Source organism: Bos mutus, chromosome 5, assembly GCF_027580195.1.
Source record: "Bos mutus isolate GX-2022 chromosome 5, NWIPB_WYAK_1.1, whole genome shotgun sequence".
Classification (NCBI taxonomy): domain Eukaryota; kingdom Metazoa; phylum Chordata; class Mammalia; order Artiodactyla; family Bovidae; genus Bos; species Bos mutus.
Window position 1 is genome coordinate 28,066,344 of NC_091621.1, and position 72,089 is coordinate 28,138,432.

At 39.1% G+C, this 72,089-nt stretch overlaps 3 protein-coding genes across 3 annotated transcripts; 2 read left to right on the top strand and 1 right to left on the bottom strand.

Moving 5' to 3' along the window:
- The first annotated feature begins 7,695 nt into the window (after nt 1-7,695).
- On the top strand, nt 7,696-15,429 carry LOC102273435 (lysozyme C-1). Its single transcript, XM_005900301.3, has 4 exons — nt 7,696-7,849; nt 10,424-10,588; nt 13,392-13,467; nt 14,941-15,429. The coding sequence occupies exons 1-4, from the start codon at nt 7,714-7,716 to the stop codon at nt 15,005-15,007; spliced, it is 444 nt and encodes a 147-aa protein (XP_005900363.2). The 5' UTR covers nt 7,696-7,713; the 3' UTR covers nt 15,008-15,429.
- Nucleotides 15,430-36,281: 20,852 nt separating this feature from the next.
- LOC102273154 (lysozyme C-2) lies at nt 36,282-41,962 on the top strand. The gene is made up of 4 exons (XM_005900300.2): nt 36,282-36,452; nt 37,621-37,785; nt 39,960-40,035; nt 41,402-41,962. The coding sequence occupies exons 1-4, from the start codon at nt 36,317-36,319 to the stop codon at nt 41,466-41,468; spliced, it is 444 nt and encodes a 147-aa protein (XP_005900362.1). The 5' UTR covers nt 36,282-36,316; the 3' UTR covers nt 41,469-41,962.
- A 13,144-nt stretch (nt 41,963-55,106) lies between these two features.
- LOC102272875 (lysozyme C, intestinal isozyme) lies at nt 55,107-60,535 on the bottom strand. Its single transcript, XM_005900299.3, has 4 exons — nt 60,400-60,535; nt 59,021-59,185; nt 56,997-57,072; nt 55,107-55,848 (listed from the first exon to the last, which is right to left on the bottom strand). Exons 1-4 carry the CDS (start codon nt 60,533-60,535, stop codon nt 55,782-55,784), a joined length of 444 nt encoding a protein of 147 aa, XP_005900361.1. The 3' UTR covers nt 55,107-55,781.
- Nucleotides 60,536-72,089: the final 11,554 nt, after the last annotated feature.

Sequence of the window (72,089 nt, forward strand, 5' to 3'; positions counted from 1 at the left end):
AGATATACACAGACATATAGCATTTGGTCCCATCACTTCATGGGAAATAGATGGGGAAACAGTGGAAAGTGTCAGACTTTATTTTTCTGGGCTCCAGTGTCACTGCAGATGGTGACTGCAGCCATGAAATTAAAAGACACTTACTCCTTGGAAGAAAGGTTATGACCAACCTAGATAGCATATTCAAAAGCAGAGATGTTACTTTGCCAACAAAGGTCTGTCTAGTCAAGGCTATGGTTTTTCCAGTGGTCATGTATGGATGTGAGAGTTGGACTGTGAAGAAGGCTGAGCGCCAAAGAATTGATGCTTTTGAACTGTGGTGTTGGAGAAGACTCTTGAGAGTCCCTTGGACTGCAAGGAGATCCAACCAGTCCATTCTAAAGGAGATCAGCCCTGGGATTTCTTTGGAAGGAATGATGCTAAAGCTGAAACTCCAGTCCTTTGGCCACCTCATGCAAGAGTTGACTCATTGGAAAAGACTCTGATGCTGGGCGGGATTGGGGGCAAGAGAAGGAAGGGGACGACAGAGGATGAGATGGCTGGATGGCATCACTGACTCGATGGACATGAGTCTGAGTGAACTCTGGGAGTTGGTGATGGGCAGGAGGCCTGGCCTGCTGCAATTCATGGGGTCACAAAGAGTCTGACACGACTGAGTGACTGAACTGAACTGAACTGATAGACAGATGCAAAACAGATCTCATAGCTTTCATTTCAATTTAGTCACATTTCAGGTACAGTTGTACAAAACTCAAGAGCTTATGAAAAAACCAGATCAGATCAGATCAGTCGCTCAGTCGTGTCCGACTCTTTGCAACCCCATGAATCGCAGCACACCAGGCCTCCCTGTCCATCACCAACTCCCAGAGTTCACTCAGACTCATGTCCATCAAGTCAGTGATGCCATCCTCTGTTGTCCCCTTCTCCTCTTGCCCCCAATCCCTCCCACCATCAGAGTCTTTTCCAATGAGTCAACTCCTCACATGAGGTGGCCAAAGTACTGGAATTTCAGCTTTCGCATCATTCCTTCCAAAGAAATCCCAGGGCTGATCTCCTTCAGAATGGACTGGTTGGATCTCCTTGCAGTCCAAGGGACTCTCAAGAGTCTTCTCCAACACCACAGTTCAAAAGTATCAATTCTTTGGCGCTCAGCCTTCCTCACAGTCCAACTCTCACATTCATACATGACCAAAGGAAAACCATAGCCTTGACTAGACAGACCTTTGTTGGCAAAGTAATGTCCCTGCTTTTCAATATGCTGTCTAGGTTGGTCATAACTTTCCTTCCAAGGAGTAGCGTCTTTTAATTTCATGGCTGCAGTCACCATCTGCAGTGATTTTGGAGCCCAGAAAAATAAAGTCTGACACTGTTTTCCACTGTTTCCCCATCTACTTCCCATGAAGTGATGGGACCGGATGCCATGATCTTCGTTTTTCTGAATGTTGAGCTTTAAGCCAACTTTTTCACTCTCCACTTTCACTTTCATCAAGAGGCTTTTGAGTTCCTCTTCATTTTCTGCCATAAGGGTGGTGTCATCTGCATATCTGAGGTTATTGATATTTCTCCTGGCAATCTTGATTCCAGCTTGTGTTTCTTCCAGTCCAGCATTTCTCATGATGTACTCTGCATATAAGTTAAATAAGCAGGGTGACAATATACAGCCTTGACATACTCCTTTTCCTATTTGGAACCAGTCTGTTGTTTCGTGTCCAGTCCTAACTGTTGCTTCCTGACCTGCATACAATTTTTCAAGAGGCAGACCAGGTGGTCTGGTATTCCCATCTCTTTCAGAATTTTCCACAGTTTATTGTGATTCACACAGTCAAAGGCTTTGGCATAGTCAATAAAGCAGAAATAGATGCTTTTCTGGAACTCTTTTGCTTTTTCCATGATCCAGCGGATGTTGGCAATTTGATCTCTGGTCCTCTGCCTTTTCTAAAACCAGCTTGAACATCAGGAAGTTCACGGTTCACATATTGCTGAAGCCTGGCTTGGAGAATTTTGAGCATTACTTTACTAGCGTGTGAGATGAGTGCAATTGTGCGGTAGTTTGAGCATTCTTTGGCATTGCCTTTCTTTGGGATTGGAATGAAAACTGACCTTTTCCAGTCCTGTGGCCACTGCTGAGTTTTCCAAATGTGCTGGCATATTGAGTGCAGCACTTTCACAGCATCATCTTTCAGGATTTGGAATAGCTCAACTGGAATTCTATCACCTCCACTAGCTTTGTTTGTAGTGATGCTTTCTAAGGCTCACTTGACTTCACATTCCAGGATGTCTGGCTCTAGGTCAGTGATCACACCATCGTGATTATCTTTGGGTCGTGAAGCTCTCTTTTTGTACAGTTCTTCTGTGTATTCTTGCCACCTCTTCTTAATATCTTCTGCTTCTGTTAGGTCCATACCATTTCTGTCCTTTATCGAGCCCATCTTTGCATGAAATTTTCCTTTGGTATCTCTGATTTTCTTGAAGAGATCTCTAGTCTTTCCCATTCTATTGTTTTCCTCTATTTCTTTGCATTGATCGCTGAAGAAGGCTTTCTTATCTCTTCTTGCTATTCTTTGGAACTCTGCATTCAGATGTTTATATCTTTCCTTCTCCTTTGCTTTTCGCTTCTCTTCTTTTCACAGCTATTTGTAAGGCCTCCCCAGACAGCCATTTTGTTTTTTTGCATTTCTTTTCTATGGGAATGGTCTTGATCCCTGTCTCCTGTACATTGTCATGAACCTCATTCCATAGTTCATCAGGCACTCTATCTGTCAGATCTAGGCCCTTAAATCTATTTCTCACTTCCACTATATAATCATAAGGGATTTGATTTAGCTCATACCTGAATAGTCTAGTGGTTTCCCCTACTTTCTTCAATTTCAGTCTGAATTTAGCAATAAGGAGTTCATGGTCTGAGCCACAGTCAGCTCCTGGTCTTGTTTTTGCTGACTGTATAGAGCTTCTCCATCTTTGGCTGCAGAGAATATAATCAATCTGATTTCAGTGTTGACCATCTGGTGCTGTCCATGTATAGAGTCTTCTCTTGTGTTGTTGGAAGAGGGTGTTTGTTATGACCAGTGCATTTTCTTGGCAAAACTCTATTGGTCTTTGCCCTGCTTCATTCTGTATTCCAAGGCCAAATTTGCCTGTTACTCCAGGTGTTTCTTGACTTCCTACTTTTGCATTCCAGTCCCTTAGAATGAAAAGGACATCTTTTTTGGGTGTTAGTTCTAAAAGGTCTTGTAGGTCTTCATAGAACCATTCAACTTCAGCTTCTTCAGCATTACTGGTTGGGGCATAGACTTGGATTACTGTGATATTGAATGGTTTGCCTTGGAAACGAACAGAGATCATTCTGTCGTTTTTGAGATTGCATCCAAGTACTGCATTTCAGACTCTTTTGTTGACCATGATGGCTACTCCATTCCTTCTGAGGGATTCCTGCCCACAGTAGTAGATATAATGGTCATCTGAGTTAAATTCACCCATTCCAGTCCATTTCAGTTTGCTGATTCCTAGAATGTCGACATTCACTCTTGCCATCTCTTGTTTGACCACTTCCAGTTTGCCTTGATTCATGGACCTGACATTCCAGGTTCCTATGCAATATTGCTCTTTATAGCATTGGACCTTGCTTCTATCACCAGTCACATCCACAGCTTGGTATTCTTTTTCTTTTTGTCCATCCCTTCATTCTTTCTGGAGTTATTTCTCCACTGATCTCCAGTAGCATATTGGGCACCTACTGACCTGGGAGTTTCTCTTTCAGTCTCCTATCATTTTGCCTTTTCATACTGTTCATGGGGTTCTCAAGGCAAGAATACTGAAGTGGTTTGCCATTCCCTTCTCCAGTGGACCACATTCTGTCAGATCTCTCCACCATGACCTGCCCATCTTGGGTTGCCCCACGGGCATGGCTTAGTTTCATCGAGTTAGACAAGGCTGAAGAATAGTTGGATCTATATGGTGTTTCTGGCAGATGGAACATGATTTCCCCTCAGATGACTGGCGCCTTTTACCAAGATTTTTATTAAGATTTTTGCTTGTCTTTAAAAGATAATCTTATGGAGGCTGTCAACAAAATGTGGATCAAGGGAGCTTATGAAAATATGAAATAACAGTTTGTTTTTCAAATCTCTCTTTTTTTTTCCAGTCTCATGCTTGCTTTAGGTAACAATTTTCTCTTTGCATGTTTACATTTCAAAGATATGGTAAAGTCAATATTTCCAAAGTACTGAGAAAGAATTGTAGGGTTTAATCTAAGAAGGAACTCAGGGGCATATTTGCCTATTATTAGAAATCTAAGCCTATTTCTATAACATTTTTCTTTTCTTTTATAATAGGATGGTTCAATGATATTTTAAGTTTCTTTTTATTTATTTATTTATTTTTTGTAGCCCAATCCAGACTATAGGACATTCTGGACATGGTGGGATCCTTCTACAGAATAACAGACAATACATCAAGACTTCCTGCACATTTTCTGGACCTTTGTCAAAACTTTTCCTGGTTATCAATATTTATGTAAATTATAAACCTCCTTGAGTGATGTCTGCAGGTTTTGACATTTATTCTCTGATCTTCTTCTTTTAATCTTGTTAACAAAGTATTTTATTTTTTGTAGCTATCTTTGTTTTCTTTTCAAAGGATCTAACCAAGATACCTTTGTTTTTTTTTTTTTTTTTTTTATTTTTGTCTTTCTTTTAATTTTTCTTTTCAATAGGATCTTACCATAGGTAAAAATAGGACCTTTGTTTAAAATGCAAGCTCTCTTAAAAATACTTTTTAGATATAAAAGTTCAGATGTTCAATATACCTCTTTCAACTGTGACTCCAAACCAGTGAGTCTTTTTATGGCTTAAAACCAATATTAGGGTGGCTCAGATGGTAAAGCATTCGATCCCTGGGTTGGGAAGGTCCCCTGGAGAAGGAAATGGCAGCTCACTCCAGTACTCTTGCCTGAAAAATTCCATCGATGAAGGAGCCTCACTGGCTACAGCCCATGAGGTTGTAAAGAGTCGGATATGACTGAGCAACTTCACTATGGACATGAAAGGTGTCCTCTAAGAAATGTAGCCCTCTCAAGATGCAGAACGTCTCCAGAGAAAGCCTAAGAAACAAAGACTTTCCTTGTCTCAGGTGACAAAGAAAGCTCAATTCCCACAAAGTGGGACACCTGAAATGACTGACCTCCTAAACTATGCTACCAGAAAGGTGATACTGGGATGAGAGTTTTTTCCTTCCCAAATCAGACAATGAAAGTAGAGGCAATAAAGTCCCCTTATGAACTGAGACCCTTTATTAAGACAAACTCCCCTGAAAGCCAGCATGTTTGGACAAAGAGAAGGTTGCCTGTCACTTCATGTCTTCAGCTCCTAGCTGGCTGACTAGCTGCTGATGCAAGCCTGACAGACAACCTGTGTTTCCAAGCAGCAGAAACCAGAGGGAATATTCTCAGTGGTTACAAAGCCAAATTCTCAGGATATAAAACAAAACAATTGGAGATTCTCATCTGATGATTTTTCATCATTATGACAAATGAAAGGGACAAAGGAAAATGTGACTCCTTCTGGGAGGCTAAGGATCAATAACCATAGGTGTTTATTACCAAAAACATGTTTACAAGAGTCACAATTCAAGATCTATTTTCACAAATGTTTTTCTCCTGCCACTGTGAATTTGGAAAGGGAGGGACAAGGAGAAATATTTATCCTCGTCTGTTGACTGTGCACTACAGACAGAGAGCTGGGAGACCGACATGGTAAGAATTCTTACCTTCTGTTAGTTGTCAGCTATCCCATGGCTCAACTTCAGTCTCCAGGGAGAGAGGGGTGTTCTGGGTTTTCACTGTCCCATCTACAATACTAGAAACTGTACAGGAGGAAGCATGTGTTTCATTTTACTCTTTTCGGTTTTTGGCTGGAGCTCTGTAATAAAATACAGATTAACAAGAGAAAAGGAAACAAATATACTAACATGTACATCTCATGTATACTTATGAGAAATGTGGGGATAAATAACTCAAAGAGGTGGCTGGAATTTGGACTTATAGAGCATCTGAACCAAAGAACAGTATATAATTAGAGGAGCGACTACAGAGAGGAAAAGAGTAGTAGGCTTCCAAATGTATCAAATTTTGGGATGATAAACACATTTGAAACTAATGGCAGATAGTAACTAGTACTAATGTTTGTTCTGTATAGTCCTCTGGGGCTGTATTGGGGCTGATAAGTGTTCAGGGTTGTTGGTGATTAATTTATGCACAAATTTACGTTATGCTTTCTGGAAAATAAGGGGAAGACAGAGAACTTGTCTTTGATCTGCTTTTCCTCCATTGCCTTCAGCTCAAAATAATATTTGTCTCAAAGTGGAAGAGTGACATATTCTGTTAATCTTCTGTCAGTCAGTCAGTTCAGTCGCTCAGTTGTGTCTGACTCTCTGCAACCCCATGAACCACAGCATGCCAGGCCTCCCTGTCCATCACCGACTCCCAGAGTTTACCCAAACCCATGTCCATTGAATTGGTGATGCCATCCAACCATCTCATCCTCTGTCGTCCCCTTCTCCTCCTGCCCTCAATCTTTCCCAACATCAGGGTCTTTTCAAATGAGTCAGCTCTTCGCATGAGGTGGCCAAAGTACTGGAGTTTCAGCTTTAGCATCATTCCTTCCAAAGAAATCCCAGGGCTGATCTCCTTCAGAATGGACTGGTTGGATCTCCTTGCAGTCCAAGGGACTCTCAAGAGTCTTCTCCAACACCACAGTTCAAAAGCATCAATTCTTCAGTGCTCAGCCTTCTTCACAGTCCAACTCTCACATCCATACATGACCACAGGAAAAACCATAGCCTTGACTAGATGAACCTTTGTTGGCAAAGTAATGTCTCTGCTTTTGAATATGCTATCTAGGTTGGTCATAACTTTCCTTCCAAGGAGTAAGTGTCTTTCTGCCATAAGGGTGGTGTCATCTGCATATCTGAGGTTATTGATATTTCTCCCGGCAATCTTGATTGCAGCTTGTTATAGGTTTTACTATAAAGTTCCCTTGCTTTACAATGACCTTTTATGTTCTAATGTGGAAATGTGAAGTAAGGCTTTGTTAGAAAGAAGTTAGGAATGTTGTTCACATGAGGCTTACTGATCATAGTAAAACATTGATTTATAAATTAAGAATTTACAATAGACACCAAAAGAGTGAGTATAGGAATCTGTGATCAACATGGTGCTGGGCTATTTACCAATCAGAACAACAGGAGTGTGTCATGTTCTTTGTGAAAAGTGTATATAAAATAATTTTAAGTGAAAAAGATAAAGACAATATGCAAAACACCTTAATGTAAATGAATGTTAATCCAAATGGGAGCTCATCACCAGTTGAGTAAAATGTTCATTCAGGTTTTTTTCTTTATACTTGTTCAACTTCATAATAAAATAAGAGGAAGTTCCTCTTTTGGCAATAATGCTAACTCCAGTTCTTCCTGAGAAATGTCTTTAAGCAATGTCATTTCATTATTTTCTGCAGGTTAATTCTTACGATATCAGAATATATCTCTTCAAAGATAAGAAGAAAAACTTTACAAGTGTGTGGACCAAAAAGCTCTTTCTGTTTTCCACATGACTCAGAGGGTGGAGCCACCAAACCAGTGAGATAAGAGGGGAGTGAAAAGATGTTAAATAGCAAGTCCAGCTCACCCTGGTCAGTCTGGACATTTGACTTCTCAGTCAACATGAAGGCTCTCATTATTCTGGGGTTTCTCTTCCTTTCTGTTGCTGTCCAGGGCAAGGTCTTTGAGAGATGTGAGCTTGCCAGAACTCTGAAGAAACTTGGATTGGACGGCTATAAGGGAGTCAGTCTGGCAAACTGTAAGTAACTCTTCTTTCTCCTTCCAAACAGTTAACCAGGTGTGGATCTAACAGAGGATGAATAATAAGCAAGGGACTTTGAGTGAATGGGCTTTTTCTTTGTTGGAGGATTTGTACACTTACCATGGTTAAAAACATCAACTTGCTTCTTTAGAATCAGATGTACCAGGTGAAGGATTGAAGAATGGGAGAGTCAAATTATATATCATTCTAAATGTAAGACTAGAAACTATAAAACTCCTAGAGGAGAACATAGGCAAAACACTCTCTGACATACATCACAGCAGGATCCTCTATGACCCATTGGAAATAAAAGCAAAAATAAACAAATGGGACATAATTAAACTTAAAAGCTTCTGCACAACAAAAGAAACTATAAGCAAGGTGAAAAGACAGCCTTCAGAATGGGAGAAAATAATAGCAAATGAAGCAACTGAAAAACAACTAATCTCAAAAATATACAAGTAACTCCTACAGCTCAACTCCAGAAAAATAAATGACCCAATCAAAAAATGGGCCAAAGAACTAAATAGACATTTCTCCAAAGAAGACATACAGATGGCTAACAAACACATGAAAAGATGCTCAACATCACTCATTATCAGAGAAATGCAAATCAAAACCACTATGAGGTACCATTTCATGCCAGTCAGAATGGCTGTGATCCAAAAGTCTACAAGCAATAAATGCTGGAGAGGGTGTGGAGAAAAGGGAACCCTCTTACACTATTGGTGGGAATGCAAACTAGTACAGCCACTATGGAGAACAGTGTGGAGATTCCTTAAAAAAACTGGAAATAGAACTGCCTTATGATCCAGCAATCCCACTGCTGGGCATACACACTGAGGAAACCAGAAGGGAAAGAGACACGTGTACCCCAATGTTCATCACAGCACTGTTTATAATAGCCAGGACATGGAAGCAACCTAGATGTCCATCAGCAGATGAATGGATAAGAAAGCTGTGCTACATATACACAATGGAGTATTACTCAGTCATTAAAAAGAATACATTTGAATCAGTTCTAATGAGGTGGATGAAACTGGAGCCTATTATACAGAGTGAAGTAAGCCAGAAAGAAAAACACCAATCCAGTATACTAACACATATATATGGGATTTAGAAAGATGGTAACAATAACCCTGTATACAAGACAGCAAAAGAGACACTGATGTATAGAACAGTGTTATGGACTCTGTGGGAGAGGGAGAGGGTGGGGAGATTTGGGAGAATGGCATTGAAACATGTATAATATCATGTATGAAACAAGTCGCCAGTCCAGGTTCGATGCACGATACTGGATGCTTGGGGCTGGTGCACTGGGACGACCCAGAGGGATGGTATGGGGAGGGAGGAGGGAGGAGGGTTCAGGATGGGGAGCACAGGTATACCTGTGGCGGATTCATTTCGATATTTGGCAAAACCAATGCAATATTGTAAAGTTTAAAAATAAAATAAAATTAAAAAAAAATAAAAATAAAACAAAAACAAAAACAAAATAAACATGCCAGGTCCCCCTATACTCCTCTAGGGCCACTAAATTTGCCAGCTGGCACTTGTAGGCTGATTATAAAATGTTTCAACACCTGGGATATCTCTTTCAAGCCCTTGGTGTCTGACTCTAGCCATTTCCAGTTTGGAACTTTGGTTCTGCAAGCCTGAGTAAGGCGTTATTTTTCTCATTTTTATACTCCTACCAAGATGTTGGGCGTTTAACAGCAATGCTTTTTCAAAAAATTACATTGAATTCGTAAAACAAGAACAAGGACAGTAGGAACCTATTTCCTTTCAGTCAATATCCATATATGGATTCCTGAAATGCAACAAGAAATGACATTTTATTATTTTCACTCAAGTTGATTAATTTGCATTTTCTTCCTCAGAATTCAAGATGTGCATTAAGTAAAAATTACTCTGTATTTTAGTCCATATTTGTCAAGGTCACCACTGTATTTTTGAAATTGAACTCAGACATTTCCCCTGTATAACTATTTTTGAAAGAATGAGCAAATGACTAGATGGATAGATGCATGATATAGTCTTTCCTAGTTTATGATTCTTGTTGTTCAGATTCTAATTTGATACCCAAATCCACCTTTCAGTTCAGTTCAGTTCAGTTCAGTTGCTCAGTCGTGTCCGACTCTTTGCAACCCCATGAATCACAGCACGCCAGGCCTCCCTGTCCAACTCCTGGAGTTCACCTAGACTCACATCCATCGAGTCGGTGATGCCATCCAGCCATCTCATCTTCTGTCGTCCCCTTATCCTCCTGCCCCCAATCCCTCCCAGCATCAGAGTCTTTTCCAATGAGTCAACTCTTTGCATGAGGTGGCCAAAGTACTGGAGTTTCAGCTTTAGCATCATTCCTTCCAAAGAACACCCAGGGCTGATCTCCTTTCTCTTAAGGACGCTTTAACATGAAAGTGTTAAAATATTTTGCAAGGAAAATATTTCTTTATATTAATACTTATAAAAGTCATTAGTAAAATATTATTATTTAAAAGAACTGATTTGTCTATAAAGTATAAATCATGTCCTGTTGTTGTTTTTCAACTAAAAATACATTTTTTTCAGGGCTGTGTTTGACCAAATGGGAAAGCAGTTATAACACAAAAGCTACAAACTACAATCCTGGCAGTGAAAGCACTGATTATGGGATATTTCAGATCAACAGCAAATGGTGGTGTAATGATGGCAAAACCCCCAACGCAGTTGACGGCTGTCATGTATCCTGCAGCGGTAAGACAAGATGATGTTGAGTGATGGCTCAGCCCCCATCTGGTTATACCTATAAGAACAGAGATTCAGTACAAATGAAAATGTCTTGAGGAGTTCATCAGGGACCTAGGAAAGCTCCATATTAATTTCTAGAAGCTCTATATTATCCTTCTCCTAATTTCTTAAGTAAGAAATTAAAGAGCTGGTATGATAAAAGGTTACTTGTTTGCTAACATCAAGAGTTTCTGTAATGACCTATGACTTTATTATAACTAGACTTGTTGATGCTCTGTAGAAAACAATACCATTTCTCTTTCTTATCTTGTTTGGGGAGATTTAGGGATAATTTGGTTGTGAGGTCTTTTTTTTTTTTAATCTATTCTCCTTTATTGGAAAACAAAGAATTATTAGTTAAACAAAGAGGAGGAATACATGTGATCATTTTAAAAAATTATTTTTACTTTTAATGATGAAATGTTTTAAAAAATAGTAAATTAGAAACATTAATAGACATCAATATGTTCATTATGTACTTTAACAGTTTTTAATATTTTTTAATATTTACTTCTTTTATGTATATAAATTATATGCGAAAGTGAAAGTTGCTCAGTCATGTCCAACTCTTAATGATCCCATGGACTCTACAGTCCATGGAATTCTCCAGGCCAGAATACTGGAGAGGGTGACCTTTCCCTTCTCCAGGGGATCTTCCCAACAAATTATATATATGGGTTTTTTTTCTTGCTTAGCGATTTAAAGAAAATTAGAAACATTATGATACTTCATTTCTAATTTCTTTAGCTTGCATCTCCGTAAGATACAGTTCCTATATAGATATTGTCATTCGGACAAGTTAATTTACAGATCTGTTTAATTGCAGTGAAAAAATATTCTATTGAGTTCCTTTTAAAATAGAGATATGGAATCTTTAGTGCATAAAATATTGGAGAACAATTACAAAATTTATATTGTTAAAATTTTAAATATTAAAGTTCTTAATGAGAAGATTAGTCTAAGAATATTCTTTTGTATCCAGTTAATTTTCTTTAAAAATATTTTGTATTATGCAATAATATGTGGTCATTGTGTAAATATTCTTACTACTCTGAGATGTATGACCACCAGCAACTTTTGGTACCCACAGTTTCTTTCAGAATATACATCACTCATGGACATGAATGTAAAGCTAAATTACATATATCTGTACTCAGATATGAACATATAAGCAATGTGTTTCAACAAAATAGAAATTGTACTAAACTTACTACTTTACAATATGCTCTTTATTGTACAAAATTATTTTTATCAACAAATACCAATCTTTATTATATTTCAAGATGAATAAATTCCACTAATAAAATGTTCTATAATTTATCAATCCAAATCACACTGTTAAGCACTCAAGCTGTATTTTCCCCTTTTATTAATTGCTATGGAACATCTGGTACACACATCTTGGGTACATCTCTTATTACTTCTTTAGGATAAACTTTCAGTAACAAAGTTGGTAAGCAAAAAACTGCTAGACTGGTTTCTGCATGTCTGCTTGTTTTATTTTGATTTTATAATCCCTGGTAAAAGAGAACATTCTATCACATTAGTTAATAATTCCTGGAGCTTCCATTGACTTTGGCAAATGAAAAACAGAATGCTTCTTTTCATGTCAAATAGGATGGAAAAGAATTTTCCCATGGTGTTCACAGACACATGGACTTTTTTTTTTTCACATTAATATAGTCTATTTATTATTGACAAACGTACAAAAGTAATTCAGGGAAAAATGGCTTTTTAACAATAGTGTTGGAAAAATTAGACATCTATTTGAGTAAAATAGAACTTCAGCCTATTCCTCATCTTATATAAAATTAACTCAAAATGGATCATGCACATGTGGATAAACTGTTAAACTATGAAACTTCTCGAAAAAGAAAAGATAAAAATTATGTGATTTGAACTAAGCAGAGAGTTCTTCTATATAACTTCAAAGTATGGTCCTTTGAACTTTTTTAAAAATAATAAACTGGATGCTACCAAATTCTTAATCTAATGCTATGCAAGTAATTCTAGCCAGAGAATAAAAAAGGCAAGCTGCAGACTGGAAAAAATACTTTCAAATCATAATTGACAAAGTACTTGTATTCAGAATATATAGAGAACTTCTAAAGGTTCAACAGTAAGAATAAATTCAATTAGAAAATAAGAAAAAGTTTCAGTAGACCTCTTGCCAAAGAAGATCAGTTCAGTTCAGTCACTCAGTCGTGTCCAACTCTCTGTGACCCCATGAACCACAGCACGCCAGGCCTCCCTGTCCATCACCAACTCCCAGAGTTTACCCAGACTCATGTCCATTGAGTTGGTAATGCCATCCAACCATCTCATCCTCTGTTGTACCCTTCTCCTACCCTCAATCTTTCCCAGCATCTGGGTCTTTTCAAATGAGTCAGCTCTTCCCAATAGGTGGCCAAAGTATTGGAGTTTCAGCTTCAACATCAGTCCTTTCAATGAATATTCAGAACTGATCTCCTTTAGAATGGACTGGTTGGATCTCCTTGCAGTCCAAGGGACTCTCAAGAGTCTTTTACAACACCACAGTTCAAAAGCATCAATTCTTCGGCACTCAGCATTCTTTATAGTGCAACTCTCACATCCATACATGACTGCTGGAAAAACTGTAGCATTGACTAGAGAGACCTTGACACATGGACTCTTAAAACATACTTTTAATTGTTCTTTCCTCAGCCTAAGAGAATAAAGCTGGCCGAACCTAAACTTAAAAAGAAATTTCTATGAATGTTGTTTTCATTTTCCACCATCTCCTTTTCAGAATTAATGGAAAATGACATCGCGAAAGCTGTAGCGTGTGCCAAGCAGATTGTCAGTGAGCAAGGCATTACAGCATGGTATGTTGTTCTTGTTTGTGTGTGTGTGTGGGTGTGTGTGTGTTTTCTCCTTCCAGTTCTATTGAGATGTAATTGACACACAGCACTGTAGAAGTTTAAGACAAATAGCAGAATGATTTGACTTACATATATCATGAAATTATTATCACAATAACTGGTGAACATCCATTATATCATACGGATACAAATTAAAGAATTAGGAGAAAAAAATTTATGTGTAATGAAAAGTCTTAGGCTTTACTCTGTTAGCAATTTTCACATATAACAATAGCCATGATAATTGCATTTATCACGCTGTACATTCAGTTCGTAGTATTTATCTTATACCTAGAACGTTGCAGTACCTTTAACTGCCTTCATTCACTTTCCCACCCCTCACTTCACCCACTACAACCTCCACTGGTAACCATAAGTTCAGTTCAGTTGCTCGGTCATTTCAGACTCTTTGCAACCCCGTGGATTGCAGCACGCCAGGCTTCCCTATCCCTCACCAACTCCGGGAGTTTGCTCAAACTCATGTCCATCTAGTCCGTGATGCCATCCAACCATTTCATCCTCTGTCGTCCCCTTCTCCTAATCTGACCTCTTTTACTGTGAGTTCTTCCTATATTTGTTTGTTTGTTTTAAATATAATTGACCTACAACACTATGTAAGTTTCTGTTACAGAGCATGGTTTGTGTTAAGCATTAAAAAGGAGAACTGGGGACTTCCCTGGTGATCCTCTGATAAGAATTCGTGCTTCTAATGCAGAGGATGTTGGACAGGGAACCACATGCCATTAGGTGCTGCTAAAAAAAGGTGGGACTCAGGAAGAATTGGGGGTTTTTTGGCAGCACTCCAGGGCATGTGGGATTCTAGCCTCCCACCCCACCATCAGGAATCAAAACCACTCCCTCAGCATTGGAAGGTCCAGTGGTCCTTAATGCTGCACCACCAGGGAAGTCTCAGGTAGAGCTGTTTTACCCTACTCTTCTGAGAGAAGGCAGAGAATATTCTCAAAGACAAAAGTATGCTACTGACAACTGAAAATCACAGCTTCAGATTTATGCTAAACAATGTGATACATAGAAACAATCTACTTTAACTGATTCAGAATCTAATTCTTTTACTCCTCAATTTATTTTAGGGGATTCTAGAGTTTTTAAGATTCTACAAATAATACCAATTTCTTGTCATATCTTGAAATAATTTTTGGAATTAAGTAAATGTGGAATGCACTCTGCAGTTGTGTTGTGAACAACACAGGACTCACCATTTGTGTTCAGCATTCTGTGCTCTAGTGAAGGCTGGTAGAGATGTGAAGTCCTTGGTATACATATCTCCGGTTAACAAATTACAATACTTGGATTTTTCTATAGCTTGTATTTCATGTACTGATGAACTATTTTGTTCTCCCAAAGGATTTGAAGTATGTACATTACAAGGAAGCTATGTTTTAGCCTAATTACAATTTGTTTCATCTTTCTCCACAGGGTGGCATGGAAAAGTCACTGTCGAGACCATGACGTCAGCAGTTATGTTGAGGGTTGCACGCTGTAACTGTGGAGTTATCATTCTTCAGCTCATTTTGTCTCTTTTTCACGTTAAGGAAGTAATAGTTGAATGAAAGCTTATACCACCATTCCTTCAAGCAAACAATGGTTTTACAGAAGCAGGAGCATATGGTCTTCTAAGAAGCTTAATGTTTATCTAATGTGTTAATTATTTGACACTAGGCCTATAATATTTTTCAGTTTGCTAGTAAAACTAATGCTGGTGAATATTTGTCTAAATTCTTAATTATCTAATATATCTCCAGTATATTCAGTTCTTAATTAAAGCAAGAACATTTATGCACCTTGCTGATCATGAAGGAATATAAAGAGGGATTAGATGAACTGTTGCTTTTTCTTAATTTCATTAGCATTATGACAAATTCAGAGACAGATGAGTCTGCAACTATTGAAATAATTGCTGGTTAACCACAGATATGAAATGACGCATGCTGTAAAAATACATTTTCATTAAAAACTTTGCAATTCAAACCTTGTCTTTGTTTGTTTAGAGCCATTTAGTGTCTCTGAAGAAATATCTATGTACATATTTTGAACAAAAAAAAAAGGGCTTCCCTGGTGGCTTAGAGGGTAAAGTGTCTGCCTGCAATGCGTGAGACCCGGGTTCGATCCCTGGGTTGAGAAGATCCCCTGAAGAAGGAAATGGCAACCCACTCCAGTACTCTTGCCTGGAAAATCCCATGGACAGAGGAGCCTAGTAGATTACAGTCCATGGGGTCACAAAGAGTTGGACACAACTGAGCAACTTCACTTTCCTTTCCTTTTGAAAAAAATGACATTTAGCATTTCCAACATCCTCATCTATACCCAGACAGATATGCTGGAGAAAAACCATAAGCATGGTGAAAGATCTTACTTAACTTTTTAAATTTTTTTGGCTAAGCTGCACAGCTTGTGGGATCTTAGTTCTCCATCTAGGGACTGAATCTTTGCCCTCAACAGTGAAAGCAGGGAGCCCTAACCACCAGACTACCAGGGAATTCCCCTCAGTTTAAATTCATAACCACAAATCTCAAATGGGCCCTCAAGACTACCTGGTCATATTAGTCACTTCTCTGCATTGGTGTCCCCACTCTTTAAAATGTCTGTCATTATTTACTTCTCCTCTCATTTCAAAGTCCAGGCACACATGCCAACCACTGATCTTCCACGCTCTCAGATCTCAGTAGATGAAGTCAGAACAGAAGCAACCTCATAAACATTCTCCCCTCCTTGCCACCATAACCGAGCTCATGTCTTTGGGTCCATCCTCCCTTCTTTCCCCTTTATCACTAGGATAAAGAGCCTATGCTTTTGCCAATTGCAGTGTCTCAACAGGTAGTCTTCATCACAGCCCTCTCACTACCCCAATTTAGGCTAAGTTTTTCCTGCATTCTGAGTTTTTCCTCTTCATTGGATCATCCCCTTCACTGTATTCACTGCCCTGGTAACATTCCAGAGCTCTTGGTGTACTCTACATAATCCTCGAAGTAAAATATTATTCACTGCTCCCTTTAACAGCAACCCTTCTGGGATGAGATATCTATTTTCATCTACTTCATGTCCTCACCTCCTTTTGCCTTTCAACTCTTCTTAACATGACTGCTACCTCACTTAGGAGAAATCTGCTTCAACCTGACTACATTCATGATGTCTTGGGGCCAATTCTAGTGATCAACTGTTTTCTGTTCATCTTACTTGATCTCTCAGCAGCATTTGACAAAGTGAACCACTTCCTACTTCTAGAAAAGTTTTTTCTTCCTCAGCTTCTCCTCCTTAACATCATGACTCAATGATGGCTCCTTCTCAACTCTTCATGGCTGGCTGATTTCTGCTGTTTGATTTTTAAATGTGGCAGTGCCCCAGGACTCAAGCTATAAAAGCATTGGATAGACCTGTTTTACTTATTCATTTATTTGTTTCTTCTTGTGGAAGTGTAACTTTCAAAAGAATAGAGTGTTTCCCGCTTTTTCAGGAGATTGAAATATCTCAACCTTTCCCAAAATTTGCAAGCACAGGACAGCCTTTTAAGTTTTTGAACAGTTTGAGAACACAAGGCTGATACAGTGCCCAGTTGCTCTGGAATCCATCAGTGTGTAATTCCTGCTGCTGCTGTTGCTAAGTCGCTTCAGTCGTGTCTGACTCTATGCCACCCCATAGATGGCAGCCCACCAGGCTCTGCCGTCCCTGGGATTCTCCAGGCAAGAACACTGGAGTGGGTTGCCATTTCCTTCTCCAATGCATGAAAGTGGAAAGTGAAAAGTGAAATTGAAGTCGCTCAGTCATGTCCCCATGGACTGCAGCCTACCAGGCTCCTCCATCCATGGGATTTTCCAGGCAAGAGTACTGGAGTGGGTCGCCATTGCCTTCTCCGGTGTAATTCCTACAGAACCTCAAAACATCATCCAAATCAGGAGCTAAACACTGACAAATTAGAATCACCTAATCATCAGATTCTATGCATTGCATCAATTGTCCCATAAGTCCTTCTTAATTACAAAGTCTAATTCAGAATTGTGTTATATTTAGTTGTTATGTTTCCCAGTTTCTAAATTTAGATCACCTCACATTTTCGCTGACATTTATGACTTTAACCCTTTTGAAGATCTCAAGCAGCTGTGGTATAAAATAGCCTAAGTTTTTTTTTTTTTATGTATATTCTCTGGAATAGGTTAGGTTATGCATCTTTGCAGTGGAATCTTAACCAGTGGACCTCCAGGAAAGGCCCCAAAAGTGAGGTTTTTTTAAATGAAATATAGTTGGATTTTGCTTTTTTATTCAGTCTGACTTTTCATTTCAGTGTCAAGCTATCCTAAGTGCTTTTTCTTTTGATTTTCAATACTTGCACTCTTCTCCTGTTATTTGCTCTTAGCCCACTTTTTCCATAAAATTTGATTATAGCTACTTTAAATAGCTTGTTGTTGTTCAGTCGCTCAGTTGTGTCTGACTCTTTGCAACCCCATGGACTGCAGCACATCAGGCTTCTCTGTCCTCCACTAGCTCCTGGAGTTTGCTTAATCTCATTTCCACTGAGTCAGTGATGCCATTCAACATCTCATCTTCTGTCTCCCCCTTCTCCTCCTGCCCTCAATCTTTCCCAGCATGAAGATCTCTTCCGGTGGCTTTGCATATGGCTTTTCCCAGCATCAGGATCTTTTCCAATGGTTCTTCATATCAGGTTTCCAAACTATTGGAGCTTCAGCTTCAGCATCTTTCCTTCCAAGGAATATTCAGGGTTAATATCCTTTAGGATTGACTGGTTTGATCTCCTTGCTGTCCAAGGGATTTTCAAGAGGATTCTCTAGCACTACAGTTTGAAAACATGAATTCTTTGATGCTCAGCCTTCTTTATTGTCCAATTCTCACAGCCATGCATGACTACTGGAAAAACCATAGCTTTGACTATACGAACCTTTTTTAAAAAATCATTTAAAATTTTGTTGTTGCTGTTGTTCAGTCACTAAGTCATATCCGACTCTTTGGGACCCCATGGACTGCAGCACACCAGGCTCCACTGTCCTTTACTAACTCCTGGAATTTGCTCAAATTCATGTACATTGAGTCGGTGATGCCATCTAACCATCTCATCCACTGCCTTCCCCTTCTCCTTTTGCTTTCCAGCATGATGGTCTTCTCAATGAGTCATTCTTTATATCAAGTAGCCAAAGTATTGGAACTTCATCAGTCTTTCCAATGAATATTCAGGATTGATTTCCTTTAAAAATGACTGCTTGGATCTCCTTGCAGTCCAAGGAACTCTCTTTTTTTCCAGTATTAGATATAATGGTCATCTGAATTAAATTCACCCAATCTTGTCCATTTTAGTTCACTGATTTCTAAAATGTCAATGTTTTCTCTTGCCATCCTCTGCTTGACCACGTTGACTTTATCTTGATTCATGGACCTAACATTCCAGGTTCTTATGCAATGTTGTTCTTTACAGCATTGGAGTTTACTTTCACCACTAGGCACATCCACAACTGACTATTTTTTTTCTACTTTGGCCCAGCCACTTCATTCTTTCTGGAACTATTTCTCTGCTCTTCTCCAGTAGCATACTAGACATCTACCGACCTGGGGGACTCATCTTGTGTCATATCTTTTTGCCTTTTCATACTGTTCATGGGTTTCTTGAGGCAAGACTAATGCAGTGGTTTGCCATTCCCTTTTCCAACGGACCATGTTTTGTCAGAACTCTCCACTATGACCCATCCCTCTTGGGTGGTCCTGCAAAGCATGGCTCATATCTTTATTGAGTCATGCAAGACTGTGATCCATGTGATCATTTGTTTAGCTTTCTGTGATTGTGGTTTTAGTTCTGGAGGATGTGAGATTATTCTTCTTACTTCTGTCTACCCTCTGATGGATGAGGGTAAGAGGCTTGTGCAAGCTTCCTGATGGGAGTGACTGGCTGTGGGGAAAACTGGATCTTGCTTTGGTGGGCTCAGACAGCAAAGAATCTACCTGTGATGCAGGAGATCTGGGTTCAATCCCTGGAGAAGGGAATGATTACCCACTCCAGTTATTCTTGCCTGGAAAATCCCATGGACAGAGGAGCCTGGTGGCCTACGGTCCTTGGGGTCACAAAGAGTCAGACACAGCTGAGTGACTAACACTTTTGGTGGGCAGGGCCATGCTTAGTAAATCTTTAATCCAATCATCTGCTGATGGGTGGGTCTGTTCTTACTCTCCATTAGTTGTTTGGCCTGAGGTAATTCTTTGAGAAGAGCTGACTCATTGGAAAAGACCCTGATGCTGGGCAAGATTGAAGGCAGGAGGAGAAGGGGATGACAGAGGATGAAATGGTTGGATGGCAACACCAACGCTATGAACATGAGTTTGAGTAAGCTCCGGGAGTTGGTGATGGACAGGGAAGCCTGGTGGGGTCACAAAGAGTCAGACACGACTGAGTGACTGAACTGAACTGAACTGAAGCAACTCAGTCCTGGAGTGTACAAGCTCTATAGTGGGGCTACTGTTGTTGTTCAGTAACTAAGTCGTCTCCGACTTTTTGTGACCCCATGGACTGCAGCATCACAGGCTCCTCTGTCTTCCACTAGCCCCTGGGGTTTGCTCAAACTCAAACATGTCCATTGAGCTAGTGATTCTATCCAACTATTTCATTCTCTTACCCCTTCTCTTTCTGCCCTCAATCTTTCCCAGCATCAGGGTCTTTCCCAGTGAATCAGCTCTTTGTATCAAGTAGCCAAAGTATTGGAGCTTCAACTGCAGCGTCAGTCCTTCCAATGAATATTCAAGGTTGATTTCCTTTAGGATTGACTGATTTGATCTCCTTGCTGTTCAAGGGACTCTCAAGAGCATTCTCCAGCACCACAGTTGGAAAACATCACTTCTTTGATGTTCAGCCTTCTTTATGGTCCAACTCTCACAGCCATACATGACTACTAGAAAAACCATCATTTTGACTATATAGAACTTTGTCAGCAAAGTCATGTCTCTGTTTTTTAATATGTTGTCTAGGTTGCTCATAGCTTTCTTTCCAAGGAGCAAGCATCTTTTAATTTCAAGGCTGCACTCACCATCCACAGTGATTTTGGAGCCTAAGAAAATAAAATCTCTCACTGCTTCAACTTTTTTCCTATTCTTTTTGCCATGAAGTGATGGGACCAGATGCCATGATCTTAGTGTTTTTGGAATGTTGAGTTTTAAGCCAGCTTTTTCACTCCCCTCTTTCACCTTCATCAGGAGGCTCTTTAGTTCGTCTTTGGTTTCTACCATTAGAAGTGGTAATGGCAATGGCATCATCTGCATATCTGAGGAGGGCTACTGGCTATCTCCACAAAGACTGGTGCCAGCACATGCCTCCCAGGACTGCTGCTGCCTGTGCTCTTGTCCCCATGGCAGGCCACTTCCAACCCCTGCCTCCGTAGGAGAAAATCTTTTCATCCGTGTCAGACTGGCTTCTGCTCAGGATTTCGAAGCTGCTATATTTCTGAGTCATTCTCTGCTCTGCTCCTCTCCATTCATTCTGAAAATTGTTCAGGAGGTCAAAAGTCCATCACTGGTCTTAGGTGATAATTAAAGCACTGACAGGCCTGTATTCCAAAGGCTCAGGGACAATCCAGTTTCTTGTCTTTTCCAGTTTCTGGAGGCCATCTGGTCTTCCTAAAGCTGAGATGCCTGCAGCAGCAACTTCTTCCAGCCTCTACTTAGGTTTATCAAACCTCTACCAAACTTTTCAAAGAGCCAGATTTTTATTTGTTGATTTTCTCTATTGTTTTTCTGTTTTCAATTTCACTGATTGCTGCTTTAATTTGTATTATTTCTTTTCCTCTGCTGTAGGCTTGAGTTGTTCTTCTTTTAGGTTCTAAGTTAGAAGTTCAGGGTTTTTTTTTTTTTTTTTTTTTTTCACAGTTTATTCTCTATTAATATATGTCTTTAATGCTATACATTTCTCTGTAAGCACTGTTTTTACTGCATCCCATACATTTGGATGAGCTTATTTTTATTTTCATTTAGTATAAACAATTTTTTCATTTCTCTTGAGACTTTTTTTGGACCCAGTGTTATTTAGAAGTGTGATGCTTCATCTTTGTTTTTAAAATATTTTTTCTGTGTATAAAATGCTAGGTTGACTTTCAATACTTTTTTTTTGCCTTTCAGTACTTTAAAAATGTTACTCCAACGACTTCATTGTTTTTATTGTTTCTGACAAGAATTCTGATCTCACTCTTTGTTTCTCTATATGTAACTAGTCTTTGTTTTCTGGATCCTTAAAAAGCAGAAACAGCTTAACTGAGATAAAATTATTTTCATAACCCATTAGTAGTCACTTCTCATTTCTCCCCAGTGCTCGTAGCACTAGCCAGCCACTAATCTCCTTTCTGTCTCTACAGGATTGCCTAACTAGACAACTCATGCATACAGTGTGTGGTCTTCTATAATTGTCATTTTTCACTTAGCATCATGTTTTCAAAATTTATCCATGTCATAACATGTATCAGTACTTCATTTCTTTTTATGGTGAAATAATATTCAGTTAGATGTATCCTTTTAAATGTATGTACCACATTTTATTTATGTGCTTATTAGTTGATAGCCATTTGAATTGTTTTCATTTTTAGCTGTTATGAATAATGCTGCTATGAACATTTGTTTACAAGATCTGCATGAACACGTGTTTTCGTTTCTTTTGAAATGAAACCTAGGAGTTGAAGTGCTGGATCATAAGGTAACTATGTGCTTAACATTTTGAAGAACTGCTAGACAATTTTCCGAATGACTGCACCATTTACATTCCTGCCAGGAGTGTATGAGATTTCTATTTCTTTGCATCCTAACCAATATATGTTATTATCTGTATTTATGAATCTAGCCAGTACCACACTGTCTTGATTACCATTGTTGTGTAGTAAGTTTTGAAACTGGGGAGTGCGAATCCTACTTTATTCTTTTCCAAGATTTTTTTTGCTACTCTGGGTCCCTTGAATTCCATATGAATTTTAGGATCAGCTTGTCAGTTTCTACAAAGAAGTTACTGGGATTCTGATAAGGATTTTGTTGAATCTATAGATCAGTTTGGAGAATATTGCTATCCTAACAATGGTAAGTCTGCTGGTCCTTGAACATGTAATTTTTCCCAATTATTTAACTTCTCTCAACAATGGCTAGTAGTTTTCAGTGTGTATGTTTTGCACTTTTTTGGTTAAATTTATTCCTGAGCATCTTATTCTTTTTAATAAAGAATAAATAATCTTATTTTTTAATAAGAATAAATAATAATTACATTTGTAAAAGAAATTATTTTCTTAGTTTCATCTTTGGATGGTTCATTAAAAGTGCACAGACATGCAACTGACTTTTATAACTTGATCCTGTATCCTGCAACCTTGCTGAACTTGTTTATTAGTTTTTTTTGTTTTTTTTTTAACAGATTCTTTAGGATATTCTATCAGGTTGGCCAAAAAATTCAGGTTTTTCCATAACGTTTTATGGAAAAATCCAAATGACATTTTTGGCCAACCCAATACATACAAGATCATGTCTACCATGAATAAAGATGGTTTTACTTCTTTCCAATCTGGATGACTCTTATCCTTTTTGTAACTAATTGGTTTGGCTAGGGCCTTCAGTACAATGTTGAAAAGAAGTGGTAAACAAAGAAGGGCTTCTTTGTTTTGTTCCTGATCTTGGGGGGAAGGTATCCAGTTTAACAAAATTAACTATACAGGTTTTTTTGTAGACATCCTGTATCACACTGAAAATGTTCCCTTCTGTTCTTAGTTTGTTGAGTAGTTCCATCAGGAAATGGTGCAGGATTTTTTCAATGTTTTTTCTATATCTACTGAGATGATGATGTAATTTTTGTGTTTTCTCTTGCTGATGGGATGTGTTGCATTGTATTCAGGTGTTAAGCCAGTTAGTATTTCCGGGATAAAATCCACTAGATCATGGTGCATAATTCGCTTTATGTGTTGCTATTCAATTAGGTATTATTTTTTGAGGAGCTTTACCTCCATCTTCATAAGAAATACTGATCTGTAGTTTTCTGTTTTTGTGATGTCTTTCTTTAATTTTGGTATGAGGGTAATATTTGCCTCCTAAAATGGATTGAGTACTGTTTCTTATTCTGATTTTGGTAGTTTGTGAAGAATCGGTATTCATTCTTCTTTTATCCATTCACATTTTATGTTATTATTGATAGTTAGATTTACATCTGCAATTTTATTTTTTTTACACGTTTCATGTTTTTTTGTTCCACTATTCTTCCTTTACTGCATTTTTTCATTAAACAAGTTTTTCTAATGTAGCACTTTAATTGAATGATTTTTCACTATTTTTAGGGTTTTTTAGTAGTTGCTCTAGTTTTTACCATCTTTATCCTAACTTATCAAAATCAGCTTCAGATTTTTACCACCAAAAAATAAAACTATTCCTCTTGGCATTCAGTAGGAGGGGCTTTCCTGATGGCTCAAATGGTGAAGAATCTGCCTGCAATTTAGAAGACCCAGATTCAGTCCCTGAATTGGGAAGATCCCCTGTTAATGGGAATGGCAACCCACTCCAGTATTCTTGCCTGGAGAATTCCATGGATAGATGAGTCTGGCAGGGAACAGTCATGTGGTCACAGACAGTCAAATACGACTGAGTGATTAACAACACAACAGCTTTATTAGTGTTATGTATTTTGATTTGTAGGAAGGGGAATTCACTATCTTTTAAAAACAATTTTATATTATTTACAATTTTGCAACAGCTGTGTTCTTTTTATAGTCACACAAAAAATAAAAATAAAATACACAAATAAATAAATAAAAAGAAAAACAACGTTGAGGTTCAAGTAACCTGCAACACATATAGGAAAAAATTTAAGGATAAAATATACTTTCACGCCCAGCTTATTTTCTTTTTCCTAAAATGACAGAGTGTCCAGATCATTTATGAACCCCTGTAATTACGTATTTCTCACTGGTATTTTTTGTTATATCAGATTTAAGTGTCAAAATAATTCTATTCAAAGGTTTTCAATGAAAGGTAAGAGAAGATAGTAGTTTTAAATTCAGTAAAATTTTTTTCTGTTTAACTGACAAAATTATTAATTATAAGTAAATCATATTCTTAAAATGTTCATCAGATCAGATCAGTCACTCAGTCGTGTCCGACTCTTTGAGACCCCATGAATCGAAGCACGCCAGGCCTCCCTGTCCATCACCAACTCCTGGAGTTCACTGAGACTCACGTCCATCGAGTCAGTGATGCCATCCAGCCATCTCATCCTCTGTCATCCCCATCTCCTCCTCCCCCAATCCCTCCCAGCATCAGAGTCTTTTCCAATGAGTCAACTCTTCGCATGAGGTGGCCCAAGTACTGGAGTTTCAGCTTTAGCATCATTCCTTCCAAAGAAATCCCAGGGCTGATCTCCTTCAGAATGGACTGGTTGGATCTCCTTGCAGTCCAAGGGACTCTCAAGAGTCTTCTCCAACACCACAGTAAAAGCATCAATTCTTAGGCGCTCAGCCTTCTTCACAGTCCAACTCTCACATCCATACATGACCACAGGAAAAACCATAGCCTTGACTAGACGAACCTTTGTTGGCAAAGTAATGTCTCTGTTTTTGAATATGCTATCTAGGTTGGTCATAACTTTCCTTCCAAGGAGTAAAGTGTCTTTTAATTTCATGCCTGCAATCACCATCTGCAGTGATTTTGGAGCCCAGAAAATAAAGTCTGACACTGTTTCCACTGTTTCCCCATCTATTTGCCATGAAGTGGTGGGACTGGATGCCATGATCTTCATTTTCTGAATGTTGAGCTTTAAGCCAATTTTTTCACTCTCCACTTTCACTTTCATCAAGAGGCTTTTGAGTTCCTCTTCACTTTCTGCCATAAGGGTGGTATCATCTGCATATCTGAGGTTATTGACATTTCTCCTGGCAATCTTGATTCCAGCTTGTGTTTCTTCCCGTCCAGCGTTTCTCATGATGTACTCTGCATATAAGTTAAATAAACAGGGTGACAATATACAGCTTTGACGTACTCCTTTTCCTATTTGGAACCAGTCTGTTGTTCCATGTCCAGTTCTAACTGTTGCTTCCTGACCTGCATACAAATTTCTCAACAGCCAGATCAGGTGGTCTGGTATTCCCATCTCTTTCAGAATTTTCCACAGTTTATTGTGATTCACACAGTCAAAGGCTTTGGCATAGTCAATAAAGCAGAAATAGATGCTTTTCTGGAACTCTTGCTTTTCCATGATCCAGCGGATGTTGGCAATTTGATCTCTGGTTCCTCTGCCTTTTCTAAAACCGGCTTGAACATCAGGAAGTTCACGGTTCACATATTGCTGAAGCCTGGCTTGGAGAATTTTGAGCATTACTTTACTAGCGTGTGAGATGAGTGCAATTGTGCAGTAGTTTGAGCATTCTTTGGCATTGCCTTTCTTTGGGATTGGAGTGAAAACTGACCTTTTCCAGTCCTGTGGCCACTGCTGAGTTTTCCAAATGTGCTGGCATATTGAGTGCAGCACTTTCACGGCATCATCTTTCAGGATTTGGAATAGCTCAACTGGAATTCTATCACCTCCACTAGCTTTGTTCGTAGTGATGCTTTCTAAGGCCCACTTGATTTCACATTCCAGGATGTCTGGCTCTAGGTCAGTGATCACACCGTCGTGATTATCTGGGTCGTGAAGCTCTTTTTTGTACAGTTCTTCTGTGTATTCTTGCCACCTCTTCTTAATATCTTCTGCTTCTGTTAGGTCCATACCATTTCTGTCCTTTATCGAGCCCATCTTTGCATGAAATGTTCCTTTGGTATCTCTGATTTTCTTGAAGAGCTCTCTAGTCTTTCCCATTCTGTTGTTTTCCTCTATTTCTTTGCATTGATCGCTGAAGAAGGCTTTCTTATCTCTTCTTGCTATTCTTTGGAACTCTGCGTTCAGATGTTTATATCTTTCCTTTTCTCCTTTGCTTTTCGCTTCTCTTCTTTTCACAGCTATTTGTAAGGCCTCCCCAGACAGCCATTTTGCTTTTTTGCATTTCTTTTCTATGGGAATGGTCTTGATCCCTGTCTCCTGTACAATGTCATGAACCTCATTTCATAGCTCATCAGGCACTCTATCTGTCAGATCTAGGCCCTTAAATCTATTTCTCACTTCCACTGTATAATCATAAGGGATTTGATTTAGGTCATACCTGAATGGTCTAGTGGTTTTCCCTACTTTTTTCAATTTCAGTCTGAATTTGGCAATAAGGAGTTCATGGTCTCAGCCACAGTCAGCTCCTGGTCTTGTTTTTGCTGACTGTATAGAGTTTCTCCATCTTTGGCTGCAAAGAATATAATCAATCTGATTTTGGTGTTGACCATCTGGTGCTGTCCATGTATAGAGTCTTCTCTTGTGTTGTTGGAAGAGGGTGTTTGCTATGACCAGTGCATTTTCTTGGCAAAACTCTATTAGTCTTTGCCCTGCTTCATTCCATATTGCAAGGCCAAATTTGCCTGCTACTCCAGGTGTTTCTTGACTTCCTACTTTTGCATTCCAGTCCCCTAGAATGAAAAGGACATCTTTTTTGGGTGTTAGTTCTAAAAGGTCTTGTAGGTCTTCATAGAACCATTCAACTTCAGCTTCTTCAGCGTTACTGGTTTGGGCATAGACTTGGATTACTGTGATATTGAATGGTTTGCCTTGGAAACGAACAGAGATCATTCTGTCGTTTTTGAGATTGCATCCAAGTACTGCATTTTGGATTCTTTTGTTGACCATGATGGCTACTCCATTCCTTCTGAAGGATTCCTGCCCGCAGTAGTAGATATAATGGTCATCTCAGTTAAATTCATCCATTCCAGTCCATTTCAGTTCACTGATTCCTAGAATGTCGACATTCACTCTTGCCATCTCTTGTTTGACCACTTCCAATTTGTCTTGATTCATGGACCTGACATTCCAGGTTCCTATGCAATATTGCTCTTTATAGCATCAGACCTTTCTTCTATCACCAGTCACATCCACAGCTGTGTATTCTTTTTGCTTTTTGTCCATCCCTTCATTCTTTCTGGAGTTATTTCTCCACTGATCTCCAGTAGCATATTGGGCACCTACTGACCTGGGGAGTTTCTCTTTCAGTATCCTATCATTTTGCCTTTTCATACTGTTCATGGGGTTCTCAAGGCAAGAATACTGAAGTGGTTTGCCATTCCCTTCTCCAGTGGACCACATTCTGTCAGATCTCTCCACCATGACCTGCCCATCTTGGGTTGCCCCACGGGCATGGCTTAGTTTCATTGAGTTAGACAAGGCTGTGGTCCTAGTGTGATTAGATTGACTAGTTTTCTGTGAGTATGGTTTCAGTGTGTTTGCCCTCTGATGCCCTCTTGCAACACCTACTGTCTTACTTGGGTTTCTCTTACCTTGGGCGTGGGGTATCTCTTCAAGGCTGCTCCAGCAAAGTGCAGCCATTGCCCCTTACCTTGGACGAGGGGTATCTCCTCACCACCGCCCTTCCTGACCTTTGAGGTGGGATAGCTCCTCTAGGTCCTCCTGCGCCCACGCAGCCACGGCTTCTTAGATGTGGGGTTGGTCCTCCCGGCCACTGCCCCTGGCCTCAGGCGTGGATTGCTCCTCCTGGCCGCAGCCCCTGGCCTCGGGCGTGGGGGCGTGGGGTAGCTCCTTCCGCCCACCGCCCCTGACCTCGGACGCGGGATAACTCCTCTCATTGCCGCCCTTGACCTCTGACGCTGGGTATCTCCTCTGGGCCGCCCCCCACCGACCTCAGACGCAGAGTAGCTCCTATCGGCCATTCCTGCGCCATCGCAGTCTGGTACTCTCGGCCGCTGCCCCTGACCTCGGAAGCGGGGTAGCTCCTCTTGTATGCCGCCCTTCGGGCATGGGGTCCTCCCGGCTTCTGCTCCTGACCTTGGACGTGGGGTGGCTCCTCTTGGCTGCGCTTAGCGCGCCGCTGGTGGCAGCCACCTGTGCTTAGCGCGTCAGCAGCTGCCTTAAAACATTCTTATTTTGAAATAATTATAAATTCATAGAAGTTACAAAAAATGTACAGAAGAATCCTATGCACGCTCCCTCCAGCCTCTTCCACTTTTTGCACAACTGTAGTACAGTACCAAAGTAAAAAACTGACATTGATACAATCTAGAAGGCTTATTTAAATTCACCACTCATACATGTACTTATTTGTGGGTGTGTGTATGTGTGTGTGTGGCTTTATGGTGCTTTATCACATGTGGAGTCTTGGATAATTACAATCAAGATACTTGATCATACACATCAGCCCAAGACTCCTCTCTTCCACTACTTTATGGTCATAACTCTCTACTCACTCCCATCCCTAACCCCTATAACTGCTTCTCGATTCTCAGTCTCTTTTATTGTCATTTCATGAATGTTAAATAAGTGGAATCTTCCAGTGTGTATCCTTTTGAAATCTGTTTTTTTAATTCAGTATAATTTTGTTGATGTTCCTCCAGGATGTTGCATGTATTAACAGTTTGTTTCTTTATTGTCACTGGGTAGTCAACCATGGTTTGGACACACCAGTTTGTTAAACCATTCGCTTGTTCAAGGAAATTTGGATAGTTCACAGTTATTGGCTATTTAAGAATAAAGTTGCTATGAATATACTTACATAGAATTTCTCATGAGGAAAGAAGACATTTCTCTGGGGTAAATACCCAAGAGTGGATTGCTGGGTTGTATAATAAGTCCATTTTAATTTTTGCATGATTTGCCAGACTATTTTCATGCTTAATAGAGAAATCTGAATACTCTTCTGAAAAAAAAAAACTAAAATGGAAAAATTTACATCACTTTTTAAACAAGATTATGCTTCATGATGTGTTTAAAAAATAATTTCTCAGTGATGAATGCCCAACTGTTATGTAAATTAAGAAAGGATATTTTAATCTGCCTTATGTAGGAAGGGAAATATTTGTTCATAATGTGAAAAGGAGAGTGAGATCAAGCCAAAGTTCTAATTGAATTGACCATGGAAATTTAAAGATAACAGAAATAATTGTACAAAGAAAGTATACACAAAGACATCCAAAGCTTTCCACAATTATCAGTTGTACACACATTAAGAACTAACGTTTAAATAGTCTCTAATTGTTCCATGACATTCCTGGCATTAGATCAATCTCTTAAAGAAAAATCACACTTCAAAAATAAATACATAAAATGGTTTTGCACAACTATATCAGTAACTAAAATCAGACACGTGGTAGATAAAGAAGTTACAGTGTGTTAAGGGGTGAGAATTGTGTTGCAATAGAATTCCTTCCCTTTCACTTCAACTTCAAAGTAATGTGGTGAACTGAAAAGGCCAAGGAACTGACCTGAATCTAAACCCCAGCTCTCCCACTCCCTATCTATATGTCTTTGGGCAGATGAATTTTCTTTCCGGGACACAGATTTTTTAATTTGTAAAATGGACATAATACCTATGTTTAAGACCCTTGCTTGAATTATGTCATTGTTTTTCAGTCATTAAGTCATGTCCAATTCTTTGTGACCCCATGGACTACAGCATGCCAGTCTTCTCTGTCCTTCACTATCTCCCAGAGTTTTCTTGGATTAATTCCATTCAGTGATAATACTATCCAACCGTCTTGTCCTCTGCCACCTCCTTCTCCTTTTGCCTTCAATCTTTCCCAGCATCAGAATCTTCTCTAATGAGTTGGCTCTTTGCATCAGGTGGCCAAAGTATTGGAGCTTCAACTTCAGCCTTAGTCCTTCAAATGAACATCAGGGTTGACTTCCTTTATGATTGACTGCTTTGAACTTCTTGCAGTTCAAGGGACTCTCAAGTGACTTCTCCAGCACCACAATTTGAAAGCATCAGTTGTTCAGCACTCAGCCTTCTTTATGTCCCATGCTCACATCCGTACATGTCTATTGGAAAAACCATAGTTTTGACTATACGGACCTTTGTCAGCAAAGTGATGTCTCTGCTTTTTAATATGCTGTCTAGGTTTGTCATTCCTTCCTTTCAGGGAACAAGCATCTTTTTTTTTTTTTTTTTTCTTTTCTCTGGACAACAACATCCTTTTATGTCTTATATATTGATGTGCTCCTATGTTGGATGTATGTATACTTAAAATTGTTGCTAATCTTCTTCTTGGGTTGAGTTTTTCATTGTTATGTAGTTAGTGTCCTTCTTTGTCTCTTATAACAGTGTTTATTTTAAAGTTTATTTTGTCTGATATAAGTATTGTAACGACTTTCTTTTGGTTTCCATGTGCATGGAATAGCTTTTACCATCCCCTCACTTTCAGACTGTATGAGTCTCTTGTAAGCAGCAAATATACGGGTCTAATTTTTTTATTCATTTGGTTAGTCTTCGTCATTTGGTTGGGGCATTTAGTCCATTTGCATTTAAGGTAAAAATGGATACGTCTGTCTTATGGCCATTTTGTTAATTGTTTTGGATTTGGTTTTGTAATGTTTTTTCTTTATTCTTCTTTTCTCCTCTTCTCTTGTGATGTGATGACTATCTTCAGTTTCATTTTTAAGTTCCTTTTTGTATGTGTATCTATTATAAATTTTTGTTTTGTGGTAATCGTGAGAATTTTGTTTAGGAGTCTATAGTTATACATGCTTGTTTTAAGTTGCTAATCTCTTGATTTCAAGTAAGCAGTTTTTTAATTTCATGGCTGCAGTCACTGTCCACAGTGATTTTGGAGCCGAAGAAAATAAAACCTGTCATTATTTCCATTGTTTCCCATTCTACTGGCCATGAAGTGATGACACTGGATGCCATGATCTTAGTTTTTTTAATGTATAATTTTAAGCCAGCTTTTTCACTCTCCTCTTTCACCCTCATCAAGAGGCTCTTTAGTTCCTCTTCACTTTCTGCCATTAGAGTGGTATCATCTGCATATCTGAGGTTGTTGATATTTTTCTCAGCAATCTTGATTCTAGCTTATGATTCATCCAGCCTGGCATTTTGCATGATATAGTCTGCATATAAATTAAATAAGCAGGGTGACAATAAACAACCTGTTATACTCTTTCCCCAATTTTGAATTAGTCAGTGATTGATGTATTAATTCATTACCCAAAATAGTCAAACTTCTTTCAATAGGTTCTCACATTCCAGATCATCTTTTAAGTTTTTCCCCAGGGAGTTCACAGGGACACGTCTCCCTTCATCTCAATAATTTACCTTCTTCTCTCTCCTGTATTAGAACTCTGTCTCCTAGAACCCATATATTCTATCTTATTTGCTCTTTTAAATTTTTATTTATTTATTTTTTGGCCAAGCTGCGTGGCTTGTGGGATCTTAGTTTTGCAACTAAGGATTGAACTTGGGCCTTGGCAGTGAATGCACAAATTCCTAACCACTAGTCAGGCAAGGAATTCCCAGGAATACATCATTTTGTAATTTTTGGAGACATATGCCTTTTTAAAGTACATTTTTTTTCAAGTGGACAAAAGAACATTTTATTAACAGATCCAAATATCTTTTGTTTCTCTAAGAAGTCAAAAGCAGATAAACTTAAACATGTTTAGCAATTAATATTTCAGTATTTTCTCTTTTTTGGAAATGATTTACATATTCAATGAAGGTACCTCATTTAAAGTTAATGTTACAAAAAGATTTTGGAAACTGTCTAAGTAGACATATTTTATAAAATATAATGATGGTTGCAACATTGATTTATAAACTTTTCTCCCACTTATATCCATTTAATTTGTGTGTTCTTAAAAATTATGCTTGAGTTGCCATGAAAATTTCATGAGATATTAAAAATTAGCCCTCAGTTTATTTTTCTCATTGAAAAACCAGGCAAGTATCAAAAGTCACAGAAGCAAAGAACCTTAAAATTTACACATGGTTTTTTATCCTTAGCATATTGATATACATTAAATAAATAATTTTTATTGTAAAGTTAGTTCTTAGACTGAATTTATAATTTTATCATCTCAAGCATCTAGTGGAGATAACATAAATATATTTGACAAGGCCTAATTTATTTTATTAAAAAAATGTATTTATTTGGCTGCATCAGGTCTTAGTTGTGGCATGCGGGATCTTTATTTGCGCATGTGGGATCTAGACCAGAGACTGGACCCAGGCCCCCAGAACGGGGAGCATAGAATCTTAGCCACTGAACCAACAGGGAAATCAAGTGACTGGTCTTAATGTAAAAACTGCTTCTATTTTCTTTAAACCAATTAAATAGAGCTCTTTCACGAGTTTTTAGGAAAACTATCCAGAGGGAGAAAAATATCACACACACATAGCATACATACATAGATACATGTAAACATATAGATGAGTGCAAAGACACATCTTATAGCTTTCATTTAAGCATCGTTGTCACATAGCAAGTGCACGTGTAGCTCAGTTGCTCAGCTGTGCCCAACTCTTTGCAACCCCGTGGACTGCAGCCCTCCAGGCTCCTCTGCCTATGAGATTCTCCAGGCAAGAATACTGGAGTGGGTGGCCACCACCTCCTCAGAGTATCTTCCTGACCCAGGGATCCAACCCGTATCTTTTATGTCTCCTACTATTGGCAGGCAGGTTCATTACTACTAGTGCCATCTGGGAAGCCCCTATAAAAGAATAGTTGGATGTAAATAGGTTTCTGCCACGTGGAACAGGTTAAGTTTACCCACTACAATGGCTCAAGTATTTACCAATATTTGTGGATAAGACTTTTAGATTTTTACTTGTCTTTAAAAGATAATCTTACAGAGGCTTTGGGCAAAATCTGGAGTAAGGGAGCCTATGGAAATATCAAATAAAGTTTGTTTTTAAAATCTCTCTCAGTTATCGTTTTTTCTAGTCCCAAGTTTGCCTTAAGCAACACTTATCTCTTTGGATGCTTACATTTCAAAGATATGGTAAGGTCAGTATTTCCAAAGTACTGAGAAAGAACTGTAAAGTTTATCAGAGAAGGAATTTAGGGGCATATTTACTTATTATCAGAAATCTAAGATAATTAATTACTATAACATTTTTCTTTCCACTAGCAGTAGGATAAAATAGTTCAATGATATTTAAAAATTTTTAAGTTTTTTATAGGGCAGCCCCAAAATACAAGAAGGTCTGGACATGGTGGGGTTAGCTTACAGAGTAATAGACAATAAATCCAGACTTCCTGTGCATTTTCTGAACCTTCGTCAAAGCTATTTGTGGCTATCAATATTTATGTATACATCACAACTGCTTGAATGATGTCAGCAGCTCTTAATGTTTATTTTCTGAACTTACCCTCCTAATCTTGTTAACAAAATGTTTTATTTTGTTTTTTTCTTACACTAACCAAGGTATTCTTCTATAGCTATCTTTTCTTTCTTTCTTTTTTTCTTTTCAATCTCATCTTCCCATAGGTACCAATAGGACCTTTGTTCAAAATGCAAGCTCTCTCAAAAACCCTTTTAAGGTGTAAAAGTTCAAATCTTCAATACACCTCTTTCAACTGTGACTCCAAACCAGTGAGTCTTCTTATGGCTTAAAACCAATATTAGGGCCTACTCATGGACACAGGGGCTTCCTGGGTAGCTCAGTTGGTAAAGAATCTGCCTCCAATGCAGGAGACCCCGGTTTAATCCCTGGGTCAAGAAGTTCCCCTGGAGAAGGGATAGACTACTCATTCCAATATTTTTGGTCTTTCCTCATGGTTCAGACAGTAAAGAATCCACCAGCAATGGGGAAGACCTGGGTTTGATCCCTGGGTTGGGAAGATCCCTTGGAGGAGGGCATGACAACCCACTCCAGTATTCTTGCCGGGAGAATCCCCATGGACAGAGGAGCCAGGTGGGCTACAGTACATGGAGTTGCGAAGAGTCAAACATGACTGAGTGACTAAACACACACATGAACATAAGGGGTGTCCCTAAGAAATGTGGCCCTCTCAAATGCAGAGCCTCCCCAGAAAAAGCCTAAGGAAACAAAAGCCTTCCATGTCTTAGGTGGCAATGAAACCTCTATCTCTCACAAAGTGAGACACCTTAAGTCACTCATCTCCTCACCTCTGATACCAGAAAGGTGGTACTGGGATGAGAGTCTTCCCTTTACAAATCAGGCAACAAAGGTAGAGCCTGTACATAGAGGCCCCTTATGAACTGAGACTTTATTAAAGCAGACTCCCCCGAGTGTTCACATGGTTGAATACAGAGAATGTTGCCTGTCAGTTGGTGTTGTAGGCTCCCAGCTGGCTGACTAGCTGCTGAGGCAAGCCTGACAGACAACCTGCACCCCTAAAGTGGCAGAAACCAGGGGGAGTATTCTCACTGGTACAAAGCCAAGTTCTCAGGATATAAAATAAAACAAATGGAGACTCTCATGGTTTTTCATGCTCATGACAAATGGCAGAGACAAACGAAAATATGACTCTTTCTGGGAGGCTAAGAATCAATAACCATAGGTGTTGATTACCAAAACCAGAGTCACAATTTAAAATCTATTTTCAAATTTTTTTTTCTCCTGCCAGTGTGCATTTGGAAAGGAAGGGACAAGAAGAAATTGTTATCCTCCTTTTTTGTCTATGCACTCTGGACAGAAAGCTAGGAGACTGACATGGTAAGAATTCTTACCTTCTACTGGTCTGTTGTCAATTAAACCATATCTCGACTATAGTCTCCATGAACAGCAAAGTGTTCTGGCCTTTCACTGTCTCGTCCTCATCACTAGAAACTGTACAGGAGACAACATGTGTAACAAAAGACAGTTTAACAAGAGAAAAGGAAACAAGTATATTAACATGTACATTTCGTGTATACTTGTGAGAAAGGCCAGGATGAGTAAATCAAAGAGTGGCTGGAATTTGGACTTAACAGATCATCTTTACCAAAGAACAGTAAATATGTAGAGGAGCAACTAGACAGAGGAAAAGAGTGCTGGGCTTCCAAGGGTGCCAAATTTTAGGATGATAAATACATTAAAAACTGATAGGCGATAGTAGCTAGTCAAAATCGTTGTTTTATAGAATCCTCTGGTGCTGTCTTGGGGCTGGTAAGTATCTGGGGTTTTGGTGATCAATATCCACACAAATTTATGTTCTGCTTTCAGGATGATAGGGGGAGGGCAGAAAACTTGTCCAGGATCTGCTTCTTCAGCTCAAAATAATCCTTGTGCCAAAGGGGAAGATTTTGGAATGGCATATTCGGTTGTTCTTCTATGGATTTTACCATCCTGTTTTTTTACTTTACAATGACACCGTGTTCTAACATGGAAATGTGAAGTAAGGCATTGTCAGATGGAGTTAGGAATGTTGTTCACCGGAGGTTTATTTATCATACTATGACATTGACTTATAAATTAAGAATTTATGATAGACACCAAAAGAGTAAGTATAGGAATCTGGCTGAGCAACATGGTGCTGTGCTATCCACCAGTCAAAATAACAGGTAGTGTGTCATGTTCTTTGTGGAAAGTGTATATAAAATAATTTAAGTGAAAAAAATGAAGACAACATACTGAAGTCACATAAAACAACTTAATGTAAATGAATGTTAATCAAAGATGGGAGCTCATTTTCAGTTGAGAAAAATGTTCATTCAGGTTTTTTTTTTCTGAATACTTGCTCAACTTCATAATAAAATAGGAGGAATTTCCTCTTTTGGCAATAGTGCTAAACCCTGTTCTTTCTTTCTTAATGTCTTTAAGTAATCTCACTTCCTTATTTTCTTCAGATTAATTCTTAGGGTATCAGAATATCTCTCTTCAAACATAAGAAGAACAATGTTTCAGTCAGTGGACCAATAAACTCTTTCTGTTTTCCACGTGTTTCAGAGGGTGGAGCCACCAAACCAGTGAGATAAGAGGGGAATGAAAAGATGTTAAATAGCAAGTCCAGCTCACCCTGGTCAGTCTGGACATTTGACTTCTCAGTCAACATGAAGGCTCTCATTATTCTGGGGTTTCTCTTCCTTTCTGTCGCTGTCCAAGGCAAGGTCTTTGAGAGATGTGAGCTTGCCAGAACTCTGAAGAAACTTGGACTGGACGGCTATAAGGGAGTCAGCCTGGCAAACTGTGAGTTAACTCTTCTTTCTCCTTCCAAACTGTTAACCAAGTGTGGAACTAACAGAGGATGAATAATGAGCAAGGGACTTTGACTGAATGGGCTTTTTCTTTGTTGGAGGATTTGTACACTTACCATGGTTAAAAACATCAACTTGCTCCTTTAGAATCAGATGTACCAGGTGAAGGACTGTGGCACGAGAGGGCCATTCTAGTCCCACTAAACATGCCAGCTGGCACATGTAGGGTGATGATAAAATGTATTTCATCATCTCGGATATGTCCGTTAAGCCCATGGTGTTTGACTCTAGCTATTTCCAGTTTGGAATTTGGGTTCTTCTAACCTGAGTAAGGCAATATTTTTCTCATTTTTAATTCCCCTACCAATGTTGGGCTTTTAACAGCAAGGTTTTTTTTTAAATACATTAAACTCTCAAAACAGTGACAGTAGGAACCTATTTCCCTCAATTCATTTCTATAATAAGGATCCCTGAAATACAGCAGGAAATGACATTTTATTGTGCTCACCCCAGTTATTATTTTTCATTTTCTTCCACAGATTTCAAGAAATGGCCTTAGGAAAAGTTCCTCTGTATTTTAGTCTATATTTGTCAATGTCATCACCATATTTTTTCATATTGAATTCAGACATTTCCCTCCATAACTATTTTTGAGTGAATGAGCAAATGGCTAGATGGATGGATGGAGGACAGTCTTTCCTATTCTGTGATTCTTACTGTCTGAATTCTAATTTGGTACCCCAATTCACCTTCAGGGTCATAAGAAATTTTCTCTCTCCCATAAAATCCTTATTTTTCCTAATAACATATTTTTCCTTTAGTGTGTGCATCTGCTGCTAATGACCAACCCACTCAACTAATCTGTTGGTTTTTCTATTCTAGGCTCAGTATTAACTTAGGGATGTGTGAAGGGCAAGAGCTATTTTAATATTTTTAAAAGTTTATTATCTTGTTTCATTAGTATTACCAAATGATTTGCTAATAAAAGAATTCTCTTAAGAGAATTCTTAACACAAAAGTGTTAAAATATTTCACAAGTAAGTACATCTTCGTACTTATAAAGTAAGTTGTTAGTAAAGTAGAATTAAATAGAACTGATTGGGCTATGAAGTGTAAGTCATATCATGTGGTTTTTCAACTAAAAATACATTTTTTTTCAGGGTTGTGTTTGACCAAATGGGAAAGCAGTTATAACACAAAAGCTACAAACTACAATCCTAGCAGTGAAAGCACTGATTATGGGATATTTCAGATCAACAGCAAATGGTGGTGTAATGATGGCAAAACCCCTAACGCAGTTGACGGCTGTCATGTATCCTGCAGCGGTAAGACAAGATGATGTTGAGTGATGGCTCAGCCCCGATCTGGTTATACTTGTAAGAACAGAGTTTCAGTACAAATGAAAATGTCTTGAAGGCTTCCCTGGTGGCTCAGATGGTAGAAAATCTGCTTACAATGAGGGAGATCCCTGTTCAGGGAGAATTCGGGGACAGAGGAGCTTGGCTGGCTACAGTCCATGTTGTCGCAAAGAGTCTAACACAAGTCAGCGATTAACATTTTCACTCATCATGAAAGTTGGCTGTTTGCTAACATACAAGAGTTTCTTGAATGGCGTAGCACTTTAGTATAACTGAACTTGTTGATGCTTTGTAAAGAACAATGCCATTCCTCTTATCTTGTTTGGGAAAATTTAGGGATAATTACGGAGAAGGCAGTGGCACCCCACTGCAGTATTCTTGCCTGGAGAATCCCAGGGACAGAGGAGCCTAGTGGGCTGCCGTCTATGGGGTCACACAGAGTCGGACACGACTGAAGCGACTTAGCAGCAGCAGCAGGGATAATTAGGTTGTGTGTGTGTGTTTTTATTTAATATACCCTCCTTTATTGAAAAACAAAGGATTACTAGTTAGCCAAAGAGGAGGAATACCTGTGGTTCCTTTTAAAAAATTGTTTTTACTTTTTATGATGATATGTTTTAAATATATAGAAAATTTGAAACATGACTATATCAACCAACAGTATGATCATCATGTACTGAACTGAACTGAACTGAACTTTAACAGTTATTCACATTTTGTAATATTTACTTCTTCTATGTATATAAACTGTATATATATGTGTGTGTGTGTTGGTTGAGTGGTTTACAGTGAGTTTGAAACTCTTAAGTTCTTGAGCTTGGATTTCCAAAAAATACAGTTCTTATTTAAATACTGTCATTGTGATAAGTTAATTTACAGATTTGTTTAACTGGGCTGAAATAAATTTTCTATTGAGATCCTTTTAAAATAGAGATGACATACAATGTTTAGTGCATAAAATATTGGTGACCTGATACAAATTTATATTGTTAATTTTTTATATATTAAAATTCTAATAGAGAAATTAGTCTAAGAATATTCTTTTGTATCATGTTAATTTACTTTAAAAAGCATTTTACATTATATAATAATCTGTGGTCACTGAATAAAAATTCTCACTATCCAGAGATTTATGATAACTGGTAAGTTTTGGTATCTACATCTTTCAGAAGATACATCATTCACATACATGAATGTAAAACTATATTATGCATTTTTGTACCCACATACAAGCATGTAAGCAATGAATGACAGCAGAAATGAAATTATACTAAACTTACTGCTTTATAATATGCTGTTTATTACACAAAATTATTTTATCAACAAGTACCGATCTTTATTATATTTCAAGATAAATAAATTCCACTAAATAAATATTCTATAATTTATCAATCCAAATCTCATTGATAAGCACTTAGGCTGTGTTTCCCCCTGTTATTAATTGATATGAAACATCTGTACACACATCTTTGGGTGTGTACATCTCTTATTATTTCTTTAGAATAAACTTCCAGTAATAGAATTGCTGAGCCAAAAAATGCTGGACCCATTTCCCCCTGGTTGTTTTTGTTTTGCTTCAGTAGCTCAGCTGGTAAAGAATCCATCTACAATTCAGGAGACCCTGGTTTGATTCCTGGGTCGGGAAGTTCTCTTGGAGAAGGGATAGGCTACTCACTCCAGTATTCTTGGCCTTCCCTGGTGGCTCAGATGGTAAAGAATCTGCCCACAATACAGGTGACCTGGGTTCAATCCACAGTGGTTGCATGGCAACCCACTGCAGTATTCTTGCCTGGAGAATCACCATGGAGAGAGAAGCCTGATGGGCTACAGTCCATGAGGTCGCAAAGCGTTGGGCACGAATGAGCGACTAAGCACAGCACAGTAAAAAAAGAATCTTTTATCACATTAATTAATAAATCCAGAACTCCCAATGACTTTGGTAAGTGAGAAACGAAATGCTTTAATTTCATGCCAAATGGGATAGAATGAAGAAAAGGTTTTCCCCTAACATTCACAACATGGACTCAAAAAATAATTTTAGTTGTATTTTCCTTAGCTTAAGAAAATAAAGCCTGCTGAACCTAAACTTAAAATGAAATCTCTAGGAATGTTGTTTTCATTTCTCACCATCTGTTTTTCAGAATTAATGGAAAATGACATCGCTAAAGCTGTAGCGTGTGCAAAGCATATTGTCAGTGAGCAAGGCATTACAGCATGGTACGTTTTTTTTTTTTTTTTTTTTTCTGCTTCCAATTCTATTGAGATGTAATTGACACACAGCGCTGTAGAAGTTTAAGGTGTACGGTATAAGAGTTTGACTTACATACATCATGAAATTATTATCACAGTCAGTTTAGTGAACAACCATTATGTCATATGGTTACAAAAATAAAGAAATTGAAGAAAAAAATATGTGTGTGTGATGAAAAGTCTTAGGCTATACTCTCTTAACAGTTTTCATATATATATGAATTTTATGTATGAATATGTATATTCATATAAATGAATTCATTAAATTCATTTATATGAATTTTCATGTATTTCTTATTTCATACATATAGCGGTATTGATTGTATTTATCACATTGTACATTACATTCCTAGTATTTTTATACCTAGAAGTTTGTAGTACCTTTAGTTGCCTTCATCCATTTTGCCACCCCTCATCTCAACTACAACCTGCTCCTCTGGTAACCACGTATCTGACTTCTTTTTCTATGAGTTTGTTTGTATGTTTGTTTGTGTTTGAAGTATAATGGACCCACAACACTGTGTTAATTTCTATTACAGACTATGGTTTGTGTTAAGCATTAAAAAGGTGAGCTGGGGGCTTTGCTGGTGGTCCAGTTGATAAGACTTTGTGCTTCTAAGGCAGGGGGTGCTGACAGGAAATCAACGACATCAGGTGTGGCCAAAAAATAAGACGGTGGGGAGAACTGGGGGTTTTTTGGTAGCACCTCAGGGCACCCGAAATTTTAGCTTCCCTCTCCCGCACCAAGAATCGAACCTTGTCCACAACTTTGGAGGGGCAAAGTCTTAACAACCGGACCACCAGGGAAGTCCCAGGTGAGAGCTGTTTTACCCTACTCTTATGAGAGAAGCGAAGGACTATTTCCAAAGAACAAAGTATGCTACTGAGAACTGAAAAATTGCAGCTTTAAATTAATGCTAACAATGTACTCATATGAACACTTTACTTTAACTGACTCAGAATCTTATTCTTTTACTCTTCAATTTATTTTAGGAGATTCTAGAGTTTTTAAGATTCTACACACTCTATCTTGTCATATCTTGAAATTATTTTTGGAATTAAGTAAATGTGGAATGCACTCTGCAGTTGTGTTGTGAACAACACAGGACTCACCATTTGTGTTCAGCATTCTGTGCTCTAGTGAAGGCTGGTGGAGATGTGAAGTCCTTGGTATACATATCTCCAGTTGGCAAATAACAATACTTGGATTTGTCTATAGCTTGAATTTCATGTATTGATGAACTATTTTGTTCTCCCAAAGGATTTGAAGTATGTACATTACAATGAAGCTATGTTTTAGTCTTATTACCATTTGTTTCATCTTTCTCCACAGGGTGGCATGGAAAAGTCATTGTCGAGACCATGACGTCAGCAGTTACGTTGAGGGTTGCACCCTGTAACTGTGGAGTTATCATTCTTCAGCTCATTTTATCTCTTTTTCATATTAAGGAAGTGATAGTTGAATGAAAGTTTATACCACCATTGTTTCAAACAAATAACATTTTTACAGAAGCAGGAGCATGTGGTCTTTCTTCTAAGAAGCCTAATGTTTATCTAATGTGTTAATTGTTTGATATTAGGCCTACAATATTTTTCAGTTTGCTAATGAAACTAATCCTGGTGAATATTTGTCTAAACTCTTAATTATCAAATATGTCTCCAGTACATTCAGTTCTTAATTAAAGCAAGATCATTTATGTGCCTTGCTGATCATGAAGGAATATAAAGAGGGATTAGATGAGCTGTTTCTTTTCCTTAATTTTATTAGCATAGATTCATGCATTATGACCAAATTTAGAGGCAGATAAGTATTGAAATAACTAATTAACCACAGATATGAAATTATGCATGCTGTAAAAAATACAAACATTTTCATTAAAAGCTTTGCAATTCATACCTTGTCTGTTTTGTTTAGAGCCATTTAGTGTCTCTGAAGAAATACATATGTATGTACTTGGGAAAAAATGAGCTGACACTTAGTATTTCCAACATTCTCACCTGTATCCAAACAGAAGGATATTGCTAGAGAAAAATCCATAGGCTTATTCACAGATCTCAATTAAAAAAAAAAAAAATTGGTGGAACTGCACAGCTTTGGGGTCTTAGTTCCCCAAGCAGGTATTGAATCTCCACCCTGAACAGTGAAAGCATGGATTCCTAGCCACCAGACTGTCATTCCTTTCAGTGTGGTTAAATTCATAACCACAAATCTCAAATGGGCCCTTAAGATTGATTGGTGGTCACTTCTCTGTGAACTTTCTGTGCTGATATTCCCACTCTCCAAAATGGCTGTCACTGTTTACTTCTCTCTTTCCAAAGTTCCAGCAAGCACACCAGCTACTAGCCTTCCATCCTCTACTCTCAGTAGACGACCTGGGCTCACATTACACTGACAGAACAGAATCAAGTCATACAAAATTCTACCCCCCTGGCCACCATTATAGTGTTCACACCTCTCCTGAGCCCTCCTTCCCTTCTTTCCCCTTCATCACTAGGATGTAGGGCCTCTGCTCCTGCCAAAGACAGTTTCTACATGCAGTCTTCACCATACATAGCCCTCTCACTACTCCAATTTAAGCTAAGTTTTTCCAGCATCCTGTGTTTCTTCCTCATTGCTCGATCACCCCATCACTGTGCAAACTGCCCCAAAAAAGGTTCATCTTGCAAAGGACTCTCCATGGACTCTATATCATGGACTCTACATCTCCAAATACATCATTCTTTGCTCCCTTTTACAGCAGCATTTGGGGATGAAATATCTATATTCACCCACTCCATGACCTCACCTCCCTTTGTCTTTTCATCTCTTCTTAATCTGACTGCTCTCCTCACTCAGCTGAAAAGGGCTCCAGCCTGACCCCTTCTAGGATGCCTTGGGGCCAGTTCTAGTGATCACCTGATTTCTGTTCATCCTACTTGATCTCTCAGCAGCATTTGACAGAGTGAACCACTTCCTACTTCTAGAAACGTTTTTCTTCCTTAGCTTCTCCTCCTTTACATCCTGCCTCATTGATGGCTCCTTCTCAGCCCTTCATGGCTGGCTGTTCCTCTGCTCTTTGATTTTTAACTGTGGGAGTCCCCAGGACTCAAACCTGTAAAACCATCTGAAAGAACAGTTTTACTTATTCATTTATTTTTCTTTTCTTGCTGAAGTATAACTTTCAAAAGAATAGAGTCTTTCCCACTCTTTAAAGACATTAAAATAATCTCAATCTTTCCCAAAATTTGCAAGTACACTAAAGCCTTTTACGTTTTCTGAACAGTTTTAGAATATACTGCCAATATGGTGCCCAGCGGCTCTGAATCCTTCAATATACAACTCTCACAGGACCTCAGAACATCATCCAAATCAGGAGGTGAACACTGACAAATTAGGACCACCTCGTCATCAGATCTTTGCAATTTTATCAATTGTCACATAAGTTTTTCTTCACTAAAAGGTCTGATTCAGAATCACGTGTTTAAATTGGTTGAAATGTTTTTCAGATTCCTTCAATCTAGATCATTGCTTCACTTTTTTCTTAACTTTTATCAGTTTAACCCCTTTGAAGACTGCAAGCCAACTATGGTGTAAATGGCCTAAGGTTTTTCTGATATTCTCTAGAGTAAATTAGGTTCTGCATCTTTGGCAGAGATACCATAGATGTAATACTGTGCTCTTTCTGTTGTATCTTTCAGGTGACATGCAGTTTTGAAATATTCTATTACTTATGATGTTCACATAGATTATTTGATTAACGTAATGTCTGCAAGTCACCTTCACTCTGAGGTATTTGGAAGAGGGTGAGGTACTTTGAGAAATTTTCTTCCTCATCAAAATGTCAATTTTTGCATGTACTTACTATATCAGCATGGACCCCTGGCTTCCTATCTTACTGCAATTATTACGTGTCATAATCCGTGGCCATCATTTAGTTTGATGTTCCTGATTTGGCCAGGAGAGCCTCTACACACTAGCTTTGGTGTTCCCATCATTCTCTGGGTACTTTTTTGTTTTCTTGTGTAAAGTGTTTTAATTCTCACCTTATTCTTTTCCTCCTTCAGCTGGAATCTTCCACTTCTCCCAAGAACCCTTATTTTAAAAAACCAGCTCTGGGTAGTTGAGTGTTATTGTTTGCCTATCCCATCAATGATAAGAGCTATAGAATGTATGAATTTACATAATTTTTATCTATTTAAATTGAGTTCATATAATACCTCCAGTTCCAGTCTCATACAACAAGGTTAATTCTAGTTTTTTTCCTTTTTCATGTTGGTAACTCCCTTGTATGCTGCTGCTGCTGCTGCTGCTAAGTCACTTCAGTCGTGTCCAACTCTGTGCGACCCCATAGACACCAGCCCACCAGGCTCCCCCGTCCCTGGGATTCTCCAGGCAAGAACACTGGAGTGGGTTGCCATTTCCTTCTCCAATGCATAAAAGTGAAACGTGAAAGTGAAGTCGCTCAGTCGTGTCCGACTCTTCGCGACCCCATGGACTGCAGCCTACCAGGCTCCTCCGTCCATGGGATTTTCCAGGCAAGAGTACTGGAGTGGGGTGCCATTGCCTTCTCCAACTCCCTTGTATGACAGTGAGAAATCGGACACCCATTGTCTTTAATATCCTTAAGATGTATTGTGAGCACAAGCATATATTTGATCAACTTGACTGTTTGTAACCAATCTCCCAACACTGCCACACCATGGATTTGATGCTGTGCACTCAGGCTTTGATACCTCTCATTGGGTCACCCCTTCTTCCACATCTGGACAGCTGCTTTGGTGTGTTATATCTTTGACACAACATGCTGGACCACTGTTTTTACAGGAAGGAGGGCAGAAAGGTTTTCCTCTTGTTTATACCTGTATTCCAAGTACCTAGAACAGTGCCTATAACACGATATATGCCCAATAAAAATCAGTTGCTTGAATGAATATCTCTGATTATTTAGTATATTCCCCCCACCCTGGGGATTCTAAGAGTTTTCTTACTATCCAATCTCACATGATTCTAATACAGTAGCTTCTGGGGCTCCAAGTGTCAGATCTGAAATCTGTATGACCAGCCATGGGAGGACAGCAGAGGGTCCCAACTCTAGTACAGCCTCTGACTTCAAGATTTTAGGACCATTTGGCTATGAATAAAGGGTTTATTCATATCAGGATATCCAGAGGTGTAAGAAGAATGAGTCAAGGTAGAGGAGCAAGGCTTGAAGTGTGACAGCTCAGATGCACAGATAGGATGTATCTAAGAAGCACCAGGACAGACGTATAACAATGGCTGACTAAAGAAATAACCAGAGAGTAGCAAAAGTTGGCCTAACAGGGAAAGCAATGGTTGTTGAAGATTTTGCTTAGTGGTTTTGATAAATGTCATGCTTTTACTTATACCTGTTATTTTAATACAATTAAGTTCTCAAGCCAAATTTTCACCCTTATTCTGAGAACGAAGTAAAAATCAGTGTGAAAGTTTCATCATGTTTAAAAGATATTCAGTTCTGATGTTACTCAGTTTCACCTCAGGATATTATTTGAAATGCAGAGTGATATTCCAGATGATTTTACTGGGCTCTTCCTGTAGCACTAGTTATAACTAAGCCTTGAGCATATCTCTTGCACTTGTATTTAGCAGACTTACTTAAAAAATATTTTATAGAAATTGCTAAAGGGAATTTAAAAGTTATATCATGAGTGACTAAAGTCATTCATAGACATAATGTTTTTCAGTTATATATATGTCTATTATGCAAATTACATTTAAAAAATAATTTTGTGTATTCATTTTATTTTTGCTGTGCTGGGTCTTCATTGTGTGGGCTTTTCCGTAGCTGAGGCAAGAAGGGGCTGTCTCTAGTTGCAGTACCTGGGCCTCTCCTTGGGGTGGCGTCTCTTGTTGCGGGGCTCTGGGGGCTGGGGCTTCAGTGGTTGCTGTGAGAGAGCTCGGTGGTTGCAGCCCCCCACCCCCCCCACCCCCCCCACGCCCCCCCCCCCGGCTCTAGAGCACAGCCTCAGTAGTCGTGGTGCGCAGGTTTAGCTGCTCCGCAGCACGTGGGATCCTCCCAGGTCAGGGATCGAACACGTGTCTCTTTCATTGGCAGGTGAATTCTGTACCACTAAGTCCACCAGGGAAGCAGCAAATTATATTGTAGACCGTTCAGAATTTTTTACAAAGTTATAAATTCTCAGTGTTTACAGAATGAGATGTTTCTACAGGTTTGTGATGGAAGATGTTACTCCTCATTTTTCCCACTTTACAGGCAACAATTTTCTACTCTTTTAGGTTAATGTTAGGAATTTTAGACAGTGCCCTGTTGGCCTAGTGGTTAGCATTTTGCACTTTCACTGCTGTGGCCGGGGTTCAATCCCTGGTCTAGGAATTGAGATAACACAAGCTGTGGGGCATGGCCAAAAAAAAAAGAATTTTATTTATACTCCCATGCTTTTATGCTTGTATTGCGTCTTCTTGATTTCTCCATTTTATGATATTGATTCCCATGGTTAAGGATTAAGTTCTATTTCCTCCTCTGCATCTTCATCACACATGGCAACTTTCCCTAAAACCTATCCTTCTGATGTAACCACATATACTTTATTAGATCAATACTCAGTTTTTACATAGTCATAAATACAATTATTTTCTTCTCTTATGCAAGATTTTATTTTCCCTAGAGCTAGTAACTACATGATCTTAAACTGGCTTAGCTTTCTTTGTATCTATCATTAGTTCAACTCCCAAATTCAAGGTGGCTTCAATACTTTATTGAAGTATAGTTGATGTAAATACAATAATATATAAGTTTTAAGTGTACAACATAGCAATTCACAATTCTTAAAAATTATATTTCATTTGTAGTTATAAAGTATTGGCTATATTCCTTGTATTGTCCAATATATTTGTGTAGTTTGCTTATTTATTTATTTTGTCTGTGCTACATGGCTTTCAAGATTTTAGTTTCCAACCAGGGTCCAAACCCATGCTCCCTGCAGTCGATGCATGGAATCCTATCTGCTGGACTGCCAGGGAGTCTCAGCTTATTTATTTTATGCACAGTAGTTTGCACCCCTTAATCCCCACTGCCGTCTACATCTTCCGTTTAAATCTCCTCTCAGGTCTTTAGTTGCAGCTAGTATGTCATCCGTCTTATCTTTCTCCAAGTTTTTTCATTTCTGCTCTCAAAGTTTTAATTCCAACAGCTCTCTTTCACTCCCTGAATATTCTTTTCTTCCTTGTTTTGTGTCATGTTTGCTATTTCTTATTTTATCTGGATGTAGTAGTAACAGTTTGGGTTTGTTTTGGCTTTGGTTGACTTCTCTATGTTTCCTCTTATCTGCCATTTCACTTGTTTAATTTGAATTATATCTTTTCGTATTAGAGGCGTTTCTCTGTTATTTGGCAATCCTTGGTTATCTATTTAAATTTAGGATTGGGAAACTTTAAAAGTCATTTGAGGTTCTGAGGGCCTATATGGATTTGACTGTGCGTCCTTCTCTGAAGGATGACCTGGTGGGTTGAGTCAGTTTCACTGAGGCTCCTTAGATCTCTCCTCTTAGACTGGACACATCCCCAGGGCAGCCTCTCCCTCCTCTCTGCTCACACACACATAAAAAGGCCTGGTTGCCAGTATTTCAAGAGTTTAGTGGGGGATGAAGGTCTTAGCACCCCGCATGTGTTTGGCTAATCTACCTATTTTCTGTAGGGTATTCCTCCCTGTCTGGTGACCCTCAATGCAAAGGCCCTGCTTTACAACCTTTTCTATCCGTGGGGTAAATAATTGTTCAGCTATAGGAACCTGAATTTTAAAAAAAAATTTTTTTGTGGTAAAAGTCACATAATATAAAGCATACTATTTTAACCATATTTAACTATACATTTCAGTGGCACTAAGTGCATTCACATTATTGTGCAACTTTCATTATCATCCATTTCTCAAATTGTTCACCTTCCTACTGAACCTCTGCCCCCATTAAGCACTAACTCCCCATTCTCCCTCCCCCAGCCCCCGGCATCTACCCGTGTACTTTCTGACTCTATGAGTTTGAGTATTCTAGGTGTCTCCTATAAGTAGAATCAAACAGTATTTGTTTGCATCTAACATATATTCACTTGTGGCTCAGCGGATAAAGAATCTGGCTGCAATGCGGTAGGCCTGGGTTCAATTCCTGGGTTGGGAAGATCCCCTGGAGAAGGGAAAGGTTACCTACTCCAGTATTCTGGCCTGGAGAATTCCGTGGACTATACAGTCCATGGGGTCACAGAGTTGGACACGACTGAGTGACTTTTACTTTCAATGTACATTGGAATGTATTTTTAGGTAAATATATGTCCTACGAACAGATTGTAATTTCTTTCTTTCTTTTTTTTTTCTGCTATGGGAGCAGTAGGTTCTCAATAATCATCTATTTTATACATGGTAGTGTGTATATGCCAATCCCAATCTGCAAACTTATCCTACCTCAGTTCCGCCCTTGGTATCCATGTGTTTATTCCCTATGTCTGTAGAACCTGAATATTTTTTAAACAGAATCTCAACCAGTCTTTTTTTTTTCTAGCTCCTCTCTTCCTCCTCCCTTCCCTTACTTCCAGAGATCCCTACACCCACAAATTCTTGAGATTCAGGGAGTTCCTGCAGTGTGAACTGGATAGCTTCTTAGCTCTGACCTCAGCTCCGAGGACTGCCCTATACCACTTGCCTTTTCTAGTCCGAGTTTCAAGATTTCTGTTTCTGTCTTCTCTCTCATTCTCCCAGTCCTGATAGGTTTATGTCTTTTTGAAAATCTCTTATTTTTTGATAATTTCTTTCTTTATTTTATTTTTGGCTGTACTGGTCTTCTTTGCTGAATGCAAGCTTTCTCCAGTTGTGGCGAGCGGGTGTCACTGTGCGTTGCGGTGTGCGGATTTCCAACTGTGGTGACTTCTCTGTTGCAGGGTGCGGATTTCCCACTGCGGTGACTTCTCTGTTGCAGGTGCGGATTTCCCACTGTGGTGACTTCTCTGTTGCGGTGTGCGGATTTCCCACTGCGGTGACTTCTCTGTTGCAGGGTGCGGATTTCCCACTGCGGTGACTTCTCTGTTGCAGAGCGCGGGCTTTAGCCTGGAGGGCTTCAGTAGTTGCAGCACACATGCTCAGTAGTCATGGTACACAGTTTTTAGGTGGCATGTGGGTCTGTCTTCCCAGACCAGGGAGCAAACCTGTGCCCTCTGCCATGGAAACACAGATTCTGAACCATTAGACTACCAATGAAGTCCTTAATTTTATTTTATGAAAGCTTATTTTGCTTTGAAAATACTTAGGGTAACCTCTTAAGCAAAGAATAAAAATTTTTTTAAGAAATGGGAGAAGCAGAAATAGGAAAGCTGGAGAAATAATTACAAAGAGGAAAGTTCTGCTCCAGAGATCACATTATTTTTTTTGGCTAAGGCGGATCTTACTTGCAGAATGCTGGGTCTTTAGTTGGAGCATGTGGGATCTAGTTTCCTGACTGGGGATCGAACCTGAGAACCTTGCATTGGGATCTTTAGTCTTAGCTACTGGACCACCAGGGAAGTTCTAGAGACCACATTCTGAAAGGTAGAATCCAGTAAAGTGTGCAGAGGACAAAAAATCCTGTATTGTGGATGAAGAATGTATTGTAACTGAAAGTTGGATCCCGCTGTTCACTACGCAAAAGCCAATAAAGAGAGTCGTGTCCGACTCTTTGCGACCCTGTGGACTGTAGCCCACCAGGCTCCTCAGTCCATGGGATTCTCCAGACAAGAATACTGGAGTGGGTTGCCATTTCCTTCTCCAGGGGATCTTCCCGACCCAGAGATCGAACCCAGGCCTCCGTCATTGCAGGCAGACGCTTTAACCTCTGAGCTACCAGGGAAGCTTAATAAAGAGACCAGGGTGGTGTAAAAGAAAGTTTGCTTTATTTTGAATGCTGGCTACAGGAGTGGGAGGGGTGCGGGGAGGGGTGGGGTAGGGGGGAGGGGATGCCTGTTCAAAGACAGACTCCCCCAAAACCCCCATAGTCAGTGGACAAGAGCTTTTATAGGCCGAGGAAGGGGGTTATATGCAGAAACAGTATGATCAGCTCTGACAGTCACCTTGAAATTGATCATGTGCTAGTCTGACCACTGTCATGTGGTTTTAGGTACAGTGAATCTTCAGCTCTAGGGTTGATTTGTTTCCGTTTCCTTGAGGCCAGTTCTCAGAATTGTGGCAGCTTATATCCTGGGTCCTGCTCCATTTCAGTATGACAGAGTACCTCAACAGACCTCACTGATTTCAACCACTTTTGGGAAAAGAGCCTTGAGTCTTCTTAACTTTTCCATTTATTCACTATTCAACAAACATAGATGACTAGAAACATTTCATAGGGCTTAAGAACATTAAAGTGTATAAGATACAATTATTGGCCTCATGGAGTTCACAAATAATTAGTATATAACTTAAGTGTTTCAATCCAGTAAGCACCACAGAAACAGAGGACAGTGCGACTGAACTATCTGGAAATCAGCTGCCAGAAAGATAGGAGAAAAAAGAGACTATATTTCATAAGAGAAGGCATAGATAGCGTGTCAAATCCTGCCAAGAAGCTAAGGAATTAAGGGAAGTGGCAGATGGATTTACTGTTCCACTAGCTTTGTTTGTAGTGATGCTTCCTAAGGCCCACTTGACTTCACATTCCAGGATGTCTGGCTCTAGGTGAGTGACCACACCATCGTGACTATCTGGGTCGTGAAGATCTTTTTGTCCAGTGCTTCTGTGTATTTTTGCCACCTCTTCTTAATATCTTCTTCTTTTGTTAGGTCCATACAATTTCTGTCCTTTATTGAGCCCATCTCTACATGTCTCCAATTTTATTTTTGTCTTTGCCTTTTAATATGTATATATTTTTAATTTTTATATATTTATTTTGGGCTGTGCTAGTCTTTGTCGCTCTTAGGGTTTTTCTCCAATTGCAACAAGCAGGGGCTATTCTCTAGCTGTTGTGCTCAGGCTTCTCACTGTGGTGGCTTCTCTTGTTGTGGAGCACTGGCTCTGGGGTGTATGGGCTTCCGTAGTTGCAGGTGCTGGGCTCTAGAGCACAGGTTCAGTAGTTGTGGTGCATGGGCTTAGTTGCAGCAAATGGAACCTTTCTAGATCAGGGATCAAACCCTATGTTTCCTGCACTGGCAGACAATGACACAGAAGTTAGCTTTCAGAGACTCTCCTGGCCAAACCAGGGACAATGAGAACATCAAAATAAACAACAGCAATGGATTATAGCAGATAGTGGAGGTAATGGAATTCCAGTTGAACTATTTCAAATCTTAAAAAATGATGTTGTGAAAGTGCTGCACTCAGTATGCCAGCAAATTTGGAAAACTCAGCAGAGGCCACAGGACTGGAAAAGGTCAGTTTTCATTCCAATCCCAAAGAAAGGCAATGCCAAAGAATGCTCAAACTACCGCACAGTTGCACTCATCTCACACGCTAGTAAAGTAATGCTCAAAATTCTCCAAGCCAGGCTTCAGCAATACATGAACTGTGAACTTCCAGATGTTCAAGCTGGTTTTAGAAAAGGCAGAGGAACCAGAGACCAAAATGTCAACGTCTACTGGATCATCAAAAAAGCAAGAGAGTTCCAGAAAAACATCTATTTCTGCCTTATTGACTATGCCAAAGCCTTTGACTGTGTGAATCACAATAAACTGTGGAAAATTCTGAAAGAGATGGGAATACCAGACCACCTGACCTGCATCTTGAGAAACCTGTATGCAGGTCAGGAAGCAACAGTTAGAACTGGACATGGAACAACAGACTGGTTCTAAATAGGAAAAGGAGTACGTCAAGGCTGTATATTGTCACCCTACTTATTTAACTTATATGCAGAGTATATCATGAGAAACGCTGGACGGGAAGAAACACAAGCTGGAATCAAGATTGCCGGGAGAAATATCAAAAACCTCAGATATGCAGATAACACCACTGTTATGGCAGAAAGTGAACAGGAACTTGATGAAAGTGAAAGAGGAAAGTGAAGAAATTGGCTTAAAACTCAACATTCAGTAAACTAAGATCATGGCATCCGGTCCTATCACTTCATGGCAAATAGATGGGGAAACAATGGAAACAGTGGCTGACTTTACTTTTCTGGGCTCCAAAGTCACTGCAGATGGCAATTGCAGCAATGAAATTAAAAGACGCTTGCTCCTTGGAAGGAAAGTTATGACCAACCTAGACAGCATATTGAAAAGCAGAGACATTCCTTTGCCAACAAAGGTCCATCTAGTCAAGGCTATTGTTTTTCCAGTAGTCATGTATGGATGTGAGAGTTGGACTGTGAAGAAAGCTGAATGCCAAAGAATTGATGCTTTTGAACTGTGGTGTTGGAGAAGACTCTTGTGAGTCCCTTGGACTGCAAGGAGGTCCAACCAGTCCACCTAAAGGAGATCGGTCCTGGGTGTTCATTGGAAGGACTGATGCTGAAGCTGAGACTCCAATACTTTGGCCACCTGATGTGAAGAGCTGACTCATTGGAAAAGACCCTGATTCTGGGAAAGATTGAGGGCAGGAGGAGAAGGGCACGACAGAGGATGAGATGGCTGGATGACATCACCAACTCAATGGACATGAGTTTGGGTAGACTCCGGGAGTTCGTGAAGGACAGGGAGGCCTGCTGTGCTGTGGTTTATGGGGTAGCAAAGAGTTGACATGACTGAACAAATGAACTGAACTGAACTGAATGGATTATGACTCATTATAATTGGAATAAAGTAGGAAGCCAAGGGTCCATCCTGATATAATGTGTCATGCCTGCATGTGCACTTAGTTGTGTCCGACTCTGTGACCCCATGGACTGTAGCCCTTCAGACTCCTCTGTCTGTGGGATTATACTGGCAGGAATACTGGAGTGGGTAGCCATTTCCTTTACCAGGGTTCATCTTGACCCAGAGATCGAACCCATGTCTCATGTGTCTCCTGTATTGGCAGGAGAATTCTTTACCATTGAGCCACTGGGGAAACCCATACTGATATAATAAGTGAATATAAAAATCGAAATTTTGATTAGGAACAAAATTTCTCAAAGTACCTCACCATGTCCCAAATACGTCACAGTGGAGGTGACTTGCAGACATCACCTTGATCAAATGATCAATGTGTACATCATCTGTAATAGAACATTTCAAAACTGCATGTCACCTGTAAGGATGCAATGGGAAGAACACAAAATCACTTCTATGGTATCCCTGCCAAAGGTGCATAACCTAATCTACTCCACAGAATATCAGAGAAGCCGTACGCCGTTTTACACCATAGGTGGTTGAGGTCTTCAAAAGGGTTAAAGTCATAAAGTCATGCAAAAGATGAAAAAGGGATCTAGACTGAAAGAAACTGAGAAACATAACACCGACTAAAACACTTGATTTTTTTAATTAAGAAAATCTTTTGGGACAACTGATGAAATTGCATAGGATCTGATGATTAAGTGGTCCTAATTTGTCAGTGTTCACCTCCTGATTTGGATGATATTTTGAGGAGTTACACACTGAAGGATCAGAGCCACTGGGCACCATTTTGGCAGTATATTCTCAAAGTGTTCAGAAAACATAGAAGACTGTAATGTACTTGCAGATTTTGGGGGAAATTGACATTATTTCAGTGTCTTCAAAAAGTTAGAAAAACTCATTTTTAATGTTATACTTCAGCTAGAAGAGACAAATAAATGAATAAATAAAGTATGTCTATCAAATGATAACAGGCTTGAGCCCTAGGGCACTCTAACCCTTAAATATCAGTCAGCAGAGAAATAGCCAGAATGGCTGTGAAGGAAGCATCAATGAAGCAGGATGTAAATGAGGAGAAGCTGAGGAAGAAAAAGTTTTTAAAAGTAGGAAGTGGTTCAGTCTGTCAAATGCTGCGGAGAGATCAAGTAGGATGAACAGAAATCGGGTGATCAGTAGAACTGGTCTCAAGGTGTCCTGGAAGGTCAGGCTGGAGCAGTTTTCAGCTGAGTAAGGACAGCAGTCAGATTGAGAAGAGTCACAAAGAGAAACGGAGGTGAGGATGTGGAGTGGGTGAATATAGATAACATCCCAGAAGTGTTGCTGTTAAAGAAAATAAAAAATGTTGCGGTTGGAGGGTTATGTAGAGCTCACAGAGAGTTCTTTGTAAGAAGCAAGTTTACCAGGGCAGTCTGTACAGTGATGGAGATGATCCAGCAAAGAAGGAGAAACTCAGGATGCAGGAAACCCTCAGCCTAAACTGGAGTAGGGAGAGGGCTGTGATGAAGACTGCATATTGAGACACTGCCACTGGGAGGAGCAGACGCCCTTCATCATAGTGATAAATGGGAACGAAGTGGGGATGGGCCCAGGGAAAGATGTGAGCTCTATTATGGTGGGGATGAAGGGAGAATTTTCTGAGTTGCTTCTGTTCTGTCAGTGTAACGTGAAGCCAGGTCATCTACTGAGAGCAGAGTGTGTTGAAGCCCAGTAGTTGGGCACGTATGTTAGGACTTTGAAATGAGAGGAGAAGCAAATAGTGACAGCATTTTAAAGAGTGGGGACACCAATACAGAAGAACTGCAGAGAAGTGACTATGATGACCAAGCAGATTTGAGTGCCCATTTGAGATTTATGTTTATGAATTTAAGGTGAGGGGAATTCCTTGGTGGCCCCATGATTAGGACTCTGTGCTTTCACTGTTTAGGGTGCGAATTCAAGCCCTGGCTGGGGAACTAAGGTCCCAGAAGCTGTGTGGCACCACCAAAAAAATTTTAATTTAAAATATTAAGTGAGATCTCTCAGCATGCTTATGGATTTCTCGCAGCAACACCCAGCTGTTTCTTTACAGGTGAAGATGTAGGAAATACTAAGTGTCAGATCATTTTTTTCCCCAAATATATACATATGTATTTCTTCAGAGACATTACATGGCTCTTAACAAATAAAGACAAGGTATGAATTGCAAAGCTTTTAATGAAAATGTTTGTATTTTTTTACAGTTTGCATAATTTCACATCTATTTAATAGCAATTAATTCAATGCTTGCAAGCTCATCTACCTCTGAATTTGTCATAAAGTGTGAATCTAAGTTAATAAAATTAAGGAAAAGCATTAGCTTGTCTAATCCTTCTTTATGTTCCAGAATCAGCAAGATGCATAATGAGTTCTTTACAAAGGCTAAAATAAGTTGATGTATAAATTGTGAGTTTATTTTTAAAGCTATGTAAATGCAACATTTCTACAAAAACATTTAAATCAAAGGCCACATTGTATGAAAACAAAATTCTTAATTCAGGCTGTTTTCATAGTTAGTCATTTGACTAACTGTCAAATTCATCTCCTTTTGGCTGGACAGATGAAAATTCACATGCCTACACAGTGGGACTTTGCCCAAGATCAATTCACTTAAAGATATTCTTTTGTAATATTTGTGTTAAATATTGGGGAATACTTGTATCATTCAAAATTAAGTCTGGGTTATTTCTTTGATTAAGAACTTAATGTACTAGAGATACATTTGCTAACTAAGGTTTTAGACAAATATTCACCAGCATTAGTTCTGTTAAGAACCTGAAAAATGTTGTAGTAATATCAAACAATTAGCATATGAGGTAAACATCAAGCCTCTTAGAAGAAAGACCACATGCTCCTGCTTCTGTAAAAGCATTATTTGTTTGAAAGAGTGGTAGTATAACATTTTACTCAACTATTACTTCTTAATATGAAAAAGAGACAAATGAGCAGAAGAAAGAAAACAACAGAGTTACAGTTTGCAACCCTGAATATAACTGCTGACATCTCGGTTTCGACACTTGTTTTTCCACGCCACCCTGTAGAGAAAGATGAAATACATGGTAATAAGGTTAAAACATATCTTCATCGTGTTATACATATTTCAGATCCTTTGGGAGAACAAAACTGTTTATCAATATATGAAATACAGGCTACAGATCGATCCAAGTATTGCTATTTATTAACTGGAGACGTGTATACCAAGGAGTTCACATCTCTCCCAAGCCTTCACTAGAGCACAGAATGCTGAACACAAATATTGAGTCTTGTGTAGTCCACAACACAACTGCAAAGCGTGTTCCAAATTTACTTACTTTCGAAATTAATTTCAAGATATGACAAGAATTGGTAGAGTATGTAGAAACTTAAAAACTCTAGAAGCCCTTAAAATAAATTGAGGAATAAAAGAATTAGATTCTGAATCGGTTAAAGTAGATTATTTCTATGTAATACACTGTTGAGCATAAATCTAATTTTTTAGATTTTCAGTTCTCAGTAGCATACCTTGGTCTTTGAGAATACTCCCTCACTTGTCTCATAACAGTAGGGTAAAACTACTGTAAAACAGTAGGGTAAAACTCCCCCCGACCCTTTTTTTTTAAACCGCACCACATGGCCTCTGGTATCTTAGGTTCCCCAACCAGGTACCAGACCCCCACCTCCTGAACTGAAAGCACAGAATCTAAACTACTAGGGAAGACTGCAGGTCTCCCTTTTAAAGCCTAATGCATGCCTTGCTCTGTAAAAGGAACTTACATAGTGTTGCAGTTTGAAGTTTATACTTCAAACACAAACAAACCAGCTCATAGAAAAAGAGGTGAGATTTATGGTTATCAGAGGTGGCTATTGTGGGTGGCGTGAGGGGTGGGGAATTGGATGAAAGCAGTGGAAAGTACTACAGACTTCCAGGTATAAGATAAACAAACACTAGGGATGTAATGTACGACATGATAATATAATGAATAGATCAGAGTGTAAATCCTAAGCTTTTCATCACACACACAAAACTTTTTCTTCTGTTTCTTTAACTTTTTATCCATTGAGATCACGGGTGTTCACTAAACTTACTGTGACAATCATTTTGGGGTGTACGTAAATCATTTATACTGTACACCTTAAACTTACGAAGTGCTGTGTGTCAATTATATCTCAACAACACTGGACGGAAAACAAAAAAATAACATACCATGCTGTAATGCCTTGCCGACTGACAATCTTCTTTGCACATGCTACAGCTTGAGTGATGTCATCTTTCAGCATAGCTGAAAAAGAAGTGGTGAGAAATGAGGACAGTGTTCACAGGAATTTCATGTAAATTTTAGGTTCAGCCAGCTTTATTCTCTTAGGCTGAGGAAAGAACAACTAAAATTATTTTTTTAAGAGTCCCTTTATCTGTGAATATTGGGAGAAACTCTCTCCATTCCATCTCACTTGGCATGAAATAAAGCATTTTGTTTCTCATTTGCCAAAGTCTTTGGAAGCTCTGGAACTATTAACAAATATGATAGAAGGTTCTCTTCTCACTGGACACTGTGAAAACCAAACAAAAACAAACAAGAAGAACCTGGTCTAGCAGTTTTTTGCTCAGCAATTCTACTAGTGGAAATTTACTCCAAAAAAATAATAAGATATGTACCCAAGATATATATGTTAATACAAGAGCTGGATTGATAAATTTTAGAATATTTATATAGTAGAATTCTATTCATCCAGAAAAAATAATAAAGATTAATATTTGTTAAAAAATTATTTTTTACAGTAAAGAGCAAATTGTAAGCTGGTAAATATAGTTCAGTTTCATTTTTGTTGAAGCACATTGCTTACATGTTTGTGGGTACAAATGTGCATAATACAGCTTTATATTCATGTACATGAGTGATATATATTCTGAAAGAAGATGTGGATACCAAAAGTTACCAGTGGTCATAAATCTCTGGGTAGTAAGAATTTTTATTCAATGACCACAGATTATTAGATAATAAAAAATAATTTTTAAACCCTAACAATTAACTGAATACAAAAGAATATCCAGAAACTAATCTTCTTTATTAGGAATTTTAATATTAAAAATTAAACAATATCAAATTTGCAATACTTCTCAATATTTTATGCAATAATATTGTATGCAATAAATATTGTATGCAATACTTCTCAATATTTTATGCAATAAATATTGTATGTAAATAAATATGTAGCAAATACATATTTGCTAAGTAGCTTCAGTCGTGTCCGACTCTGTGAGACCCCATGGACTGTAGCCCCTCAGGCTCCTCTGTCCGTTGGGGTTCTCTCAGGCAAGAATACTGGAGTGGGCTGCCATGGCCTCCTCCAGAGGATCTTTCCAACCCAGGGATCAATCCCGTGTCTCTTACGTCTCCTGCGCTGGCAGGCAGGTTCTTTACTACTAGCCTCACCTGGCAAGCCCTAAATATTGCATATGTTATCTCAATTTGAAAAGGAACTCAATAGAATATTTGTTTCATTCTGATTAAACAAATCCATATATTAAATTGTTAGAATGATAGTGATTAAATATGAAGTGTAGTTTTTAGAGATGCACAGTAAAGAATTTAGAAATGGAAAGTAATAATGTTTCTAATTCACTTGAAAATCACTCAGCAAAAAACCACCAACTGGATAATATATACATAAAAGCAGTAAACATGACAAAATGTTAACAACTGCTAAAGCACATATTATACTGTTAAAGTACACATTTATGTTGATATACTAATGTTTCAAATTGTTCACATATTTAAATATTTCATAATCAAAAGTAAAAGTTTTTTTAAAAGACCACACATATTCCTCCTCTTTGGTTAACTACAAATTCTTTCATTTTCCAACAAAGGAGTGTATATTTAAAACACACACGCACACATCCTGATTATCCCTAAACCTTTCCCAAACAAGGTAAGTAGGAGGAATAGCATTGTTCTTTACAAAGCATCAACAAGTCCAGTTATAATAAAGTGATAGATCATTCCAAAAATTTTTGTATGTTAACAAACAGCAACCTTTTATGATACCAGCTGTTTAATTTCTTACTTAAGGACTTAGGTAGATAATAAAGCATTTCTAGAAGTTAAGATGGAGTTTTTGTAGGTCCCTCATGAACTCTCCAAGACCTTTTCATTTGTATTAAATCTCTCTTCTTATAGGTACCACCAAATGGGACCTGTGCCATCACTTAACATTATCTTGTCTTACCACTGCAGGATACACCACAGCCGTTAACTGCTTTTGGGGTTTTGCCATCATTACACCACCATTTGCTGTTGATCTGAAATATCCCATAATCAGTGCTTTTGCTTCCAGGATTGTAGTTTGTAACTCGTGTGTTATAACGGCTTTCTCCATAGGTCAAACACATCCCTGAAAAAAAATGTATTTTTAGTAATGAACAGCAACATCATATGCCTTATATTTCATAGCACAATTCTATTTTACTAATGATTTGTTTTAGAAGCATAAAGATATATTTTACTTGTAAATATTTTAACACTTGGTGTTGAGGGCCCTTAAGAGAATTCTTTTGTTAGCCAATCATTTGAAAATACTAATGAAATAAGATAACATATTGCAAAAATATTAAAATAGCTGTGTCTTCTATTACTATTACCCTTCCCGTGCTCCCATCCCTAGGTAAGATTGAGCCTAGAGTGGAAAAAGCAACAGAGTTGGTGAGTCATTAGCAGCAGATGTATATGCTAATGGGAAAATACCTTTATTAGAAAAAGTAAGGATTTTCTAGGAGAAAGAAAATTTCTTATGATACCTAAAGGTGAATTTGGGTATCAAAATAGAATCCAGACAACAAGAATCATAGAATAGGAAAGACTATGTCATCCAGCCAGCCAGCCAGTTGCTCATTCGTTCAAAAATAACTTAAGGAGGGGAAATATATGAATTCAATCTGAAAAATACAGTGAGGACGTTGACAAATATGGACTAAAGTACACAGCCACTTTTCCTTAAGGTACATCTTTAATTCTGTGGAAGAAAATGAAAATTAATTAATGGAGAGTTAAAACAATAAGATATATTTTCATGCTGCATTTCAGGGATCCTTATGTAGATATTGACTGAGGGAATTAGGTTCCTACTGTCCCTGTTTTAAGAGTTCAATGTAAGTTTTAAAAAACTTTGTTTAAAAGCTCAACATCATGGTAAGGGGATTAAAAATGAAAACAAACAAACAACACTGCCTACTCAGGCTTGCAGAACACGAGTTCCAAACTGGAAATGAGTAGAGTCAAACACCAAGGGCTTGACAGACCTATCCCAGGTTCTGAAATATATCTTAGAGTCAGCCTTCATGTACCAGCTGGCAAATTTAGTGGCACTAGAGGAGTATATGGGAATCTGGCATGCTTAGAATGGTATAGAATTTGACCCTCCCATGACTCATTCCTTCACCTGGTACATCTGATTCTAAAGGAAACTTTGATGTTTTTAACCATTGTAAATGTGCAAACCTGCCAAGAAATAAAAAGGCCCATTCACTCAAAGTCTCTTTCTTCTTCCTCTGTTAGTGTCTGTTCCACACCCGGCTAACTGTTTGAAAGGATGAAGAAGAGTTAACTTACAATTTGCCAGGCTGACTCCCTTATAGCCATCCAGTCCATATCTTCTCAGAGTTCTGGCAAGCTCACACCTCTCAAATTTCTTGCCCTGGACAGTGACAGAAAGGAGGAGAAGCCCCAGAATAAGGACAGCCTTCATGTTGACTGAGAAGCCAGACCTCCAGGCTGACCAGGGTGAGCTGGACTTGGTATTTAACATCTTTTCAGTTCCCTCTTCTCTGATCAGTTTGGGGGCTCCACCCTTGGAGACATGTGGAAAGCAGGGACGTTTTATTACTTCACTGACACTAAAAGTTTTGTTCTGTATGTTTGCAGAGGGATATTCTGATGTCCTAAGAGTTAATTGCAAGAAAATAATGAAATATACTGATCAGGAAGAACTGGGATTAGCACTATTGAATTTGAGCAACTATAAAGGAAAAAAAAAACCCTGAATGAACATTTTACACAACTGAAAATGAGTTCCCATCTTGATTAACATTCACTTGCATGGTGTTGTTTTATATGCTTTCATTATATTGTCTTCATCTTTTTCCTTAAAATTGTATTATATACATTTTTATATATGTATGTATTTATTATATACATTTATGTATTATATACACAAAACAACATGACATGCTCCTGGTGTTCTGAGAAGTATGTAGCACCACACCATGTTGCTCAACCAGATTCCTCTGCCAACTTTTTTGGTGTCTATTACAAATTCTTACTTTATGAATCAGTGTTTTACTATAATAAGTAAGCTCATGTGAACAATATTCCTAACTCCTTTCTGACAATGTCTTATTTCACATTTCCATGTTAGAACATATAATGCAAAAGAACTTAACAGTAAAGTCTACAGAAAGATAACAGAATATGCCACCTAAAAATCTTCCCCTTTAGCACAAGGATTATTTTGAGCTGAAGACAACTGAGAAGAAACAGATCCAAGAAAAATTCTCTGCCCTCCTCCTGTTTTCCTGAAAGCAAAGCATAAATTTGTGCAGATATTAATCACCAACAACCTTGGTGATTATTGACACTTATCAGCCCCAAGACAGCAACAGAGGATTCAACAAAATAACCTTTACTGAGTAGCTAGTATCTTCCATCAGTTTCTAATGTATTTATTGTTCCACAATTTGCCAACCTTGAAGCCTAGCACCGGTTTCCTCTGTCTTGTTGCTACTTTAAAAGTATATTGTTCTTTGGTCAAGATAATCTGTAAGTCCAAGTTCTAACCATGTTTTTAAGTTACTCCCGCTAACATTTCTCATAAGTATATATGAGATCTACATGTTAATATACTTGTTTACTTTTCTCTTGTTAATCTTTTGCACAGAACCCCAGCCAAAAACTTAATAAGGTAAAATGAAACAAGAGTTTCCTCCTCTACAGTTTCTAGTGATGAGAATGAGACAGTGAAAGGTTGGAACACTCCACTCTCCCTGGAGACTGCAGTTGAGATATGGGATAACTGACAACAGGCCTGAGAATTTTTACCGTCAGTCTCCCAGCTCTCTGTCTGTAGTGCACAGTCAAAAGAGGAAGATAACAGTTTTTCCTTGTCCCTTTGTGAATTCACACTGGCAGAAGAAAAACATTTGTGAAAATTGATCTTGAATTGGGACTCTTGTGAATTTGGTTTTGGTAATCAACACCTATGGTTATTGATTCTTAGCCTTCCTGAAGGAGTCATGCTTTCCTTTGTTGCTGTCATTTGTCAGAAGAATGAAAAGCCATGAGATGAGAATCTCCATTTGTTTTATGTATTGAGAACTTGGCTTTGTCACCAGTGAGAATACTCCCTCTGGGTCCTGCCACTGGGGGGTGCAGGTTGTCTGTCAGGCTTGCATCAGCAGCTAGCCAGCCAGCTGGGAGCCTGAGACATGAAGTGACAGGCAACACTCTCTTTGTCCAACCATGCCAGCCTTTAGGGGAGTTTGAATAAAGTATCCAAGTCCATAAGAGGCCATAATGGCCTCTACCTTTGTTGCCTGGTTTTGAGGGGAAAACTCTCTTAGTAGTATCATCTTCTGGTAACACAGGTTAGGAGGCCAGTGATTTAAGGTGTCACTTGGTGGGAGATAGAGGTTTCTTTGCTACCTGTGACATGGAAGGTCTTTGTTTTCTTAGGCTTTCTCTGGAGAGGCTCTGCATCTTGAGAGGGCTACATTTCTTAGGGACACCTCTCATGTCCATGGGTAAGCCCTAATATTGTTTTTTTTTTTTAATTTATTTATTTTAATTGGAGGCTAATTACTTTACAATATTGTAGTGGTTAACATCAACATGAATCAGCCACGGGCGCACGTGTGTTCCCCATCCAGCCCCCCTCTCCCACCTCCCTCCCCATCCCATCCCCCAGGGTCATCACAGTGCACCAGCCCTGAGCACCCTGTCTCATGCATCGAACCTGGACTGGCGATCCGCTTCACATATGATAATATACACATTTCAACGCTACCCTCTAAAATCATCCCACCCTCACCTTCTCCCACAGAGTCCAAAAGACTGTTCTTTACATCTGTGTCTCTTTTGCTGTCTCACATATAGGGTCATCATTACCATCTTTCTAAATTCCATATATATGTGTTAATATTAGTATTTTTCTTTCTGGCTTACTTTACTCTGTATAATAGGCTCCGGTTTCATCCACCACCTCATTAGAACTGATCCAAATGCATTCTTTTTATTGACTGAATAATATTCCACTGTATATATGTACCACAGCTTTCTTATCCATTCACCTGCCGATGGGCATCTAGGTTGCTTCCATGTCCTGGCTATTGTAAACAGTGCTGCGATGAACACTGGGGTACATATGTCTCTTTCAGTTCTGGTTTCCTTGGTTTGTATGCCCAGCAGTGGGATTGCTGGGTCATATGACAGTTCTATTTCCAGTTTTTTAAGGAATCTCCACACTATTCTCCATAGTGGCTGTACTAGTTTGCATTCCCACTAATATTGATTTTAAGTCATAAAAAGACTCACTGGTTTGAAGTCAGAACTGAAATACGTATACTGAAGATTTGTAGTTTTATACCTAAAAGGATTTTTAAATTTTTCTCTATTTATGGCTGAACTGGGTCTTCGTTGCTGCATGCAGGCTTTCTCTGGTTGCTGCAAGCAGGGGCTGCTCTCTAGATGTAGGGAGTGAGCATCTCATTGTAGTGGCTTCTCTTGTTACCAAGCATGGGCTCCAGACCCCTGGGTTCAGTTGTTGCAAAGTGTACCCTCAATAGTTGTGATGCAAAGGCTTAGTTGCCCCTCAGCATGTGGAATTTTCCCAATCAGGGATCAAACCCATGTCCCTTGCATTGGCAGGAGGATTCCTAACTACTGGACCACCAGGGAAGTACCTAAAAGGACTTTTTACAACTAAGTTATTTTATTTTTGGCTGTCCTGGGTCTTCATTGCTGTGCGAGCTTTTCTCTAGTTGTGCAGAGAGGGTGCTACTCTTTAGTGTGTGGGCTTCTCGTTCTCATTGTGGTGGCTTCTCTTGTTTTGGACCACAGGCTCTAGGGCACATGGGCTTCAGTAGTTGGGATTCATGGGCTCAGTAATGCAGGTCCCAGCCTCGAGAGAACAGGCTCAGGCATTGTGGTGCACAGGCTTGTTTGCTCTGGGGCATGTGGGATCATCCTATATCAGGGATTGAACCCGTGTATACTGCATTGGCAGGTGGATTCTTTACCACTGAGCTACCAGCGAAGACTGATAAAAGGATTTTTCAAAGAGCTCTAATCTGGACAGGTTCAACATTGGGAAAGGAGTTCATCAAGGTTGTATATTGTCACACTGCTTACTTCATTTCTACACAGAGTGCATGTGTGCCTGCATGATAAGTCACTTCACTAGTGTCCAGCTCTTTGCAACCCTGTGGACTGTAGCCCACCAGACTCCCCTATCTATGGGGATTCTCCAGGCAAAAATTCTGGAGTGGGTTGCTATGCCCTCATCTAGGGAATCTTCCCAACCCAGGGATCAAACCTGCTTCTCTATGTTTTCTGCATTGGCAGGCGGGTTCTTTACCACTAGCGCCACCTGGGAAGCCCTATATGCAGAACACATCATGTGAAATTCTGGACTGGATGAAACACAAGATGGAATCCAGATTGCTGGGAGAAATATCAATAACCTCAGATACGCAGATGACACCACCCTAATGGCGGAAAGCAAAGAGTAACTAAAGAGCCTCTTGATGAAGGTGAAAGAGGAGAGTGAAAAGCTGACTTAAAACTCAAAATTTTAAAAACTAAGATCATGGCATCTGGTCCCATCACTTCCTGGCAAGTGGATGTGGAAAAAAATGGAAACAGTGACAGACTTTATTTTCTTGAGCTCCAAAATTACTGTGGACAGTGAGTGCAGTCATGAAATTAAAAGACGCTTGTTCCTTGGGAAAAAAAGCTATGATAAACCTAGACAGCAAGTTCAAAAGCAGAGACATTACTTTGCCACCAAAGGTCCATCCAGTGAGAGCTATGGTTTTTCCAGTGGTCATGTATGGATGTGAGAGTTGGACCATCCGTCTGAAGGCTGAGCACCAAAGAATTGATGCTTTCAAACTGTTGTGCTAGAGAAGATTCTTGAGAGTCCCTTGGACTGTAAGGAGATCAAACCAGTTGATCCTAAAGGAAATCAATCCTGAATATTCACTGGAAGGACTGATGCTGAAGCTGAAGTTTCAATAATTTGGCCACCTGATGCAAAGTGTGGGCTCACTGGAAAAAACCCTGATGCTGGGAAAGATTGAGGGCAGGAGGAGAAGAGGGTGACAGAGATTGAGAGGGTGGGATGGCATCATTGACTCAATGGACATGAGTTTGAGCAAGCTCTGGGAGATGGTGAAGGACAGGGAAGCCTGCTGTGCTCCAGCAATGGGGTCACAAAGAGCTGGACACAACTGAGTGAGCAGCAACAACAATCTTAAACAAATATCCTCTTGATACCTATAGGAAGATCAGATTGAAGAAAGAGAGGAGAGAGAAAGAAAGAAAAGAGAGAAGTATATATAGAATACCTTGGCTAGTGTGAGAAAAACTAAAACACTTCCTTAACAAGATTAGGAGGGGAATATCAGAGAAAAACTTCAAGAATTGCAAATGGTACTCAAGTAGGTGTAAAACTTATGTAAATATTGATAGCCAGGAAATAGCTTTGACAAAGGTCTAGAGAATATACAGAAAGGCTTGATAGATTTTCCCTTACTCTGTAAGCAGACCCCATCAGGTCCAGACCCCCCCATATTTGGGGCTGGCACTACCAAATAAAAATTATCAAGCTATATTATCCTACCACCAAAGAAAAGAAAAACATTATAGTACTTATCCTAGATTTCTGTTAATAGGCAAATATGCCCCTGAGTTCCTTCTTAGATAAAACCTACAATTCTTTCTCAGTCCCTTGGAAATACTGACCTTACCATATCTTAGCATCCAAAGAGATAAATGCTGACTAAAGCAAACATGGGACTGGGAAAAAAAAAGAGAGAGAGAGATTTTATAAAAAAATAAATAAATTGCTATTTGGTATTTCCATAAGCTCTCTTGGCCCTAGATTTTGTTCACAGCCTCCATAAGATTATTTATTAAAGACAAGTAAAAATCTTAAAAGTACATTTCCAGAAATACTGGTAAAATGCTTCAGCCATCTGAATGGGTAAACTTGTTCCATCTGCCAGAAACACAATTTAGATCCAGCTATACTTTTATAATAATTATAAGAATATAGCTATTCTTTTTGCTTTAATTTACAAACCATAGAAGTTTATTTCTCACAGTTCTGGAGGCTGGAAGGTCCAAGGTCAAGGCACTGGCACTGTGGATTCTTCTACAGGTTCTCTTCCTGGTTTGCAGCCAGGGCCTTCTTACTGTTCCTCACATAGTGGAAGGGTCTCTGTGGGGTCTGTTTTATGAGAACACCAATCCCATTTGTGAAGGCTCCACCTTTATGACCTGAGAACTGCTCAAAGGTCTCATCTCCTAATATATCATCTTTGGGGTTTTAGGCCATCAACATCTGAATTCGGGGGAATACAAACAATATAAATATTCTTTTATAAGTTCATCTCAAGATTCAGTGGTAATGTTTTGAAATTTTTATCTCTAAAAGGGAGTTAGCTTCCTGCCCTAGAAATTTGCTACCAGTTGATAATTGCTTAAATGAATATTCTTATATTTCAGGATTAGTTCTCAAGAATTTTCAGTGTTCTGGGACTCTGTCAAGTGATCTTAATTAGGAGTTCTGGGTTATTGAAAAAAGGGGGAATCTATTAACAGGTCTTCCTTGACTTACTGTGGGGTTACATTCTGATAACCCATCATAAGTCAGAAATAACATAAGTCAAAAATGCATTCTATACCCCTAACCTACCAAACATCAGAGTTTTGCCTAGCATACCTTAAACATCCCTGGGACACATTCATTAGCCTACAGTCAGGCAAAATCATCTGACACAAAGTCTGTTTTAGAATTAAGTGTTGAATATGTCATGCAATATTGAATATGCTCTTGAAAGTAGAAGACAGAATGGTTGTCTGGGTACAGAATTGTTTTAAGTATATTGGTTATTTACCCTTGTAAACAAAAGGTAACACTAGCCTGGGAAAAGATCACATTTCAAACTCCAAGTATATTTTCTACTGAATGTGTTAGGGGAAGCACAGTGATTGAAACCACCCTCCCTGGCCAGGCACCATAGTAACCATCTGCATGAGTTGTTTTATGACAGGAGAACCTGATAAGGAATACAGAACTAATAAGCCACCACCAACCAGAAGAGTTCGGGAAAGGTTGAAAGGAGACACCGCGTGTCCGTCCACTTCCCAGAATCCCTCTCGCTAGCATCCATCTTGGCTGAGCGATGCGTGCTCCACCAGGAAAGACTCTGAATTAGAATGATTGGCCAAAGAACACCCAGAAACTAATCCCATCACCATAAAACCCAAGACTGCGAGCCACATGGCAGAGCTGTTCTTCTGGGTTTGCTTACCCTACTGCTCTCCACCCGGGTGCCCTTTCCCAATAAAATCTCTTGCTTTGTCAGCACATGTGTCTCCTCAGACAATTCATTTCCGAGTGTTAGAAAAAAGCCCTGTTTCGGGCCCTGGAAGGTCCCCCTTCCTGCAACAAATGCATACCACTTCCACACCATTGTAAAGTTGAAAAACCATAAGCCATGTTGAAGTGGGCAGACCTTCTGTACTGTAATAGCAAATTCAGACACAGTGCATACCATGTCCCAGGCATTATTCTAAAAAGCTTAATATGTATTAATTCCCTTAACTCCCCTTGAAAAATGTATTGTCAACACTGGCATTTTACCAATGAAGAAACAGAAATTCACTGAAGTGCAGCAGTTTGCCCACAGCCCTTCTGGAAGCCAGTAAAAGGCCCCCCTGCCTGCCCACCTGCTTTTCCTGTAAGCTGTACCCAACACTTCAGTAAAATACCTATTAAAGGCCCATCAGAGCGCCTCTAACAGAAAGTTGATCTGAAAGCAGGCCAGTTAGTAGAGTTGGGATCTGTGGGAAATGGAAGGACAGGCTTGATGTCAGAGTGCTGTATCATCCTTTTGTTGTTGCTGTTCACTTAGCATTCCATTTAAGGGTCATACTAAGGTACATAGAAGGAGAGGCCTACCTGTGTTTTCGTTTATACGTTCTCTTGCATGCAAGAAGCTGACAGGGCAGATAATCAAACCTTGTGCTCATTGTGCTCATTGTTACTAGGGTAATTCCCTGGCTCCACCAGAAAAATAGCTTCAGGGAGAAGTCACAGTTCCCAGGAGCCACCAAATACTTGCAAAGGCTGGAGTTTTACTTCCTCATCAAGAATGAGCCTCTCCAAAGAAACACAGGAAACTAAGTATGCAAATTCTTGAAAGTATACATTTGCCTGGTGTGAATCACTACTTGCTTAATGAGGTGCTTTGTTAAGAAAACAGCTTTGTATAAGGATGGGGGGAGAAACAGGGACAGGAGGTGGTGGAGATGGTGCTGGAAAGGGATGGGCAGGATAAATAACTGTTAGGGCAAATGTATTAATTGTATCTGCAGAGTTTTGGGTTTTTAATTTTTATTGGTTTGGGTGTTTTGGAGGGTTTTTCAGGTTTTGGTGTCATTTTGGTTTGTTTTTTGGCAGATCTTTCTCTTTAATTCTACAAGGTGAGAATGACCAAGCAGAAGACAGACCCTCTGATCTTAGTGATAGTTTCCAAAGTTACTTGTTACTCACTTGGTGGTTGTTGAACTCTGAAATCTCCTCTTTTATTTTCTGAGAAAGGTGAGAATTCCATTTTTAAAAGTTTGCACACAGAAAACATCAGGATTCTGTAAACTTCATAAGAAGTTAGGTTTTGGCTTTGTGTCTGGCAGAGAGTCCCTTTATCCAGGAGAGTTGGTTTTGATCTTTCTAAGCAACAAGGCTTACCGTGACTGCTCCTCTGTCTTCGGCAGCCACAGGTCTGCTTGTTGCCTGGTGTGTGCACCCTCTCCTCGCCTTAGCCACCCTGTGTGGACGCAGGAGATTAATTAAACCCTGTGCAGTTCCTTTTCTTTCAAGTTCTGCTTGAGAGAATGTTCTGATTTTCAAGTGAGAAAATTTGTTTAAGTTCTAGTCATTCTGGAGCAGCACCCTGAGGTGTCTTGCCACAAGTTGCTGCTGCTACTGCTGCTAAGTCGCTTCAGTCGTGTCCGACTCTGTGCGAGCCCATAGACCGCAGCCCAACAGGCTTCCCCGTCCCTGGGATTCTCCAGGCAAGAACACTGGAGTGGGTTGCCATTTCCTTCTCCAATGCATGAAAGTGAAAAGTCAAAGTGAAGTCGCTCACTCATGTCCGACTCTTAGCGATCCCACGGACTGCAGCCTACCAGGCTCCTCCATTCATGGGATTTTCCAGGCAAGAGTACTGGAGTGGGGTGCCATTGCCTTCTCCGTGCCACAAGTTAGAATCCTTGAATTATGGGCGGGGAGGTGATACCTTAAATTCAAATCTTTTTCTTGCATGTGTGATCTCTCAAGGAAAATGTTCTAAGTCCATGCCTTATAGGTAAAACTGAGCATGTCATTAGATGATGGAGGCTTAATAAAAAATGGAGGCTTCTCTTTTGGCTCAGTGGTAAAGAATTAGCCTGCCAATGCAGGAGATGCAGGTTCGACCCCTGGGTCAGGAAGATTGCCTGGAGAAGGAAATGGCAGCCCACTCCAGTGTTCTTGAGTGGGAAATCCCACAGACAGAGGAGCCTGGTCATGGGGTCATAAAAGAGTCAGACATCTGGGTTGCTTCCATGTCCTGGCTATTATAAACAGTGCTGCGATGAACATTGGGGTACACGTGTCTCTTTCCCTTCTGGTTTCCTCAGTGTGTATGCCCAGCAGTGGGATTGCTGGATCAGATGTCCATCAGCAGATGAATGGATAAGAAAGCTGTGGTACATATACACAATGGAGTATTACTCAGCCATTAAAAAGAATACATTTGAAGCAGTTCTAATGAGGTGGATGAAACTGGAGCATATTATACAGAGTGAAGTAAGCCAGAAGGAAAAACACCAATACAGTATACTAACGCATATATATGGAATTTAGAAAGATGGTAACAATAACCCTGTGTACGAGACAGCAAAAGAGACACTGATGTATAGAACAGTCTTATGGACTCTGTGGGAGAGGGAGAGGGTGGGAAGATTTGGGAGAATGGCATTGAAACATGTAAAATATCATGTATGAAACAAGTCGCCAGTCCAGGTTCGATGCGTGATACTGGATGCTTGGGGCTAGTGCACTGGGACGACCCAGAGGCATGGTATGGGGAGGGAGGAGGGAGGAGGGTTCAGGATGGGGAACACATGTATACCTGTGGCGGATTCATTTTGATATTTGGCAAAACTAATACAATTATGTAAAGTTTAAAAATAAAATAAAATAAAAAAAAAAAAAGAAAGAAGTATATACAGAATACCTTGGCTGTATATCCACAAAACACTTCCTTAACATGTTTCAGAGGGGAAAATCAGAGAACCAAATGTTCAAGAACTGCAGATGGCACGCACGTTGGTGTGAAACTTATGGAAATATTGATAGTGAGGAAATCATTTTGACGAAGGTCAAGAAAATGCATAGAAAGGCTTGATAGACTGTCCTTCCTCTGTAAGCTGACCCCACCAGGTCCAGACCTTCCCATATTTGGGGCAGGTACTACAGAAAAAAATTACTGAACTATCTTATCCAACCATTAAAGAAAAGAAAAATATTATGGTAATAATCCTAGATTTCTGGTAATAGGCAAATATGCCTCTGAGTTCCTTTTTTGAAATTCTTTCTTAGTCTCTTGGAAATATTGACCTTACCATGTCTTCGAAATTTAAGCATCCAAAAAGATAAATGTTGGCTAAAGCAAACATGGAACTGGAAAAAAAAAAAAAAAAAAAAAAAAAAAACAAAAAATGAGAGATTTTTTTAAAAAAACAAATTGCTATTTGATATTTCTGTAAGCTCCGTTTCTTCAGATTTTGTCCACAGCCTCCATAAGGTTATCTATTAAAGACAAGTAAAAATTTTTTCCACAAATATTGGTAAAATGCTTCAGCCAACTGAATGGGTATACTTAACTTGTTCCATCTTGCAAGAAACACCATTTAAATCCAGCTATTCTTTTATAATAGTTATCAGAAGTAACTCTTCTACTTTTATTTTAAACTTATAAACCATAGAACTTTATTTCTCACAGCTCTGGGGGCTGGGAAGTGCAAGATCAAGGAGCCAGCACACTGGATTCTTCTGAAGTCCCCTACCTGGTTCATCACCAGGGCTTTCTTGCTGCTCTTCACAAGGCGGAGGGTCTCTCTGGGGTCTGTCTCATGAGCACACTAATCCCATTCATGAAGGCTGCACCCTCATCACCTGAGAACCACTCAAAGGCCGCACCTCCTAATATATCATCTTTGGGGCTTTAGGATGTCAACATCTGAATTGAGGGATACTACAAACAGAATATAACTACTCTTATAAAACTATTCTTTTGTAAGTTCATCTCAAGGTGTAGCGGGAATGTTTTAGAATTTTAAATCCCTTAAAAGGTGTTAGCTTCCTGCCCTAGCAATTTGCTACCAGTTAATAATTGTTTAAATGAATATTCTTATGATGCAAAATTAGTTCTCAAATTTTTCAGTGTTCTGGGACTCTGTCAGGTGATCTTAATCAGGGGTTCTGGGTTATTGAAAAAAGGGGGTATCTATTTGCAGGTCTTCCTTGATTTATGGTGAGGTTACATTCTGATAATCGTATCGTACGTTAGACCTATAGCAAGTAAAAAAATGTATACTATACACCTAACCTACCAAACATCATAGTTCTGCCCAGCATACCTTAAAGTGTCCCAGGACAGATATATTAGCCTACAGTCACGCAAAATCATCTGACGCAAAGCCTATTTTAAAATAAAGTGTTGAATATCTCATGTAATATATTGAATACACTTCTGAAAGTGGAAGACAGAATGGTTGTCTGGGTACAGAATGGTTGTAAGTATACTGGTTGTTTACCCTTATAAACAAAAAATATCACTAGCCTGGGAAAAGATCACATTTTATATTTTCTACTGAGTGTATACCACTTTCACACCGTTATAAAGTTGAAAAGCCGTAAGCCATCATGAAGGTGGGGACCTTCTGTACTGTTAACAGCAAATTCAGACAGTGCT

Coding starts and splice junctions, on each gene's coding strand:
- LOC102273154 (XM_005900300.2), top strand. CDS start 36,317: ATGAAGGCTCTCATTATTCTGGGGTTTCTCTTCCTTTCTGTCGCTGTC. Junction 36,453..37,620: donor GGGAGTCAGCCTGGCAAACT/GTGAGTTAACTC, acceptor ATTTTTTTTCAG/GGTTGTGTTTGACCAAATGG. Junction 40,036..41,401: donor GAGCAAGGCATTACAGCATG/GTACGTTTTTTT, acceptor CTTTCTCCACAG/GGTGGCATGGAAAAGTCATT.
- LOC102272875 (XM_005900299.3), bottom strand. CDS start 60,535: ATGAAGGCTGTCCTTATTCTGGGGCTTCTCCTCCTTTCTGTCACTGTC. Junction 59,186..60,399: donor GGGAGTCAGCCTGGCAAATT/GTAAGTTAACTC, acceptor ATTTTTTTTCAG/GGATGTGTTTGACCTATGGA. Junction 55,849..56,996: donor CGGCAAGGCATTACAGCATG/GTATGTTATTTT, acceptor CTTTCTCTACAG/GGTGGCGTGGAAAAACAAGT.
- LOC102273435 (XM_005900301.3), top strand. CDS start 7,714: ATGAAGGCTCTCATTATTCTGGGGTTTCTCTTCCTTTCTGTTGCTGTC. Junction 7,850..10,423: donor GGGAGTCAGTCTGGCAAACT/GTAAGTAACTCT, acceptor CATTTTTTTCAG/GGCTGTGTTTGACCAAATGG. Junction 13,468..14,940: donor GAGCAAGGCATTACAGCATG/GTATGTTGTTCT, acceptor CTTTCTCCACAG/GGTGGCATGGAAAAGTCACT.